The 72,089-nt window shown below is 41.9% G+C and overlaps 1 protein-coding gene across 1 annotated transcript; it reads right to left on the reverse strand.

Moving 5' to 3' along the window:
- Positions 1–15,406: 15,406 nt before the first annotated feature.
- On the reverse strand, positions 15,407–42,269 carry LOC147611061 (1,4-dihydroxy-2-naphthoyl-CoA thioesterase 2-like). Its single transcript, XM_086785176.1, has 3 exons — positions 42,054–42,269; positions 15,884–16,075; positions 15,407–15,748 (listed from the first exon to the last, which is right to left on the reverse strand). The coding sequence occupies exons 1-3, from the start codon at positions 42,201–42,203 to the stop codon at positions 15,587–15,589; spliced, it is 504 nt and encodes a 167-aa protein (XP_086641302.1). The 5' UTR covers positions 42,204–42,269; the 3' UTR covers positions 15,407–15,586.
- Between the last annotated feature and the right edge of the window lie 29,820 nt (positions 42,270–72,089).

Raw genomic sequence — 72,089 nt, forward strand, 5'->3', positions numbered from 1 at the left:
TCGGGTAGATTGAAGAGCTTTCAGGATAGATTTGAAAAGCTTTTGAAAAACCCTAGAAATTCAAGGATTTGTCCTGGCTGCAAGTAGGCAAATTTTACAAAAATTTTGCCATGGTCTCCCCTCTTTTTACACCAAATCTCAATCAAATCAAAGCATCTCAATCAAGTATTAAAATCCTTATGCATTTGACCACTGTAAGCAATTCAATCCTCAATCATTTTTCCATCTGAGCATGTGACCTTATGGCATCAATTTTGTCCTTTTGCATAAGAAGTCGATGTAGAGGATTTGCTTGTTTGCTCAAGTCGAATGAAGTGGTCGATGAAGCGCGTCGATGCTTGCCGATCTCCCGGCCAAGCACTTCTCACCCCTTCACCAAGTTTACATCCAAGGTGAAGGTTGAGGCCATTTCTTTACCACCAAGTACCTAATCCTCTTCCTTACCGCGTTACCCGGCTAACGGCAAGGAAGATTCAAGACATTCTCCCCTTGGCCTCTCCTCCAAATGCCAAGGTACCCTTACTTCATTCTAGATTCTAGGAATAAAATCGTGAGTTACAAGCTCAAATGAATGAGTAGAGTTGACTTACAATTGATTTATAGCATGACTCATGCTCATTCATATCATAATACATGGTTCATAGTGCTTCCTTCATCACATCCACTCATGGCAATGTCAATACATTTCCACATACATCAACAACATCCAAGTGTCACGGAGCGGTGATCTCGGGTCGTGTTCTGGGCACGAGTTCCTGCTCGGGACTAGAAAATCCAGTACAAAAGTGAAAACAGAGAGCACTTGCTGAATCCTGCACCTCAAGACCTATAGCTCGTCTCGAAGAGGACGACGAGCCGATCGTTTTGAGTACTAGAACTCAAAAAACGGAGTTCGTATGAGAGAGTTATGACCAAAAACATGCAACCGGCAATGGAAAACGGTGTCACCAAAAAGTGGGCTTCCAACCCAAAACATTTTATTCAATCCCCCAAATGTGCCAAAAGCTATGCTCACTTATGCCAATATGCAAGGCATAGCATTGAATGGCTATGTAGCATTCAAGCATTCATAATGCATAAAGAGCAGCATGAATGGCCATGATTAAAGTCCAATTTTTGAAAATTAGAGTTTTATGTGTAATAAAACCCTAATTCACTCCATAGCTTGAAAGAATGCTTCAAAATTGTAAGGAAGTGATGGAGCAACTCACCAATGTCACCCGGGAAGCCTTAATGCTTGAATTTGTTGAAGGAGATGAAGATTAGGGTCACTTTGGTGAAAAACGTGGGCAGCTTTGGTAGTGATTTTCAGCCACATTGGGAGCCCCATTGCTCATGGAAAATAGGTGAAATACTTCATAAAACATTGCTAGATACATGAGAGACTCAATGCCCTTTGCTCATGTTGAGATTCCATGGCTAGGGTTTGCAAGAAAGCTCCCAAACAAAAAAACGTTTTTGATTAACAACTGCTAATCAAGATTAGAAATTTTTCCCAATTTGGTCCACTCATTAAAAAAAAAAGGTCCATGTGCTCAGATTTGAACCACAAACTCTACCTTAGCCATATCCCCTTCCCCCATGAATCAAATGAAGCAGAAATTTCACGAAATGATGAGAAGAAGAAAAGAAAAATTACTAATCATGGATCAAAAGCCATGCTCTGATACCAATGAAAGAAAGTAATTGGGGTGGGTTAGTCCCTCACCAAGGGAGTGGCTCATGAAGGAGTCACCACTTAGCATCTCACGGGAGAAGCTCACCATTGATTCTTGGAATAGATAACATTATCATGAATGAGCCATAATCCCATTTACATTGGTATTTATACTCCTCCCAAGAGTTCACACCTACTTACTAGTTGTCCATGGCCTTGGGCCCATAATGCTTTCTTACAAAGGAAGCCAATGTTCATATTATACTTTCAGTAAAGATGTTTTTGGCCCAAACGAATTATTTCGTGTTTAACATCCAGCCATTTAAAAGTACAACTAAACCATCAAAAATACAACCCATTTTTGAAAATGCTAAAATATCTCAAAAAACACTATTTTTTAAACAAAAAAGAGTACGAGCTCCTAAAAAGCTCAAAAAGACTGTTAAAAAGTGCAAGTTTTATACTTCAATACTTTGAAAGAAGATAGAGTTGCTCATAAAATCACACATTTTTTGAGAAAAAAAAAACTCAATTTGTAATAAAATAATAATGTCCGCAAAATTGGTTACAATGAGAGGTCTTATGTCTCTCATTGGTTAAAATTGGTTACAATGAGAGGTCTTATGCCTCTCATGTTTGACTTTCTCCAAAAGATTTTTTTTGGTTTGTTCTCGTAGATGACCCGACTTTTTCAAGGTAAAACCATAAACAAGAACTTCCACATCCTTTATGCTTAGGCTATCCACGCGACGTTGACTACAATTTGCTTTCTTTCCCTTTTTATTTACTCGAATCATCTCTGGATAATATTTTCCTGATAATGCATCATCTCCATTGACCTTGTACCAGTGGACCTCAATTGAGCTTACTTTTCCATTTTCCTCAAGGACTTTAAGTACCTTTGCCAACCAAAAAGGACATCCACTTTTATCATCTGTTGCTAACACTATAATCATTGCACCTACAGTGAGCTCCTCAATATTTCCTTCCCACATTTCCTTCTCTTGCAACCGTCATTGACTAGTTCCTCTAGCACCAACATATGCTTCGCGAGTCTCCCCATGCACCAATGTTTGCAATTCTTCAGGCAATTCTGTTTGTTGATTTGGCATTTGAATATTATCATCACGATCTTCAAGTTCTTGTACCCTCCAAAGAAAGGGCTCCAGATTCATCAGTGATCTTGAATTACTTTGAACTTCCTCAATCAAGATTTCTTGCTCATGAAAAAATGTATTCCACCATCCAAGTGAGCAAGCTGGAAAATACACATGTGCTGATTGTATGGTCTCTTTAATTTCTATCAAACATTGCTGATAATTGATGGCTCGCTTTTCTTTTTGAGCTTTTGTTGCTTCAATGCTTGATGCCAAAAGCATCTTTGCTGCCTGAAGAATTTGTCGTTCTGGGACACTGAGTAAAAACTTCAAACCATCCTGAGGATGCCATGCCTCTGAGTTAGAGTACACCACAAACGTTTTTAGCTTCTTTTTCTTTTATTTTGAATTGATGTTGGAAACTATGGTCATTAAGCTGAGCGAATGCAGGGCTTGCAAAATCTCCACCTGTTTTGCAAACTCTCTAAAATCATAGGTGCCTTTCAAAACATGAATTTCTGGCATAGGATCATAAGCTTCTTTAAGAATTGTGCACACCTCTGGAAGGTCAAATCCACTTTTCTTAGCAAGTTTGACTAAAAACCTACTAAACATCTGATCAATTTGATCATGAGTGTGACCCACCAACAAAAATCCAAGTTTGACCTTTTTGAAAACTTTCTGTTGCACCAACATACTCAAATAAGCAAGCACTATTTGATTTTTATTTTCCCTTGCCGTATTATCTAGCTGCACATAAAGTGTGCCAGATAATTCTCCTTGCCATTCACTTACTATTTTTTGAATTATGGTGATGGTCAAGTTAGGGTCGTGTAAATTTGGAAAGTTTATAAAAACTTTCGACATCATGATGCCGTTAAGATGAGGACTCCAACAACTTGTAGTTGTATGAAATTCTCTTCCTTCAAATTCTTTGGAGCACGCATAAAATGGGGTATCAACGTCTTCTTTTGATCCATTCTATCTATGACTAATCCCAAATACATGTCTTTTTCTGCTCAAGGCACTTCTTTTGATGCTTTGCTAGCTTTTGACGCTCTGTATTTTGTTGTTCGATAAGTGCTTGTAGAATAGGACTTGAAAAATTCTGTAAGGTATGCATTTTCTTGATTACTTTGTTATTTGCTACAACTTTGAATTTTTCTTTCATTCTCATTTGGTTCAAAGTTTGCTACGAGAAAATTATGGCTAGGAAGAAAAACAAAAACATTATCTAAGGAGGTAAGTGATTTCAAAAATAGACTTTTTTTAAAAAGATATTTTTTTGAAAGAATTGTTTGTCTTTTAAATACACAAAAATATCAAAAAGAAGATTTCATATGTAAATTAAGAAAAAAAGAGATTGAAAAAAAATATTTTATAAAATAAAGATTTAATCAATAATTTTTAAAAATTATAATGACTTCATTTTAAAAAAAGCTAATTCTTGTGTTGTATTCTGGAATACAACACAAAAATCGATAAGTTGCCATGTTTCTTGTGTATTAAGTAGTTTGTATTCTAGAATACAAAGCTTGAAGTCACATTTTTAAAAATTTAACACTTATGCACTTTGAGGTTGTATTCCAGAATCCATTGCTTGTACAAGATGTATTTTGGAATACAACTTCTCTCAACACTTGAGTTGTATTCCAAAATATGAAGCTTTAACAAGCTGTATTCAAAAATATAATTTTTCTCTATACTTGAGATTGTATTCTAGAATACACAGCTTCAACAAGCTATATTCTAGAATACTTCTTTCTGTGCACTTGAGTTGTATTCGAGAATACACAGCTTCAGCAAGCTGTATACTGGAATACAACTTCTCTCTACACTTGAGTTGTATTCTAGAATACAAAGCTTCAATAAGCTATATTCTGGAATACAACTTCTTGAGTTGTATTCTAGAATACAGAGCTTCAATAAGCTATATTTAGGAATACAACTTCTTTCTACACTTGAGTTGTATTCCAGAATACACAGCTTCATCAAGTTGTATTCTGGAATACAACTTCTCTCTACACTTGAGTTGTATTCCAGAATATAAGGCTTTGGCAAGCTGTGTTCTACAATAACCCAAACTCAATGTAAACCATTAGAATAGACCTTCATGCAAAAAGGATTTTCTTTTTATCTAATTTTAAAAGACATGCAAAGAAAGCAAAAGCTCTCGAGTTCGCATCGCGCGTCGCGCGCGACTAAAAAACAGCAAACTGTAGTTTTAACATAAAAAACGGAGGAGGAGCGACCCAGGAGGAGGAGCGACCCAGGAGTATTTGGAACAAAGAGAGTTTTGAGAGATCAAAAATCAATCAAAATACAAATACTTTGTCTTGGGGGAAACTCACTCTAAAAAAGAGTTATGTGCTGAGTATCCTCATGTAGAGAGCTATAAGATAGTCCTAGCATGGGTCTATGCAGGGTTAAATGATGATGATGCAATGCTACTTACCCTTGATCACAACATTGATTCCTAGATGCGACTATCCATGTCTTTCTTACAAAAGATAAGATTTTTTCACAACGAGTGGATCAATCATATTCAGCAAGGTCATTAAGTTGATGAAGCTTTCAAAATCAAGCTTTGTGAGCAAGTTGGCCTTGTCACAAAGAAGTCAAGCAAAGCTGGATGCTCTGGAAAAACAAATGTTCGAAGTCATGACAATTTCTTTCAGTTGGCCTTTCGTGATGGGGAGAGATATGGGATCTACAAGACATTTTCAAGCTTTGGGAGGAAGGTAAAATCAAAGGGCAAAAAGTAAAGCTCCCACCTGCTGGAAGTCAAAAGGGCAAAAGGAACAGGGAATGAGGAATGAGGACACTTTGAAGCCAATTCCTGAAGAAATGCGTATCACAAATTGGCGAGTAATGCAAGGAATACGCGCGAGAAAAATATTATCATACCCATCTTAGCACGAGTGAAAGGAGGTTCTTTGACACTCGATGAAATGGCAAAGGAATTAGAATAGTACGTTGCTAATTCTTCTTTTTAAATCTACTTATTTTATTTCATCTAAAGTTGTTTTTTCATTTTGTAAATAGGCAAAAGACTTTCTTGTACATGTAAAGAATCATGATTGAAAACTTAATTGCAAGGATTGGAACGAGGTTCAAATGTTTCATCCCATCACTAGTCAGCCAAGCTCCTTAGAGCGTTTCATTTATCCTTTCAAAAATGCAGTAAGTAAACTACATATTTGAATAGATTTTTTGTTATTTGAGTGTTTTTGAAGGTTTTGTAAAAATTTAGATCAAATATTTCAAAAAATTGATTTGATTTTTGTAATCCAGTCAATGTATTCTAGAATACATTTAATGTTTACTTATTTTCTTTTTAACAAGTCTCGAGCACCTCGTGCTCCCATAAAGAGCATTCCTCAAGAGTTTGAGCAACATTTGAGTCGCACAAGGGCAGAGCGGAAGAGATTAGAAGAGGCACAAACTTTAGAGACCATTCAAGAGGCAAATATTTTCATTTTTGATGATGTGTCTGCAGAGCAGAACCAGTTCAATATTTTGTTCATGAAGGCAAAGTAGAGAACATAGAATCGTTTGTGACTGCACAACATTTTACTTTAGCCATTGCTGATGCTCCGTATGGATTTAAGGCACCACACTCAATACACGACGAAGTAAAGTACGGTGTAAGTGCATATAAAAGAGTCATCGATGCTTTCAAGAAGGTCACAACGGCTGAATGGGCACTGGTAATTTTTCATGCTCATGATCAAATCTCTGCTACGCAGAGAAAGCATTCGTTGACAATCAAATGGTCCATCAGCTATGCATATGGTATGTTAAATTTCAAGGATTCTTTTGCAAGTTATTAAAGCTTAAGTTGAAGACTAACTTTTTCTTTTGTAGGACAAAGCCTAACATCAAAGGCTATAAGCTTGACAGACTTTCTTTTGCTGCCGAGTTTGCTACCATTGGTTTCTGGTCTCCTGCGAGTTTGAACAGTAAAGAAAATTTTAATTTTGCTTCGAAACCTAACCGAACAAATATTTTTGATAGACCAAGCGTGTGTCAAAAGCTTAGGGATCTTTCTGGTGATTCAAATGAGATCATGAATCCTATAAAATCGAGGATAGGTAATCATGCAACCTTAACTTTTTACATATTTTATATTGCTCATTTAAGTGAGCTTTACCATGTTGATTCTTTTTTTTATAGGAACAACCACTATTAGTGCTCTTAAAAAAGGAAGGAATGTTGTTGCTGTTGAGCTAGATCCAGTTCAAGTTCGTTTTATTCAACAACGAGTCACTGCAATGAAAGAATTGCCGGACGAGTCACTGCAATGAAAGAATTGCCGGACGAGTTTCAAGAGGTTGGAATGAAAAACATGGCAGCAGCAAACCCAAGAGTGGTGGATGCGTCTGGAGAACCTTAGCCTCCCTTTGGACCTGATGATGAAATGCAATTTGCAAATCTTGTGCCTTATGAAGATCCACATACTGTGGATATTGATATTCCTCTTACAGAGTCAACACCACTCATTGTAGGATGCGAGCAAACTGATAAAGAAGTTAGTCATGAAGAGGAGGAATTTCCTGTGCTAGAATAGATTTAGACACTTGTAGTTTCAAATAATTTTTGGTATTTCAATCCTCATTGGGGGTGTTCAAGGATTTCTAGGTTTTGAGAGTGTTTTGAACAACGTTTATTTGTATTCAAAACTAGCATCACAAATCTTTTTGAGGAGCTTGCATTTTGAGATTGGTTCAAAAAATTGGTCAAATGTTGTCACTATTGAAGCATTTATAAGAATTGTCTCGTAATTAGACTTGTTTTTTTAATCAATGAAGATTAATTTAATCATGACATTGAAGTTGTGCGGTAAAAGTAGTTATATTTTACTTTCTAGTAATGATAGCAATAATTTTGTATTCAAAGTGAAGCTCTTTGTTGTTGTGAGTCTCTAATGCAACTTTTTTTGTGCCATGCTTTTTTGTTTGAAATATTCTAAGATTTTGTAGTTGATGATAGGCTTGTACTTAGACATCAAATAGTGGAAAATTTGGTAAATTTTTAATTTAGCGAATGAATCACTTGCAAGTATGTTTTAAGTTAAGCAAAAAAGTCTCTTTTTAAAGTTCTACTTTATTGAGCACGTCAAAGATTCTTTTGGTGCTAGATTTGGATTGTTTTTAAAGGATTTTTTTGGTCTCTCAAAACTATAACTCACGATCGGTTGTATTTTCAAATGGCTGGGTGTTGTTTATGGATCAATAAATGGACATCAGGTTCATATTTTGTTTGATCCTGGTAGTACTCACAATTTTATTGACAACATTATGATACAGAGAATGAAGCTGGAAACCACACAGAATGATCACATGTACAAGGTCAGGATGATTGGAGGACAAGTCCAATTCTAGGACAAGAAGGTGTCAAAACTACCGTTAGACATCCAATTGTACTCAGATAGACTTGATTTTCATGTCATGAGCGTGGGTCATGTAGATATAATTCTAGGAATGGAATGGTTTTATAAAAAAAATAAGGATTTTTCTGTTGATTAGGTCAAACATTTGATGTCTTTCCATCACAATGGAAACCTTGTTACTCTTAAGGAAAACATTGTTGTACCCAAGGAAACTTTTATTAATGAGCTTGAGTTAATGGAAAATATTTTTAACTATGAACTTTTTCAATTGGTTATGGATTCAGTGTCTTCATGTATTCATTTTGATGTAAACACTGTTTCTATGGATATTTGGGAAAGTAAAATGTTAAATTCCATTAAGAGAGAATTTCAGGATGTATTTCATGATAAATTACCTTATGGATTACCTCCTAAACGAGAGATGGACCAGAAGATTGAGCTAGTGCCGGGTGCAGAACCAACCTGTTAGTATTCCTCCATATAGGCTTAGCGAGATTGAGGAAGACGAGGTAGCAAAGCAACTGGCTGAATACTTGAGGATGGATCAAATTAGACCAAGTAAATCTCCTTAGGGTGCACCAGTTCTCGTGGGGTTAAGAAAAAAGATCAAGGTACCTAGCAGATGTGTATTAATTACAAACGTCTTAACAAAGTTACAATTAAAAACAAATACCCATTGCCTAGATCGGACAATCTTATTGATAGGCTGCAAAAGGAGCTAAGTATTTCACAAAGCTTGATTTGTGAACCTGTTATCATTAGATCCGTATTATAGAGGAAGATGTTCCTAAAACTGCTTTTAGGACACATTATGGCCATTATGAATTTTCAGTGTTACCCTTTGGTCTCTTTAATGCACCAACAACTTTCCAATAGATGATGAATGATATATTTAGAGATCTGTTAGGAAAATGCGTGGTGGTTTTCTTAGATAATATTTTGATATACAGTAAAACTTTGGCTGAGCACATGAGAATCATCGTAAAGAGATTCTAGAAAGGCTCAGGAATGAGAAACTATATTGTAAATTATCTCAGTGTTATTTCTTTAAAAAGAAATTATTATACTTGGGTCATAAGATCTCTCGAGATGGCTTAAGTATAGATTTTGATCGCATCCAAAAGGTTTTGGAATGGCCAGTTCCGCGTATGGTCAAGCAGTTAAGATCTTTCTTAGGTTTCATAGTATTTCTTCGAAAATCTATAAAGGGTTATTCAAAGTTGACAGCGCATTTTACCAACCTTCTTAAGGGTAAAAATAAGAAGTCTAATTCTCCGATTGAGTGGAATGAGAAGTTATAGGAAACTTTCGATACTTTGAAATATAAAGTTCGAGATGCTCCTATGTTAGCCTTACCAGATCCTAGTAGGCCTTACATTATAGAGATTGATGCTAGTGATTTTGCGGTAGGCGCAGCTTTGTTCCAGGATGGGAAGCCTGTGGTCTTTGAGAGTAAGAAACTCAACGATGCACAGACTAGATACCCAGTTCAGGAGAAAGAGTTGTATGCAATTATTTATGCTTTAAAGGCATGGAGACAATATCTCTATGGGTCTCAATTTATGGTCTTGAGTGACAGATCATCAGTCTTTACACTTCATTTGTGATCAACCGGATTTAAAAGGTAGAAAGGCCAGATGGGCTGAATTAATGCAAGACTTTGATTTCATGATTAAATATAAAAAAGGTAGCTTGAATAGCATTGTTGATGCATTAAGCCGAATTGGTGAAGTTAATGAACTTAGCTTCACGGAAATTACTTCTAACTTGTATGATTCACTCAAGGGAAAATGTAGTACATATATTTTTTCTCGAAAACATTAGAATTTGGCAAAATCCAACTCTGAGGTAGATCAAAACCTAGTGAATCAAGGAAAAGCCAACCAATTTTTTATTCGGAATGGTCTTTTATTCCAAAATGATAAGGTTTGCATAATACCAGATGTGTCGGAAATTAAATTGAGGATCCCATTTGAGTATCATCATGCACCATCGGTGGGGCAGGACATCCAAGGATACAGCATACCTTGACTTTGGTTAGAAGGACTTTTTATTGGCCAAAAATGAAGGATTTTGTTTAGAATTTTGTGGTCAAATGTCATCAGTGTGCCAGATTAATAAGGCATAGCGCCTTAAATCTACTGGGTTATTACATCCTTTGGATATTCCGTCGTCTCGAAAGTGGGAAAGTATTTCCATGGAATTCATTACAAGACTTCCACGTACCAACAGGGGTCACGATGCCATTTGGGTAGTCGTGGATAGATTGACAAAGATGGTAGCGATCAGGACTCTAAGTTCACGGCTCATTTTTGGCAGGAGGTTTTCAAGAAATTGGAAACTACTTTGAGTATGAGTTCCTTTAATCACCCGCAGTCTGATGGGCAAACAGAGCGTGTGAATCATATTGTAGAGAATATGCTTCGTGCATATGTCTATGGAAAACCATCGAGTTGGGAAAAATATCTTCCAATGATGGAATTTGCCTATAATAGGGTATCAACCTAGGGCACCTGTTAATGTCGGTCTTAAGGACATTGAGCTTGATGCATCAAGGGATTTCTTGCAAGATATGTAGGAAATGCTGACCCAAGCTCAAGATTCTATCAGAACTGCTTAGGATAGAGCACAGTTTTATGCTGATAGGGGACACTCACCTCCGTCTTTTAAGCCAGGAGCGTTAGTTTACTTGAAAGTTCTTGAAGATTCTCATACTTTGTCGACATGAAAGTGCTCAAAATTATCTCCTAGATATTGTGGTCATTCCGATTTATACATCGGATTGGTACGGTTGCATATGAATTAAAACTACCTCCACATGTCAGAGTTCATCCAATCTATCATGTCAGTAGACTGAAAGAGAAGCTGGGAGGTAAGGAAAACACACATACTCCTCAAGAACTCATTGAGGTCGAAGATTTGTCTTATGTTCCACATGAACCTGAAAAGGTACTTGTGTTCAGGGAAAGGAAACTTCGTAGTCGCATCCCTGAGGTTAAAATTAAGTGGAAAGATAGGAAAATTGAGGATTCGACTTGGGAGTCAATTGAAAACATTCGGCGCAATTTTCCTTCTTTTCATTGCAAGAGTGCAATGTTTTGAGAGAGGGGAAGTATGTTATGTGCACATTATATGTGCATATACTAGGAGGCTAACCCACCCTAGGCATGTGAACATGGGAGCATGGAAACATGCTCTAGTGGGGCAAGGGTTAGGTCTAACCTTGGGTTGAGGTTAGGGTCAGGCAACCAAGGGTCACACATGGAAATAAAGAGTCAAGAGTCACTTGAGGGCCCTCCTATATAATAGGTGCATGGGGCATTCTGAGGGGATGTTCTCTTGTGTAGAGCATTGTGTCTACTCTCTTGCCATTTCAAGCTAGAGCCAAGTGCTGCTAGAGTGAAGTCATATCTCTTGATGGTATGAGATACTAAGGTAAGATATGTGATACTTCATTGTATTTATGTGTGCTCCGGGGTGGTTGGGTGGATGAGTATATGCCTGTTTCATGCATGTTTATGCATGGTTATTAGCTAGAGAGACCTTTAGGGTTTTAACAACTACCCTCTGCTGGTCTTGGCCTATTGTAGAGCTCACAATTTCTAGCCCAATGGAAGCAAGTCCTCGTCAGAAAGGCCCTAAATTAAAATTTGATATGTGGACCACTCTCTCCCAAATTAACCTCAAGAAATTTGGATGATTCTTTGAGAATATTCTAGATAATGCATGCTTTATTTGCAACTCTACCAACCGCGTTCTCATTCGGAACAAATAGCACATGTCCCAAGTTCGCAGAGTGAGGTTCCTCATTGTTGCAGGGCGCAACGATGGGTGGAAGACCTACCAATTCCAACCACATAGGGCAAGACTCCACTAGGCTCTTATTAGCATCAAAAAGGGGGAGCACATGCACCAAGCTTCTACCCATAAAAATAGTGGAGATTTAGCAAAAAGCTCACAAACCAATTCCGACATTGAAGAACCCTTTCCCTAGGTAGTAGATTCTAGATATCCCTTTAAAATGTTAAACCTTCCGACATTGAAGAACCCTTTCCCTAGGTAGTAGATTCTAGATTCTAGGTAGTAGCTCACAAACCAATTCCGACATTGAAGAACCCTTTCCCTAGGTAGTAGATTCTAGATATCCCTTTAAAATGTTAAACCTTCTCTTCAAGAAATTTGCCTACCTCAAGTCTGCAGGGGGGGCAAGGGGGGGGGGGGGGGGGCTCCTTGGAGCATTAATATTACACTACATGTAGAGAACAATGCAACTTGAGAGTGAACAAAATCCAGAGGCAACTTAGCACATACCTTTGGTGATTATGAGTCATCCTTTTCTTCTGTTCACCTCAGACTTCCCCTCTGATCCAGTCAAATGATTGGTCCTCCTTCACCTTTTTTCCCTCCCTAGCGTATAAGCTGGTCAAGAGGAATTTTTTTACCTTAGATTCTTGCCACATATGCATGTTTGCTTTAGAGGATGGGAGACATGTCTTTTGGGCATGCCCAACAATAAGGAGCTTTTAGACTAATATGTACAAATGGATTTTTCTAAACCTGGGAAATAAACTCACATGGGCAAGCTAGTCGATTGGAAAAAAGATTAAAGATGAGGTAGAACTTAACCTCATAATAACCATGATTAGGTACTCTATCCTTTGGAAAATATGGATGTTTCAGAACAACAGGGTATTCAATGTATGGGTTAAGCAAGGTTTGGACAATGAGCACGTGATAAGGGTGTGAAAAGCTAACTGTGTAGCTCTTATAACCATGAATAAAATAAAAAAATGACAAGGATTCTGAATGGTTACAAAGTTTGTTATAATTGGGTGTTAAGGATTACTGCTCTTAATAGATTATGTTTGGTGTACATGGACTGAACAAGCTAGGGATGTTGTGGCACATATTAGGCAATACTCATGATGTACCATGTTTTCTTCTTCTTTTTTTAGAGAATTTCTATGAGACTCTTCAGCAGGATTGAGTCAAGAGCAAGTGTGGTCCAAAGGAGTGATCTGTAAATCCAAACCTAAAATTCTCAGGTGGTATAAGAAGTTTTTTTTTAAATGTATATCTTAACAAGAAAATTTAAAAAAATCGTTAGATTTTTCTTACAATATTGGCAAAGAGAATATATACAATAAATCTAGACAATAAACTATGAGAGTAACTATCTAGACGATATTTTCTAATTTTTTTAAAAAAATCATTTGATCCCTTAAGCGGAAGCAACTCAATGTTTTTAGTATTATGTTTTGTAAATCACATAGGAAGAATAATTTTGAAATGCTCGAGTTTAGTATTTGTCCATTAATTATAGGAAGCTTTGAAATCATATGACCAAATATATATGCCTAATTTGGTTAAAAAGCATAATATGATATCATATCTCAAATAAGAAATTTTATCACACACAAGAAATACTTAAGGATTGCCCGAGTAAGCTATAACTCAAGCATTGTTCGAGTAAGACGGTGCTTCTACCTCAATTGAAAATTCAATTTATCAATAAGCATCCAAAATTTTCTTTCTGATTAATTAATTAGTTGTTGTGTACAAACCTCCGGTTCGACGCACCGAAATCTTGTTACCTTAATATTTATTAAGGTTTGTTGTAAAGTCAAAAATGGAAATGGAATAAGCACCCTCAACAAAAGGGTGAATATGAGAATTTATCAATTATTTACTTATTTATTTATGCATCGAAAAAATGCAAATTCTTAAATAGCTTAAATTCTAGTGAGCCTCAAACAAACAAATTAGTTATAACTTAATCAAGCAATAGTTTTGTTTTGTCGAACTTGAGTATTTCTTGAGTCAAGAAACATAAGCTTTTATTTATATATATACAACATTACTTTTATTCGTACCTAACTTGAGGAATGCTCTAGTTGGGTACTTTTATGTTTTAAAAAAAACTACTTGATTAATGACTAACTCGAGCAATGTTCGAGTTAAGAAGCATAGGCTTTTATATTCACTAGTCGGTTGAGTTGTCCTCCGCACGTCTCTAACCTCCAAATTCAAATTTAAAAGCCCATTATGTATGTGAAATTTATGTCGCTCCACAAGAAAATAAAATCCCTTCAATTGAAATCATGAGCTATCTTACATTTTTTGTGCAACCTCCCACCTACCTCACCTCCCTTAAGGTTTTATTTGCCTCCCCTTGAGATTCTGCTTGTGTTGTCTTTCCATGCTTCTTAGCTTCTCTTGGTATGTGAGAAAGGGTAGTTCTGTCTTGGGGGCTTCCTTGTTCTCTCTCTTTACCATAAGTTTTCCCACTTGCATATCTTCATCATTGGGTGGGTGTGACCCTATTAAGTCTCTACAAGTATATCAACTTGTTGCTTTTATTAACTATTGGGTTACTCCCTTGGGGAGCCTTTCATTAGTTCCTCACTTTTTGCTATCAGGGCTCCTAGCTAGTGCTTGGTTTTTACATAGATCTCTCATCCTCTTCTTTGAGCTTTTTTCCTTGGAAAATTTGACATCTTGGATTGGCCTTGTGTAGAGGGGGTTCTTCATTGTTACATCATAGTGCTCATTCTTTATTGCCTTCTCTTTCCTCTACAATTTCTAACTCTTGAGGTATGCTCAAGCATTGGTAGGTGTTGCATTTTTACACGACACTTTTAGTGATATGTACTTTATTTACTAATCATGTGCTTGGAAAATTACTTATTATCAATAGATTTGTAAATACTTTATTGATATGTACTTTATTTACTAATCATGTGCTTGGAAAACTGCTTATTATCAATACATTTGTAAATACTAAGGCTATTTCAATTACTGTGTACTACATTAAGGGAAACTTCATTCATCAATATAACTTAGTTTTATTTAGACGTAGTTGAAGTGGGTGCAGTGTATGGTGATCTGTGTAGACCAAACTTAAAAGTCACGTCTCCTTTTAAGTTTCATTACCATAAGAGATAAAATTCTAATTATCACTCCACGTGTAGGACTGCTTTGTACTCTAATTATGTTTTATGATGATGGAGGTGTAATCCTTCCTAGGAGGACCATCACCAGCTTGCTACTTCATTAGTGCCCTCTGGTCTTTGTAGACAGTTTTACCTACTCGCAATACACACCTTCAGACTTTGTTTATACTACCACTTGCATGTGAAATATTAGTAAGCAAGGGTTAGCTCTACCATGATGTTAGATTTTGAGTCTTGATGGCAAGCTCCGGTTTACTAGTATTGATGCACAGCAAATAGAGGAACTAGTATGGTATCAAAAACATCGTCGTACAAGCCAGATACCACTATATTTATGAAACACTAAAAAACTTGGGAATAAAGTGGTATAAGAATTGGCTCCGACTTGAAATTGTGTACGAGTCTTGTAAGTCTTGAAATTGTGTATGAGTCTTGTGTATCATTTCCTTTCATTGTTTTCTAATCCACCTCATATTTGTGAGTGGTCTTAGAGCCGGGCATAAGGCTTCACCCGGTGATCATACTCCAGGACTTGTCCAGTGACACCGACCATTAGTGTGACTCTTGAAAGTGCAATCGTTGTGCCACCTGAAACTCCTGATGCTGAAGGGGATGAGCTATCAACCTTGGTGAATATCACATCCCATACCTGCACATTTGAGGAGAAATGCACAAAAATTGACGTAAAGTTCAGTATTGAGCAGCCCTAATCCCTCACTTTTATGAGACTATAGAACCTTTTTGAAAAGCTGTATTTAGGTAGTGCTACATTGACTTGACATACATGTAGTCTTTTTCCTGCATGAACAGGTTTGGCTGATGCAAAAACCTCCGCTCCAATCGGTGCTGCTTTCAAGTGATTGATCGTAAGCTGGATCCCTGCAACACGTCGGCATCCCGAGGCAATAACGGCACCTGTGCTTGCTAGGGCTTCTGCAATCAAGGCCGACACTCCGCCATGAAGCACACCAAATGGCTACAATGGAAAAGGAACCATCAGCTTATCCTAAAATCAGAGGGCTGATCTACTAAAGCTATGTCTGCCTTCATGATCAGACATTTTCAAATTCCAAAAGAAACTTTCAGAGGTTGAATGCCTAATTGAAAACTACAATTGATTTTTGAAAGCCACAAGCAACCACCAATAAGGTCTCGACAAATGCCGAGCACCTTGCAAAATACAGGCAACCCAAGTATTATGAGTCTCTCTCTCTCTCTCTCTCTCTCTCTCTCTCTCTCATCCGGACTAGGTCACACACACTCGAGATTGAAAAAGGAGCATGGAGCAATATCCCAAAAGAGAAAAGACTATGCAAAGTATGCACTTTGGGAGCAGTGGAGACGGAGGAACATGTCCTTTTAACATGCCCACAATATGACCACATAAGAAAGGACTTCAGTACCATTTTAGAAGGATATCATGACTTGGTGGATCTGCTCACACATGCCAAGCTTGCTGCTGTAGGCATTTATATCACCAAGATTCTTAAACATCATGGCTACCTTACAGCACAATGCGACAATACGACAAGCTCCATATCACTCCCATGAAGGGAGAAGGCTTTGTATTTCCCTCCAATGAAGGGAGGAGGCTTTGTTTTTTGTTTCTTACAGCTTTGTAATAATTTCGTGGAGTTCCCATGGGCCGTTTATCGGCTCCCAGAGGACGATAATACATTCTTCTTCTTCTTCTTCTTCTTCTTCTTCTTCTCATGAGGCCAAAACAAGCACCCCACATGACGGTGCGGGGTCTATGAGACCATAGATGGACACCATATAAAACCTTGGCTGAAAGCTGAGTCGAGTTTACATCACAAAATCCATGGGGGACATCATCCCGGATTACATACAGTTCACCATCATGAACACATGAGAACCTATGGGACCGATAATCTAACATCATGGTCTCGCTCTTACCAAAAAACCAGGACATTCCCAAGATCATGTCCACCCTATCAAGGTTCAGGATGTGGAAGTCCAAGCCTCCCGGTGGTCCTAAATCTGGACCTCCAGCCTAGGCACTGTTCAATCCCACATTTCCACGTCTCCACCCCTAGCAAGATTGACCACATAACATTGATCACTTCTCGCCGTGGATAGCTGGAGTGTCTGCACCAAATGTGAAGAAATCAAATTGTGAGTAGAGCCGTTGTCAAACAAAATCCGCACCCCATGGCCACCTATAGACCAAAGGGTTCCATATGAAGGGTTGTCGGAGGCGCTCCTCTTATGACATGCGGAAGCTTTGGGTAGTCTTTTTTCAGCCCTAAGAACTGCATAGGAACACTTCATGCAAGAACAATCAACATAGACAGAGAATAGAGAGAGAGATGCCTATGTATTCAGTTATTCATATAGTACAAAAGGTACATGTTCTGTGGCCTTTGGCCTACCCAAAAAGGATCATCAAATCCTAATCTATGACCTGCCCCACCTTGGGGGAAGATGAATCTATGACCTCACCGCTTCGCCTTTTATAGGCTTCTCAAACACCCAACCACCTGGCCAACCAGCAATCGGCCCATATCTTCTATAAACTGCTGCCGACTGATTCTGAGACCACTGGGCTGTCTCTTGAGCTTGGCTAGTGCCCTAATCCAATGTCTATCTGTGTTTATCTGCTGCCCAAATCAGGGATTAACCTGGGATTAAGTTGTCAGAATACGCAGCGGAGATGATGACCAGATCTGGGAACACAAGAGCAAAAACCGCATGCAGAAAAACAGCACAAGAGACAGGCGTGCAACTCTGCTCTGATATACACAAGAAGATCCCGAATATGATACAATGAGTGGTATGGGGGCCTATTTATATGCCCCCACATCAGCAGTCGGCCTGCTGTAGGCAGCCGACTGGCCCTGAGAACTCCACGACCAGCATCACATCCAGTCGGCCAGATCATCAGCAGTCGGCCAGCTCTGGCATGGAGTCGTGGACCAGTTCAGCAGTCGGCCAGCAAATGGGCTGCCTCCCAAGCCACCAAAAAATGGGAAAAATAGGGGAAAAATGCGGAGAGTAGGGAAAAATGATAAAACACCTCATACGGGCGAGCACACCCACAACAAAGGCCCTGGTGTATAAATCTAGACAGGAGATGACTTCTAACACCCCCTCTCAGCTCCTGGCTGTGAAACCAACCACAGGGAGCTGGGGTGCCGCCTGAGCAAATCCTGAGAGAGCGACTTCGTGAAGAGGTCCACCGTACTGTCCTCCGTCGAACAGAACTCTAGCAAGATGTCATCAGCAACGATCTGTTCACGAACAAAGTGCCTCTGGATGACCATGGGTTCCTCCAGTGGAAACCCTAACCTGCAAAGCAACCTCTGCATCCTCACCACCTCACAAACAGCATCACAAACAGCCCGGTACTCTGCCTTTGTTCTCGACAAGGCAAAAGATGACCGTCTCCAACCACTGCTCCAAAAACCTGCTCCTGGGCCTGAAGTAGATCTCCTCGTGTCCTGATCTCCTCCCCAAACCGAGTCACTACAACCGTGGAGTCGGACTTGAGCTCAACTGCCTCATCAAGAAGCTCTCGTCCAAACTGGTGTCCATCAACCAGATCAATGAACCATCCTGCTTCTGAGTCAAAGAGACATCACACTGCTCACAAAGATCAACATCTGTTACGGTGCACAAACAAGTCCTGGAAACCTGCTGAAGACCACGCAAGGCCTTCTGAAACCTGTCAACCACCCCCACTGAATCCGGAACCACAAAGCCTGGAGAAACCACCTCCTTCTGTAAGTAATCACCTGCCACCTGCCTGGCTTTCCGAAAGGTCCCCGTGGAAAGATCATCCTCATCTACTGGAGGTTCTTTGTCCCGAATACTACAAGACATCAGAGCATAAGTGACCTGTTCAGCTTCCTCTGACTGACGAACACAAGAACTACCAAGATCAGTACTGGAAAGTTCCTGCCAACTGCTGCCATCCACTGGCAAGCTATCCACCACCTCGTCTCGGAAAGCCCGCACCTGCAGCGTATCCACACTTAAGTGGCCATGACCAGACTGCCACTCATCACAAACCTAAGGACCTGGGAGAGAGAGTGCTGTAAGCTTGTAAACTCCATTCTCCACTCCGCCTTCCCAAACCACTTGGCCTGTTGCTTTGTCCCAGAGAGCAACAAAATGCTCATCAAACTCCACCCGTACGCCAGTCTTGCAAACCTGATGCACTGACAACAGATGAAAACCAAGTGCCGGAACATACAACACCTGGGAGGAACGCTTCCCCCCTCTGCCATCGGAAACTATCTCCATCCTGCCCTCACTGTGAACTGGGATAGTGGATGTATCACCAGTAAGAATATGTCACATGCACTCTGCACTCAGTGCATGGTGACAAGATGGCTCATCATCAGAAGTGCATCATTTGTACAGTTGTAGAACCCAGTAGGATGATATTTGTCGTATGCCGTGACCCCATTGTACATCCTCAGTCCAGGATAAGTCAGGCACGAGCTACGTAGGTCATTCCTCAGCCTTAGGGGGTCAGTCAGTCAGTCAAGTCCCTTAACCCACTTGGAGAGAATCATTCATGCATGTAGAGTCAGTAGAAGCCTTAGGGTTTGCATCAGAAAGCACTCTGCATCTTGCATAACATGCATACATATGCCTGTGCATCATTTAGAACATCCCCAAAGCCTTAGGGAATTTACTGGGATTTATCTGGTATTTTTCCCATATTTATTAGTATTTATTTATCATTATTTGCATTATTGGGCATTTATAAATATTAAGTTTATTAAATGACCAACCCCCAGTTAGTATAAATAGGCTTGCCTAGAGCCTCTTTTGCTCATTCAGTCTTCATTGTGCTAAGAGCTCTCCTCTCTCTCTTGCTCTCAGCATAAGACTAATCCATGCCCTAGTGCCCATAAGCTTTCTTCTCCAGCCCTTGAGAACCATAGCTTCAGTCCAGCCCTAGGTGTTTGTCCTCAGCCTCTAATCAGCCTGAATTCAGCATCAGTTCATGCCATAGATTCAGCATACTCCTCAGCATAGTTCCACGCCTGAATCCAGCAGATTGCAGCCTGTTTTTACCTGCGTTTTCTGATCCAGCAAGTACAGAAGTGCTGCGTTTTGCTCCAGCCACAGTAGCAGCCCTGAAATCACCTGTTGCTGCTGCGTTTCAGTCCACAGCATCCTCCACAGACCTGCGTTTCTGTCCACAGCAGAAGCCAGCCCTGAAGCAACAGTTTACAACAGTTTCCAGCATTGAAACAGTTGTTTGCATCAGTATCCAGCATTCTCTGCATCATCAACACATTCAGCAGTCATCTGGTGAAGGTAACTCAGCATTCATATGTGTTTTCAGCATTCTAACAGTGTGTAGAACAGTCCACCTTCTTCTTCTTTGAGCCTCAGGTGTGCAGCCCTTCCTCATGCCCTTGGGAGGAGTGCATAGGCTCAAGATCAAGTCATTGAGGTGTTTCTACAGCAGTGTACAGATCAGCCATACTCCGATCCTCCGAGATCTTGCGTTTGGCTTATCTACAGTCCAAAGTCATTCTCTCTAAAGTAATAAAGCAAATACTATCTCGTTATCGGGATAGGGGGCCCTTCAGTGGGTAATTCGGGACCCAATCTGGTGTACAGTGTTCATATCTCTCTCTCATCTCTTTAAAGTTTGAAGTAAATGAAATGGATTGCTAAACTCACGAAACTCAGGATACAGAAGACGGTGTGAGCATATTGTGTGACAGGATCAACCAATACAAAGACTTCCGCTGCATATCACATTGGTATCAGATTCAGATAGTCCACACACACCGTATCCTAGCGTGGGGGCATCCTCGGATGGTTAGATTGCGTTCCGGCACGACCACCGACTTCAGCATCATGTCTACAGGAGAGAGTACTCATCAGCCGGAAGACGTCTCCCCCGAAGGAGACCTTGCTCTTCCGCCTACAGCAGACACCATAGCTCTTCTAAGAGCTCAGAACCAGTTACTCATGGAGCGTCTCCAACTCTTGGAGGCAGCAGCAGCACGTCCTTCTACACCTCCAGCAGCACCCGACTACATCTCCCTCTTCTTTCAGATGGAACAACAAAGGAGAGAGGACGAGGCCCGAAGGAGAAGAGAAAAAGAAGAAAGACGGGACTATGAGGAAGCCCAACGCAGGATCGACGAAGACCGGCGTCAGGCTGAACTCGCCGCTCGGGAACACCAACGTGAGCTTGATCGAGAACGTATGTTACTCGAACACCAACGGGAAAAGGAGGCCATACACTTGAGGTATCAGCAGCTCTCCTCAGTCTCCCCAGTCATAGGTGTCACCAGCCAGCATCCCGCAGCAGCTTCAACCACCATCATTCGCAGTCAACCGAATTTCAGCAAGTATGATGGTAAGTGTGATCATTCTTCAGTTAATCAATTTGTTCATCAGTTTAATGCACATTTTCCATTAGCTAGGATCACAGACCCACAAGACAAAGTCCACTTAGCGGCTCCCCATCTCACTGGTGAGGCAGTCACTTGGTGGCAGCATTGGTCTAGTATTCATACTGACCAGGCCACAGGTGTCACAGCCTTTGACTGGGACATCTTTGTCCATGACCTGAAGACCAGATTTCTCCCGCCCCAGTACATGACCGGTCTGAAAGACGAGTTCTATGGACTCAGACAGAACGGTTCCCCAGTGCTTCAGTTTTCTGGTAAGGTTATTACTTTAGCACAGCAGTTAGGGTTATCTGAGCAGGCCAAGATGGAGCAATTCATTCGTGGATTGGACTCCAACATTCGGTTCACAGTTCGTAACTTTGAACCAAGTACATATGACCGGGCTCTGACTCTCGCTCAGAATGAAGAAATGAAGCTCAACGGGGGCAAGCCCAAGCAGACATCTCAGTCCAGTACCAAACCCCAGCAGCAGCAATCAGCTGCACAGTCAGGGAAAGGTAACGCATCTTCTAAAGATGCTAAGAAGGACAACAGTAATAGCTCCAGTTCAAGGGGTAAGAAGGATAAAGAACCTAAGAAAACCCCTGATGAAAAGGCTAAAGCAGGCATTACTGGAGGTTATCTTCCTCCAGAGGAGCAAAAGAAGTATCAGTCAGAAAATAGATGTTTTTTCTGTCATATTATAGGGCATGGTAAGAAGGATTGCCACAAATGGCAAGCGGCACAAGCTGCCAAAGCTCCTTCTGCCACAGTTGCCACAGCCTCCCCAGCTCCTCCAGCCCCGCCTACTACCTCAAATGCAGTTCAACTTTTACCTTCCATGCATCCTATACCATCCGTGGTATTTGATGCTAAGCAGGAGGGTGAGAGCGATGCTGCTCAGAAGAGCCTTATCCGAGCTTATGGCTCTGCCCAGGGCCGACAGTTTGTAGTCCTTTTCGATATGGGTAGTTCTGAAGACGCCATCTCTCCCCAGTTGGCTAATAAATTGAACTGCACTTTAGTCCCATATCATCTGGATGTGGACGGGTTTACACCTGGTCTTCGCACCCACATTTCCCAGAAGGCACAGCAGTTTGCCTTTGAAGTTCAGAAGGCCTCATTTCAACGAGATTTCATCGTCTCCCCTCTGTTAGGGTGTGACATGATCTTAGGAATTCAGTGGTTCCGTCAGTATGAGCCTATTCCCGATTGGGGGCAGGACACTTTTACTATTTGTAAAGGTTTTCCTGAGCCTGTCATGATTCGTGGGGATAGAAGCATTCTTGGCATCCCATTGATTTCGCATCTCCAGGCCCGACGAGCTATCCGCAAGGGAGCAGAAGGAGCACTCCTTTATATTCGTGCTCAAGCAGACCCTCCCTCATTAGTAGCATCCATTACATCTTCAGTCCCTCAGTTAGCAGACCTCCTGTCCAGACACCAGGACATTATGCTTAGGGACGATCTCCCGCCAAGTCTCCCACCCTCTCGCCTTGAGGACCATCACATTGATTTGGTCCCTGGATCAGATCCTCCTAGCAGGTTTCCCTATCGTCTTTCCAAGACTTTAGAGGGCGAGTTGGAAAAGCAGTTATCTGAGCTTCTCCGAGCCGGATTCATTCGGCCTTCTTCCTCCCCATTTGCTGCACCTATCCTATTTGTCCAAAAGAAGGACAAGTCTGCACGCCTTTGTGTAGACTACAGGGCATTAAACAAACTCACTATCAAGAACAAGTTTCCTATGCCCAGGATAGAGTACATTTTGGAGCGTTTAGACGGTGCTAAGTTTTTCACTAAGATCGACCTCAAGAGTGGTTACCATCAGGTCCGCATTTTTGAAGCTGACATTCCAAAAACAGCTTTCAGGACAGAGCGTGGTCACTACGAGTTCGTAGTCATGCCTTTTGGGCTTACAAATGCACCCGCAACGTTCAATAAGATGATGTCTAGGATTTTCGCAGTCCACATTGGGAAGTGTGTCTTCATATTCCTTGATGACATACTAGTCTTCTCAGCCACTGCGGAGCAGCATGAGAAAGATGTGGAGAAAGTCTTGCAACTTTTGCGAGATAATCAGCTCTACATAAACGCCAAAAAGTCTATCTTTGGTGTTAAGGAAGTTCAATATTTGGGCTACATCATCGGTTCCGATGGGATTAGACTGGACCCCTCAAAGGTTCAAGAGATCTTAGATTGGGATATTCCTAAGACCGCCCAAGAAATCCGTTCATTCGTAGGTCTTTGTCAGGCCTATAGCACACATGTCCATCAGTTTTCCAACCTTGCAGCACCTCTTACCGACTTGCTCAAGGGGGTGAAGACTCGCAAGCAGAAAGTCTCAGTTACAGGTAAGGCACTTGATGCATTCCGTGCACTCCAGAAAGCTGCCTCAGAAGCACCTGTATTAAAGTTAGCATCATGGGACGAACCTTTCGAGGTCATCACCGATGCCAGCAATGTAGCCATAGGTGCAGTCCTCCAGCAGGACAATAGACCCGTGGCTTATTACAGCAGAAAGTTGGATGTCGCCGAAAAGAATTATTCGGTATATGACAAAGAGCTTTTGGGTGTGATCACAGCGCTCAAACATTGGAAGCCTTTTCTTTATGGACAGGCTTTCACAGTGAAAACAGACCACCAAGCACTTAAGTGGCTTCAGACTATGCCAAGTGCCCAGTGGAGTGATCGACAGGCCAGGTGGAGTCAAATCTTCCAACAGTTTGGAGGTATGATTGAATACATCCCTGGTAAGCATAACCCAGTAGCAGATGCTCTCAGTCGAAAGTCCAGCATCCAGGCAGTCCAAGAAGCTACCATTCTCGAAATCACGGGGAAGGACTTGGATAGTATGAAAGACCAATATGTCGACTCCCCTGAGTTTGGTACTCAGTATAGTTTGGCCCTCACTTCTGAGCCTGGCCACTATTCAGTACAGAACGGTTGGTTGTTCTACAAGAACCGTCTCTGTGTAACTCGAGAAAAGCGTTCTGCTCTTCTCCATGATGCCCATGACTCCTTAGTTGGAGGACATAGGGGTATCAACAGTACCCTCGAGAAATTAGAACGGTCCTTTTATTGGCCAAAGATGAGGCGTGATGTCTATGCACATGTACAAGCCTGTAAGATTTGTCAAAAAGTCAAGGTTCCCCATACAAAGAAGGCAGGTTTACTTCAACCTTTGCCTATCCCCGACGGACCTTTCATCGACATATCTATGGACTTTGTAGGGCCTCTACCAGCATCCACTGGATCCCGTAACACTCAGTGTTTTACCATTGTGGATCGCTTCAGTAAGTTCTGCATGCTCATCCCATGCAAGCATACGGCCACAGCCGAGGACGTAGCCCGTCTGTTTCTCAAGCATTGGTATCCAATTTGTGGTTTGCCTAGCACCATAACATCAGACAGAGATTCCAAGTTTACCTCGCATTTCTGGAGGGCATTATTTGAAAACTTTGGAACTAAGTTGCAGTTGTCTAGTGCATTCCATCCCCAGACAGATGGCCAGACAGAAATTTATAATCAATTGGCCTTTGATGTCCTCAAGTCATACTGTCATGACCAGCAGTCCAAATGGGAGCACTATCTTCCATTGGTCCAAGCTATCTTGAACGACACACATTCATCCAGTGTCGGACGGACTCCATATGAAGCAGCCTTTGGTCGCCGTTTTTCTTCTCTTTTGACGAGAATGGTGTCTCCATCTTTAGAGGCTAATAAAACCACGGAAGCATTTTCCGAGATCATTGAGTCAGTTAAAGACCGCTTGACCAAAGCTCAGGAAGCATATAGCAGACAGGCAAATAAATCTAGACGAGATGTCCACTTCAAGGAAGGGGATTGGGTCTATTTGCGTATCATGAAGCAGAGATTGAAACAAGTGGGCAAACGTTGTCCCAAGCTTTCATTCCGTAGTTTTGGCCCTTTTCCAATAGTTAAGAAGATAAGTGATGTCTCAATGAAGTTAAAGTTGCCTGCCAGTTGGACAATGCATGATGTTTTCCATGTTTCTTGGCTAAAACCATATGTTGGTCCAGAAGTGTTTGATGTTTCAGATGAACAGCAGCCAGACGTGGTAGACGAGGCAGAAGTTATTGAGCCTGAGCAGATCCTTCTTCATCGATGGAAGCATGGTTCCGGTCGACGGATTCGTCAGTTCTATACGAAGTTCCGAGATCGAGGCACCCACGAAGCCGTATGGCTCGACGAGGAGTTCTTCCAGGAGTATCCCCAGTTATTGGCGGACTACTTGGAAGCCATGAACCTGCCGCCAAGCTAATCAGGAGGGAATGTCACATGCACTCTGCACTCAGTGCATGGTGACAAGATGGCTCATCATCAGAAGTGCATCATTTGTACAGTTGTAGAACCCAGTAGGATGATATTTGTCGTATGCCGTGACCCCATTGTACATCCTCAGTCCAGGATAAGTCAGGCACGAGCTACGTAGGTCATTCCTCAGCCTTAGGGGGTCAGTCAGTCAGTCAAGTCCCTTAACCCACTTGGAGAGAATCATTCATGCATGTAGAGTCAGTAGAAGCCTTAGGGTTTGCATCAGAAAGCACTCTGCATCTTGCATAACATGCATACATATGCCTGTGCATCATTTAGAACATCCCCAAAGCCTTAGGGAATTTACTGGGATTTATCTGGTATTTTTCCCATATTTATTAGTATTTATTTATCATTATTTGCATTATTGGGCATTTATAAATATTAAGTTTATTAAATGACCAACCCCCAGTTAGTATAAATAGGCTTGCCTAGAGCCTCTTTTGCTCATTCAGTCTTCATTGTGCTAAGAGCTCTCCTCTCTCTCTTGCTCTCAGCATAAGACTAATCCATGCCCTAGTGCCCATAAGCTTTCTTCTCCAGCCCTTGAGAACCATAGCTTCAGTCCAGCCCTAGGTGTTTGTCCTCAGCCTCTAATCAGCCTGAATTCAGCATCAGTTCATGCCATAGATTCAGCATACTCCTCAGCATAGTTCCACGCCTGAATCCAGCAGATTGCAGCCTGTTTTTACCTGCGTTTTCTGATCCAGCAAGTACAGAAGTGCTGCGTTTTGCTCCAGCCACAGTAGCAGCCCTGAAATCACCTGTTGCTGCTGCGTTTCAGTCCACAGCATCCTCCACAGACCTGCGTTTCTGTCCACAGCAGAAGCCAGCCCTGAAGCAACAGTTTACAACAGTTTCCAGCATTGAAACAGTTGTTTGCATCAGTATCCAGCATTCTCTGCATCATCAACACATTCAGCAGTCATCTGGTGAAGGTAACTCAGCATTCATATGTGTTTTCAGCATTCTAACAGTGTGTAGAACAGTCCACCTTCTTCTTCTTTGAGCCTCAGGTGTGCAGCCCTTCCTCATGCCCTTGGGAGGAGTGCATAGGCTCAAGATCAAGTCATTGAGGTGTTTCTACAGCAGTGTACAGATCAGCCATACTCCGATCCTCCGAGATCTTGCGTTTGGCTTATCTACAGTCCAAAGTCATTCTCTCTAAAGTAATAAAGCAAATACTATCTCGTTATCGGGATAGGGGGCCCTTCAGTGGGTAATTCGGGACCCAATCTGGTGTACAGTGTTCATATCTCTCTCTCATCTCTTTAAAGTTTGAAGTAAATGAAATGGATTGCTAAACTCACGAAACTCAGGATACAGAAGACGGTGTGAGCATATTGTGTGACAGGATCAACCAATACAAAGACTTCCGCTGCATATCACAGAATATGACCAGAAAGCCTGCAGAGATCCTGTAAACCTGAACGGGAAGGAGTCATGTGCTTGGAAGCACCACTATCGAGAATCCACTCCCGAGTATCTGTTGCGGAGAGTCCTCCAATCTCCTCCCTGCCTGAAGAAAATGAAACATCGGTGTCCACCACCTCCAGGTGCACAAAAGCCGGAGTCTTCATGATTGCTGCTGAGGAATCTTCATCCTTCTCGGTCTTCTGCTTGGGACACTGCCTCCAGTAGTGGCCTTTCTCGCCACAATCATTATAGGTCCTCTCTGCCTTCAGTTTCTCGTGGTCAGCGTCGGACTTCTTCTCAGAAGACCTCTCCGATGAAGCCTTCCCTTTGCCCGAGTTACGGACTTTCGACCGTTGGCCAGTTAAGGCCTCCGAACCTCCACCCTGAAGAGGGTTCGTGAATCGTTCCTCCTGGTCCAGGACCATGGGCACAAGCTCCTCCCACGTGATGGTGCTGAGCCTGCCCCACTGGTAATCAAAGACGAGTAGAATGCTGAGTACGAAGAGGGCAAATGTGACAACAACGTGATGGCCATGTCCTCTGACGATATTTCCTTCCCAGCCTGAAGAACTTCCTGCTGAAGAGCCTACAGCTTGTTTATATGCTCCCGCATCGTCGACGACTTTGTAGGGTTCATAACCCGCATCTGTACTTCCAAGGAAATCCTCTTCATGGGCGATACCTTGTTGTAAAGTGAGGCCAAATACTGCCATATACCTCTGGCCAGCGTCATATGCTTTACATGAGTGATTACCTGTGGTGTGCAGTTGAGGAAAATAAACGAACGGACCCTGGCGTTGACACGATCCCACATCTGTGTCTGAGCCTCCCCGTCCTTTCGGGTTGACGGTAACTCCCCTTCCTCAACTTCCGGCCGTGGAACACCAACGACGACGAAATCAACGAGGTCGTAAGACTCCAGAACAAATTCCATCATAACCTTCCATATGCCGTAGTTGCTCCCGTCCAACTGACGGTCCACAGGGAACGTGGGGAGTGTCGGGATCTTCACGTCTCTTGGCCATCTCAAACAGATCTGCCATTGCGGGGATGTACTCTGAATAGGGTGGGTGGGTGGGAACAAAGAAGAACTAAAACCTGCAAGTGGCTCTCCAGCAAATCAGCCCGCCTTCCTCTTGCACCTTCTCTTCCCGATCAGCCCAAAACAGTCCACCAATCAGCCACAAAACAGTCCCCCTCTTGCTCACACAAATCCCAAGACCTATCTAGAGCCTAGGGCTCTGATACCATGTCAGAATACACAGCGGAGATGATGACCAGATCTGGGAACACGAGCAAAAACCGCATGCAGAAAAACAGCACAAGAGAGAGATAGATGTAGGCGTGTAACTCTGCTCTGACATACACAAGAAGATCCCAAATATGCTACAATGAGTGGTATGGGGCTGGGGGCCTATTTATATGCCCCCACATCAGCAGTCGGCCTGCTGTAGGCAGCCGACTGGCCCTGAGAACTCCACAACCAACATCACATCCAGTCGGCCAGATCATCAGCAGTCGGCCAGCTCTGGCATGGAGTCGTGGACCAGTTCAGCAGTCGGCCAGCAAATGGGCTGCCTCCCAAGCCACAAAAAAATGGGAAAAATAGGGGAAAAATGCGGAGAGTGGGGAAAAATGATTAAACACCTCATACGGGCGGGCACACCCACAACAAAGGCCCTGGTGTATAAATCTAGACAGGAGATGACTTCTAACATAAGTATGTCCATGTGCATGCACATGACATTCCCTTCTGCTAAACTTGATGACGCGATTCCAACTTTTGACCCTAGATGACTATCATCATCCCCTGTCTCCACATATGGCCTCCCATACCTGTCATCCTTCCCTTGCTCGCAACCATTACACTGAAAAGCTTGCCTTAGGTCATTGAATCCACTCCAAATCTGATATAGAGATCTGTGCATCTATTCCGCTTTGTCCCCTTGCCTTCTTGCCCTGTCCCCAAACACCAACATGAATCGTTCTTCTCGAAATTGATCACGGTACACTTGGATCCACCCCTTGGATGAATTTCATCCCTTGGAGTGCCCCATAAAAGCTTCTTGGGCAGCCCCAATTGGCTACCAACTCTAATAAAACCCTCCCCTTGGGTTTGCCTGACACCAACCAGCTTCCGGGGGTCTTGACACACGCTTAGTTTCTCTTCTTGAACTTGTGCACTTCTTTTGGGACACCAACGGCACTTAGCATAGATGAGCCTGATGCTCTAATACCACTGTGACATGCGGAAGCTCTAGGTAGTCTTCTTTCAACCCTAAGCACTGCATAGAAACACTTGATGCAAGAACAATCAAGATAGATAGAGAATAGAGAGAGAGATGGCTGTGTATTCAGTATATTCATATAGTACAAAAAGGTACATGTTTTGCGGCCTTTAGCCTACCCAAAAAGGATCAGGCCTAGCCTTTTATAGGCTTCTCAAACACCCATTAAGCTGGCCGAGAAGCAGTCGGCCTACAGAAAATACCCAACCACCTGGCCGACGACCAGCAGTCGGCCCATATCTTCTGTAAACTGCATAGATGGGAAATGGATTCCATTAAGACATGTGAGAGTACAACCGAGAGAGAGGTGATACAACCAATGTGGCACAACCATGCTCTCCGTCCTCCAGCCCACACGTGTGTCTCCACAGCCAGCACTCAAGAAAGTATGATACGATGAAAAAGAGAGCTCACGTCCCCTCCTTTATATAGGCCAAGGGAGAGACATAAAGTACAAGTTGGCTGGAAATAAAGTACACCAATGAGATGAAATAAATAATGCCAAACACCCTCTCTCAGCTCATAGGTGATCAGCACAAGATCAGCATGAGATGCACCATGGATACCAGCATCGTGAATACTGGATATGCCTCGGTAGCAAAGCATCAAGAAGCCAAAGCTCGCACTCCCCTGAGCACAGGAAGATGTCAACACCGGATGCCGTGGTCACACATAGCTCCATGGATACCTTGCCGTGACACCACAGAATCCCTCTCTTGAGCATAACTACGCCCGAAGTGTCTCCCCATGCAAGAACAAGACGATGAACCACGGCAGCTTGATGTCAAAACACCCATGACGGACCTGAAGGCTATACCAAGCTTCAGGGATTTTCATATACGCCAGACGCGATGCAGGTGAACGCAAAACTCAAGGTCCACTGCACCATATAATGTAGGCATTACCATGCCCGATATTTTTTCTTTTCAGCATAGGGACACCCAGTATAGTATTTTAGGTGATTGTATTCATCCCTCTCAAGGACCTCTTGTAAATACAATTGATTTTGGAAATATAATGGATTCTTTTTTGTATACCGCTTTTCATTGGAAGCACCTATCTTAGCATTACCCGATCCTAGTCAGCCTTATGTTCTTGAAACTGATGCCAGTGACTATGCTATTGGAGCTACTCTAAGATGGTAGACCGGTTGCTTTTGAAAGTAAAAAGCTAGACGACCCTCAATCTCGTTGGCCAACCCTTGAGAAGGAGCTTTATGCTGTGATTCATGCTCTCAAGGTTTGGAGACATTATTTATATAGCTCAAGTTTGTCGTATTGAACTAATCATCAGTCAATCAAGTATGTGTGTGATGCGGATGATTTGAGGGAAGAAAAGCTCGTTGGGCGGAGTTAATGCAAGATTTTGATTTTGAGATCCGTTATCGAAAAGGGTCCATGATTAGTATTGCAGATGCGCTTAGTCGAATTAGAGAGGTGAATTCTTTGTTGTTCACCAAGATTTCTACTGACTTATTTCAGTCATTGAGAGGGCTTTGCAGGACTGATAGTTATTTTGGTCCATTTTGGCAGAAGATCCAAGACGGGAGCTCATTGATTGACCAAGACTCAATGACTGAGCAGTCCACCATTCAGGCTGCAGGAGGCCAGTGGATGATTCGGAATGGTTTACTATTCCGTAATGACAAAATTTGTGTACCACAGATTCCGGACATTAGGTCCAAGATTCTTAAGGAGTGTCACGACGCCCCTTCTGCTGGACACCCTGGGGTACACAGGACACTATCGTTAGTGAAACACACTTTTTATTGGCCAAAGATGAAAGGGTATGTAGAAGATTATGTTCTCAAGTGTCAGATTTGTCAGGCAAATAAAGCTGAACGCTTTCGACAGGCTGGGTTGTTGCATCCTTTGCAAATCCCAGGTAATAAATGGGAAAGTATTTCCATGGATTTTATTACCGGATTGCCAAGAACACATCAAGGCCACGATTCTATTTGGGTTGTGGTAGATCGCTTGACAAAAATGGCTAGATTTTTACCGACCCGGAAGACTATTACAGCTACGCAATTAGCACGGCACTTTATCAGTGATAGGGACTCTAAGTTTACGAGTGATTTTTGGAAACTTGTTTTTGAAAAGTTGGAAACAACTTTGAATTGAGTTCCTCTGATCATCCTCGATTTGATGGCCAGACTGAAAGAGTGAATCAGATTTTGGAGGATATGCTTCGAGCATATGTATCCAAAAGACAGAGTTCATGGGAGGATTATCTTCCTATGTTAGAATTTGCATATAACAGTACTAAGCATACGAGTACAGGGTTTAGTCCTTTCATGCTTATGTATGGTTTTCAACCTAAATCACCTGTTACAGTAGGATTCTCAGGACTTCAGCATGATGTAGCACGTAATTTTTTGCAAGATATGCAGGAAATGTTACAAGTTGCGAAGGAATCTATTAGAAGTGCTCAAGATCGAGACAGGTTTTATTCTAATAGACATCGTTCACCCAGAGAGTTCTCTAAAGGAACGATGGTGTATTTGTGAGTTCCGAAAGATTCTGAGACTTTACGGACAGATAGATCTCCGAAATTATCCCCTAGATACTGTGGACCATTTCGTATTACACGAAGGATTGGTTCAGTTGCATATGAATTGGATTTGCCTTCTCATGTGAAAGTTCATCCTATATTTCATGTCAGTAGACTTAAGAAAGTACTGGGTGGAACAGATCAGTCAGTTACTCCTCAAGAAATTATAGATGTCGAGGACATGACATTTGTTCCGCACGAACCTGAAAAGATTCTTGGATTTCGTGAAAGAAGATTGCGTAATACGCTTATCACGAAATACAAGATCAAGTGCAAGGATCGTGTTGAGGAGGACGCTACATGGGAGACACTGACTACTCTTCAGAGAGATTACCCTGGCTTTTTAGTGAGCTCAGGAGTGAGCTCTTAGAGGAAGGGGAGTATGTCATGTGCATAGTTGTATCTACCGTGTGCTACACGCACGCAAGACTAGTTTCGAGGCTTGGGGAAGCTTGGAGCTAGGCAGACTGATTGACGAGCTGAGTTAGGGATATACTAACGGGCGGGCACCCAAGTATGTGACGGATGGGTACCCAAGTGTGGACGCCTGATGACCGGCCAAGAGCCTATAAAAGAGTGGCCAAGGTTAGTTATTGGGATATAGAGAGTCTCGCGAGTTTGTGAGAGCTCTATGGTCTTGGAGCCTGGATCTAGTGCAGACGTGCACCTGCTTTATGCAGCCGAGGCCGGCAGCAATCCGAGGCCCGCAAGGGCAGCTTCGTGGCGGTATGGGACGTCGCGAGGAGGAGATTGGTCGGTACATCAACCTAGTTAGCTCAGCTCGTGTGGGGACAGCCGAGACTGTGGGCTTGCCCACGGCTGTCATGGTTGGGAGGTGAGTTAGGCCTGCACCCCCTTGTTGTTTGTTTATTCGTTTGTTTGCAGGCTTTGAGTCTCGTACCAAGAACAATCACGAGGAGATGCATGGGGATTTGACATGCCCTTTCGAAAGGCCATAGCTTTCTGCCACTTCTTGCAGTCCTTCCAGACGTGCCCTTTCTTCCAGCAGTGGTAGCAACGGACCTTCTTCTTCTTCTTCGGAGCCAAGACCAATGCTCCCTCTGCACCACCACCAATCGTCATAGACGAAAGCTTGCCCTATGCTTGCAATATTGACTCCGCCTCAAGGAGCGAAGAGGAGTCCAAAGCCCGTGCCGACACTTGGCACCTTAATGCCTTAGCCACCATATCACAGTCCGGAGGAAGCTTCATAAGCACAAGAGTACTCAACTGCTCGGTAGACAAAGCAGCAGACAAGGTAAGTAGCTGATCATGGATGGATTCGACTCTCAAGAGGAACACCTGCATGGATTCTCCCCGAGTAAACTGGAGAGTGTAGAGTTGACCACCTGAAGTGTGACAGCCCTCATACAGGACAACCTCTCATAAAGCTCCTGCAGCTTCGTCCAATACCCCCGCAGCCGTCTCACGTCTGAATGGCCAGTGAGACCTCCTTCGCAACGGCACGCACCAAAGCGGCAAAGGCCCTAGCATCCTTCTCTTCCCAATCAAGTAGTGCCTCAAGATAAGCATACTCCTACAGCGAAGTCTAGTGTGAAGTATCCCGTAGCTTGACCGGATTCACCTGTAGTCACAGACCAACGATCCTTTTGGACAAACCAAGCTCTCATGCACAGCTTCTGTCATGTGCAAGAATTGCCCATGGACATTCTCAGAAGCTAATCCAAAAGGGGCAGCCAGAAAAAGAGCATTTAGAACCAGAAGTTGGAGCATAAGGTGCAGAAGTGGCTAGTGTGGACTTGGAGCAAGGCATGGAGGACTTGGAAGAGGTTGTTGGCTGCAGGAAGGTCTATCGGCTGAACCAGTTAGGAGCCGGCTGTACCAGGGCTGCTGTCGACTGCAGGCGCTGCATTTTAAGGAGAAGATGCCAAGTTGGCTGGCCGACCAGCAGTCGGCCAGCTCTCCTTGTGTCCAAAGGGCCTATAAAAGGTGCATATGCTCATTGTTATAGTCATTCATTCCCTTAAGGAATGGGTCCAAGTTTAGGACTGTTTTGGTGATTTACACCTTTTATGCAAGGCAGCCTAGGGCTATAGAATTAGGTACCTTTTTGTACCATATGAAATATACTGAATTTCCAGCATATCTCTCTCTCTCTACTCTCCCTTCTGTCTCTGTTTTTGCATCAGCATGTTCTCAGTGGTGTTTAGGGCTGAAAGAAGACTCCACTCCCAGAGCTTCCTCGTGTTACATTGGTATCAGAGCATCAGGCTCAGCAAAGCTAAACACTGATTCAGTCCCATATGATGGTGTACAGGTCCAAGGTACAGGAAAGTGCACGGGTACGAAGCCAAGGCAAGGAACACAAGATCAAGAAGAGCTCCCAGGAGGTTTGTTGGTGGTGTTCCACAAAGCCAGAGGGGATGGCAGTTTGCATCAACATGTTCTCAGTGGTGTTTAGGGCTGAAAGAAGACTCCCAGAGCTTCCGCGTGTTATAGCTTCCAATGAGCGTAGTTAGGTCTCTTAAGTTTCTCATCAGATCCAGTGCAAGGGGGTGCCATAATGATGATGTGCAATGAAAAAAGCAAATGTACCAAATTACCTGAGTTAGAGCCAAGAAGCACACCGTGGTTGGTTGTAGCCACGAAACAACTCAGCAAACAACAAATAGAAAGTAAGCAAGCACAAAACCCAAACACAAACAACAAATGCTTGTGGAGCAAGAGTAAGGGGTACCTCTTCCCCTCTACCACACCAACACAATGCTTTTGGGTCCAACGTGTGTAACAACAAGCTGACATACAAACACAAGGCTAAAACTCTCTTTCAGTCTGTGCAACACATGCGCAATGTGCAAATGCAACTTGCACTATGTCAAATGCAGCAAATAGAGTAAACCTTATAGTAGGAATGGAGTCACGGAGAGATCCCACGTAGCACGGCCAAGGCAAAAGAGTGCACCCGATCACAAAAACGCAACCTTAGAAAGGTTCCTAGGAAAAGATGACTTCAAGCCAAGGAAAATGCACGGCCACAAGAAAAAAGCTCCCCCTTACACCAAAACGCAAGCAAGAGGGGGGGTGAACTAGGCTGTTTAAGAGATAACTTGGAGGGTCATCAAGAGTCAAAATGTAGCCCCACGACCTCAAGAAAAGGGTCAACACAGCCACATTTGAGGTCGACAAGGCAAAACACAGCCATGTGGAGGAGAAAGAGTTTGATTTGATGGTAGCCAACCCACTTTAATGCTATCGCAGAGCGGCTTCAATCTCCCTTCATTCAAGGGCTCCCGTTGGAAGTGCCTGAAGGGACTTTCTCGACCTTTGACCGCCCACCCCTCGTTCTTCTCCCGGGGACTCACTCACTTTAGAGATTTTTCTGTGTCAATGCAGGCTCTAAGCCTTGTAGGCCAGCCTGAACGGTAAGTCGATCCTACTCTGTGCCAATCACCACCGAGACATCCATGCGAGAGAGATCGGATTCGAAGACCTAAACATTGCATTGGTTGGAGAGGAGAAAACTCAATATTCCTGGGACGGAGCTGTATGACGTGAGAGTTGTACGGTTCTTTTAGAAGGGTGTGGATACACCTATCGGGCTAAGGGCCACAGAGCCACGCCCTCACTCTCCTAGTCAATGTACACCGCCTTTCCTCGGAGGTTGGCCGCCCATTTTAGATCTTCCTAGTTTCCAAGGAACCACGGGCTCAATCTGGTTTGGTATAAAGGTTATTTTCTTTCCGTTCGTATATATATGGGTTCGCGCAACATCTCTATGACATTGTTATGATTAACCAATGAGAAAATAACAATGTCATAGAGATGCTAGGTTGGTGATTCCACACTACTATCTGTATGGTCGTATAATAATACATGAATATTCAAGTGAAAAAGCGTAGCCATTCATATTACACCTTTTACTCAATAACCACCAGCGAAATGATGACCTCCTTGTGGGGTTGGTAGCAATCAAACGATCAAAGGCTAAATACCAGCTGTATTTGCACTTTCTCTGTTCGGTGCTTTTGTCGTTAGCACTCTTTTGCTCATTAATCACGACAAGGCAAAACACAGCCATGTGGAGGAGAGAATTTGATTTGATGGTAGCCAACCCACTTTAATGCTATCGCATTCTCCCTGGGTTGAAACCTAAAGGGATAAAGTGTGCTTATCAGCACAAACCCGGCTTTCAGCTGCCCTTTTTGTAGATTGAGTGGCTTCAATCTCTCCCTTCATTCAAGGGCTCCCGTTGGAGGTGCCTACAGGGACTTTCTCGGCCTTTGACCGCCCACCCCTCGTTCTTCTCTCGGAGACTCACTCACTTCAGAGATTTTTCTGTGTCTATGCGGACTCTAAGCCCTGTAGGCCAGTGAAACCGGCCTTCAAAAATCTGACGGGCGGTGGAACAAACACTCGCACACAAAACACTTCATCACCCATGGGAATCTGGAAAAGGAAAACAAATAGGTGGAGCTAGAGTGCTCCTGCAAATAGTACAAGAACACCGATTGGCCCCATAACAGGTGATCTAGGTTGAAAACCATACATAAGCATGAAAGGACTAAATCGTGTACTCGTATGCTTAGTAGTGTTATATGCAAATTCTAACATAGGAAGATAATCCTCCCATGAACTCTGTCTTTTGGATACATATGCTCAGAGCATATCCTCCAAAATCCGATTCACTCTTTTAGTCTGGCCATCAGATTGAGGATGATCTGAGGAACTCAAATTCAAAGTTGTTTCCAACTTCTCAAAAACAAGTTTCCAAAAATCACTCGTAAACTTAGAGTCCCTATCACTGACTATGTCCTGCAGCGGTAACCCGTACAGTCTAAACAATTGCTCGATAAACTGCCGTGCTAATTGTGTAGCTGTAATAGTCTTCTGGGTCGGTAAAAATCTAGCCATTTTTGTCAAGCGATCTACCATAACCCAAATAGAATCGTGGCCTTGATGTGTTCTTGGCAATCCGGTAATAAAATCCATGGAAATACTTTCCCATTTATTACCTGGGATTTGCAAAGGATGCAACAACCCAGTCTGTCTAAAGCGTTCAGCTTTATTTGCCTAACAAATTTGACACTTGAGAACATAATCTTCTACATAACCTTTCATCTTCGGCCAATAAAAAGTGTGTTTCACTAACGATAGTGTCCTGTGTACCCCAGGGTGTCTAGCAGAAGGGGCGTCGTGACACTCCTTAAGAATCTTGGACCTAATGTCCGAGATCTGTGGTACACAAATTTTGTCATTACGGAATAGTAAACCATTCCGAATCATCCACTGGCCTCCTGCAGCCTGAATAGTAGACTGCTCAGTCACCGAGTCTTGGTTAATCAATGAGCTCCCGTCCTGGATCTTCTGCCAAAATGGACCAAAATAACTATCAGTCCTGCAAAGCCCTCTCAATGACTGAAATAAGTCAGTAGAAATCTCGGTAAACGACAAAGTATTCACCTCTCTAATCCAACTAAGCGCATCTGTAATACTATTCATGGACCCTTTCCGATAACGGATCTCAAAATCCTTCTGAACTCGGTCATAGTCAATGCTCAACCCATCTCTAGTGATCTTGTGTCCCAAGTAAATGATGTCGGTCATAAAGAACTCACATTTACTTAACTTAGCATATAGTCGATTCTGTCTTAAAATAGATAAGACAATCGTAAGGTGTCTGACATGATCCTCAAGAGTACACTGTTCGCGGTATAGACCAGTCCAGAACCTTCTGAACTCGGTCATAGTCAATGCTCAACCCATCTCTAGTGATCTTGTGTCCCAAGTAAATGATGTCGGTCATAAAGAACTCACATTTACTTAACTTAGCATATAGTCGATTCTGTCTTAAAACAACAAAACCGAAGAAAAGAATGAACTTGTTTCATTGTTCGCGGTATAGGCCAGTCCAGAACCTTCTGAACTCAGTCATAGTCAATGCTCAACCCATCTCTAGTGATCTTGTGTCCCAAGTAAATAATGTCGGTCATAAAGAACTCACATTTACTTAACTTAGCATATAGTCGATTCTGTCTTAAAATAGATAAGACAATCGTGAGGTGTCTGACATGATCCTCAAGAGTACGACTATAAATCAAAATATCATCCAGGAACACCACCACAAATTTTCCCAAATGTTCACGAAAAAGATCGTTCATCATTTGCTGGAAAGTGGCTGGAGCATTGGTTAACCCAAAAGGTAATACGAGAAACTCGTAATGGCCATACCTACTCCAAAAGGCGGTTCTTTCGACATGCTTTTCATGAATACGTATCTGGTGATAGAGCCAGTACGTAAATCTATCTTTGTGAAGTATTTCGCTCCTGCTAATCGGTCAATCAGGTCATCTGATCTAGGGAGAGGATAACAGTTCTTAATGGTCAGCTTGTTCAATCTCTTGTAATCTATACACATTCTCCAAGTATTGTCCTTCTTTCTCCTAAGCAACACAGATGCACCCCAAGGTGATTTACTTCGACGGATCTCGCCCATCCTCAAATAATCTTCGAGTTGTTTAGCCAACTCATCTTCCTCAGCTTGGCTCATCCTATAAGGTGGAATACTTACAGGATGAGCACCAGGGATCAAGTCAATATGATGATCTACTGCCCGTTCAGGTGGTAAACCCGATGGCAGTTCCTTAGGAAATACATCTTGAAACGAATCAAGTATATACTGTAATTCTTTGCTTTCAAACACACTTAATTCATTTACATCCATGGAAGGGATGAGAAAGGAAGAAAGTGGAATCAATACACAATGGAAAGCGGTATACAAAGAAGAATCCATTATATTTCCAAAATCAATTGTATTTACAAGAGGTCCCTGAGAGGGATGTATACAATCACCTAAAATACTATACTAGATGTCCCTATGCTGAAAAGAAAAAATATGACTAGACCAATCTATCTGGACTTGAAGAGTCTTAAACCACTCAATCCCTAATAACAAGTCTACATTTTCCAGATGCATTACATAGCACTCCAGAGTATCTTTGTAGTCCTGAATCTGGATTGGAAGCATCTCCACCTCGCGATCCCAAACTTGCCTTCCCGCAGGTAGGCGTACCTCATAGGTATGGTCGCTGAGTGTCGTATCAAGACTCAATTTCTGCACAAGTTTGTAGTTAACAAAGTTGTGTGAGCTGCCAGGGTCTAGAAGAATGTGAATCTTATGGCCATTCACTTTCCCATAAACTCGAAGAAGATCATGCAAGCCAAATACTTTAGAATTGAACAGACAATCAGGAACAAGTACTAGGGCGAGAAAGTACAGTAATTGACGTACCTGTCAAAGACAACTGGTTAGCTGCCTTTGGCTTGGGTCCTGCGTTTGTCTTGGTATCCTTTTGCTTTGGGCACTCGTTACGCATGTGTCCTTTTTCTTCGCAGATAAAACAACGTCCTTCCTTCTTGAGCTTTAAAGCTCTAAGGAGTCGTTTCTTCTTCGCAAGACAACTGGTTAGTTGCCTTTGGCTTGGGTCCTGCGTTTGTCTTGGTACCCTTTTGCTTTGGGCACTCGTTACGCATGTGTCCTTTTTCTTCGCAGATAAAACAACGTCCTTCCTTCTTGAGCTTTAAAGCCCTAAGGAGTCGTTTCTTCTTCGCTGGTGTCGAACTGGAATTCTTCGAAGGTTGGTCCGAAGACTTTCCTGCCCGACTGCAGGTCGGCCAGCTTCCTGGACAAAAGCCAAAGTTTTGAGGCAACCGACAGGCTCCCTTCCAGCCGTCACAAGTCTTTTGTCCACCACCAATCAATCGCTTGTCAAGTCTAGCAAATCCATGCTCCAAAATTTGGTCTTGATTTGTCTTTATCTTGGTTTCTCTCCTCAGGATTAGCTCTGAGCTCAGCCAGTGCATGTCTTGCACATGAAAGATCAATACCATTCAAATATGCATGCGGCTGCATTTGTGCTAGATCCGGAGTTCCAGGGCAATGAGCAAGAGAGGGATAATGAAGTCTCTAAAGGTTGGAATCTTATTCTTGCGAGACTGGTTCTAGATGTTGTGGTACATAGAGCAATTAGAAGCTAGCTCTCCTTGTATAAGAGCAAAGCTGGAAAGTTTGGTTCTGCTGATGCGCATGCAAACAGGACACATGTGGGAGACCCTCTTTGGTGGGAGGATTATGGAATAGTAACCCCAGATCTTCAACGTCTTGCCATCTGCATCCTTAGTCAGAATGCAAGTTCCTCAGGACACATGTGGGAGAGCCTCTTTGGTGGGAGGATTATGGAGTAGTAACTCCAGATCTTCAACGTCTTGCCATCTACATTCTTAGTCATAATGCAAGTTCCTCTCCTATTGAGCAACTATGGAGTGCAAAGAAGAGAAACCATCTGTTAACAACTAGAACAAATGATTTGGTGTATGTGGCAGCCAACTTGCGCTTTTTGGCTCAAGTTGCAAGTGGTAATCTTGACAATGAGAGCTTCATATCCATGAAGGGAGATTCGGATTCAAATTCTGATGAGTTTCCAACTTAACCAGCTCACAATGCAACTACGAATGAGAGTTTGGATGATATCCTAAGCTCTATTTGATATTCTCCTTTTTAGAGTGCCTTAATAACTCTTTGTATTCATTTCCTTAGTTATCCAAGCCCTCTGTTGTACCCTTGTTTTCTTCATGAGAAATCTATGAACATGGCTAGCTGTTACTTCTTTTGAAAATTGTTCTCTTTTAAGTTTTAATTGTTTGTAGGCTGTAGATTTGTTGCATTCTTTACTCTATTTGTCTATCTTGTTGGTAGAATAATTAATGTCTCATTCCTATCTAAACTCTATCTCATGATGACGTATCGTTCCGTTCCCGTTCCGAGTTCCAACGTCCCTATTCCCCATTCTGAAATCGGGCCTTCGTTCCCACTCCCGTTCCACTTTCCATGTGACTATGAAGGAAACACTAGAGATCCCTTTTGAGAGCCAAGCATCCTTGCTCCCAAAGAATCGGACCTTCCACCGATCACCTGCAGATCCAAGAAATACTTTAGAGACATGGACCGCATAGGAGGTCTCTCAAGTACACATGGAGGGTATATACACAAGAAAAATCCCAAATAATGATAACAGAAAAAATGAAAAAAAATGGGGGAAAAATACGGGGAGTGAGGAAAAATGAGAACAACACCTACAAGGGCGGGCACACCCACAACAAAAGCCCTGGTGTCTAGATAAAGACAGGAGCTGACTTCTAACATGGTGCCATCATTAGATGAGGACACTACATGGCTTGTTGGATTGATCACATTGTGCAAGCAAGACTCGCGTAGTACGTGGGTTCTTAGCTAGTTTTTTTCCCCTTTTATATTTTGTTGGCATACCGTTACCCACAGATCACATATATATTAAGTTTGGTCTCATAAACCCTTCGGGTCTTATAGATGTAAAAAATCTCCTCCCTCTCTCTCTCTCTCTCTCAGGTTGTCACCTAGGCTCCATGGCGGGATCAAATAGGTCACTGCTTACATACACAGGTACACAATCGTCTGGCCCCACTCACCTGGGGGATCACCATAGAAAAAAAAGAAAGTTCTATTAACATCTACAAAAGACCTAAGGGTCTATGAGACCAAAAGCGTTACAGTGTGTGTCACCATAGAAAAAAAGAAAGTTCTATTAACATCTACAAAAGACCTAAGGGTCTATGAGACCAAAGTGTTACAGGGTGTCCATGAAATGGAAAAAAACATTTTTTGAAACCCAACTAAAGCGATGACAGAATGCATGGTGTTATACATATGTGTATGTAATATGATCCATACAGCATATATACATATGTGTGTGTGGGTGTTGAATAAATACAATATAATCTAGGTAATTGTGAGTTATCTGTAAATCATGAGTATGTATCTCTTACTATATGTAAAAGAGTGACCACAATTTTGATCTACATTGAAAATCGGTAAGGAAGAAAAAGGGCTTTGGTATGTTAAGGTGCAGGTATATGAGAGAGCTAGGCAACGAAAAGCCATGCAATGCAACCCTAGGTTAGAGATCGTGCAGTAATGTACCTGGCACGATTTCTCGCTGACGACGAAGCGGCCCTCCACGCAGTCGGCGCTCATGCACTCCATCTTGAAGCCTATGAACTTGAGGGATTCCTCTAACGGCTCCAAGGGCGGCCGATCCTCCGACAACGTCGCGCCGTCCGATTTCGCCATGCTCGGTAGCAGGTACGCTTGCTGGTAACAGCAGATGTTTAGAACGCCGTCTGCTTTAAGTTGACCTTTAATTGATTTTGTTTATAGATCTATAATTCTTTTTTTGGGGTCAATATATATATATATATAGAATTATATATATATATATATATATATATAATTCTAAGATCATATATCTAAACAAACGCCCTTTATAGGTCCTAGTTATAAATACCTTAAAACTGCTTTAATTCTTTTAGGGAAAATAGCAGAATTTCGTAGTTTTTTTTAGACCAATAATATTTATTTATTTCGTAGTTTTTTTGGACCAATATTTATTTTTATTAACTGTTCAAAAGCTATCATACAACCAGAACCAGAATACCACTAACTAGTTTAATGGAAGAGTTGTAGAATTTCGTAGTTTAATCCATTAAGAAGGAGGGTATATTTTGGAGGGGGAGAATAAGGTTTACTATGAATTTCAAGTGGTGTCTTTGAATTTCATAGCTTAATCCATTAAGTAGGAGGGAATATTCTCTAAGTTTTAAAAAATCAATAAAAACCTTCATCAAGCCTTTTTTTTGTGTGTCCAAGTTGCCCTTTACTACTTGTTTTAGCGTATGCAAGCTCTTTCACTCCTATGTTTGCGCTCCTTTACTGATGCCTATGCTGGCTCATAAGTAGTAATGCTTATCATATAGGGTAAAGATACCACTTAAGGGGAAAATATACACTGGCCCACCCACCCTATTGGCTGTGAATGCGTCACAAGATTTAGGTTTACTTATATCAAAGTAAATAAACCAGGCAAACATTACAAAAAAATTTGTAGTTGCAGAATTGAAGAGGAAAATTGTCTCAGTGGCAAGTGAAGGGGATACAAAAAAATGGAGGTAGTCCACATGTGTGTCATTTTTCAACATAGCAAAAATAGACACATGCGCAACCGAAAATTCCCAAAACATTGATGGAGTATGGTGTGTGTTGTTTTTGGAACCTATCGTCGTTTTAATGGCCCCTCTACCCAAACACACCTCCCAATAGGCTTGCTTTTTGACACTATTAGTGGTTTTTTTGTTGTTTTACTCATTTTTTAACTTTCAAAAATAATTAATTGACTGTTGTCATAATGTGCAGAAAATACAAATTGGGAATACTTGCACTCCTTTCGTTTTTTAAGGTTAAGCCTAGACATTAAAAACCAAGCATGGCTCACAAACCCACAGCTTGGGACACGTAACTCTTTTGTTATCTGTTGCTTGTGACCCCTAATATAGAGGTTTTGTCAATTTGTCTCAATGTTTAGACAAACAACTTGCATAATATATCTTTCTCAAAAAGTTTAGAAAAATTCCAAGGTAAGTTGTTTATAATTCGTTCATGTTTTTTCATTATCAAGTCATTTTTGCCTCTTTTTTTTATGCATGGAGATCTTTGAATTTGAAAAATAAAAGGTTTTATTTATGAACTTTCCAACCCCGAAATCATGAATATCAAAAAACATAACTCAAGTGTACCTTTTCAGTAATCAGCTAATCACAAAGTGCCATCTCAAAATTTATGCCCCTCAAATAGGCTATTCTCTGCATAAAGTTAGACCTTTGGCATTTTAGAATTTCAAAAAAATCATTAGAAGGTCAAATAGGTTACATTCTTTGTAATAAAGTTGGAACTTTTCTGTTTTAAAAGTTTTAAAAAAATATTGGAAGGTCATTCTAGGCTAATAGAAAAATTAAGAAAACAAAGAGAGAGAGAAAGCGTTATTTTTTATCAAAGGGAGAGTGGCAAATGAGGTATATTCTTCATGGAGTCCTTTTTTTGTTCTTAAAATGAACTTTAATTATATTGCAACCAAGGAGAGGGGCAAGCTAGTTTTAGAGGGCATCCTCTTACAAGGCTTTGAAAGAAAGAAAACCAAAAGTAGAGTAAATCTAATTTACTTGTACACACCATCCTCCTAAAATCACCCTATGAAAATTAAACTTCCCAATTACTTTTGATATGCTTATACTCAATAATAATCTAGACTAGAGTCAAGAAAAGTTTCACCTAAATTATGCAAAGATAAGTCATCCTTTTTGGCATGTGCCTTAATAGGCCTTTGCTTTGAGTGAGTTTTGTGCATAAGCCTCTATAGTCAATGAAGAGGATTGAACTAATATTTATGTCTCTACAATAGGCCTTTACTTTGTGTGAGTTTAATGCATAAGCCTCTATAGTCAATGAAGAGGATTGAATTAATACTTATGTCTCTACATAAAGAGGTGTAGGGAGGGGGACCCCATAGCCTTTTAAGAGCTTCTACCTTTACATGAACCTTCTTCTTCCATAAGCCTCTATAGTCAATGAAGAGGATTGAACTAATATTTATGTCTCTACAATAGGCCTTTGCTTTGTGTGAGTTTTATGCATAAGCCTCTATAGTCAATGAAGAGGATTGAACTAATATTTATGTCTCTACATAAAGACGTGTAGGGAGGGGGACCCCATAGCCTTTTAAGAGCATCTACCTTTACATAAACCTTCTTCTTCTTCTTCTTCTTCTTCTTCTTCTTCTTCTTCTCTCTCTCTCTCTCTCTCTCACACACACACACACACACACATCTTTAAAAGAGAACTTGCCCTTAAAATGTTGTAGCCTCTACATTAATTTTTCCATTTGGGATTCCCAATTTTATTCTCTATGAATCATGGCAGGCTTCTTGTGTAAGACCCCTACCCCTTAATAACTCTATAAATCTACAATGGAGGACTATAGTATCCCACTCAAGGCCTCATGTAGTAATATCTTGACATTCAGCTATCTAGCAGCTTGCATGTATAGCTAAACTAGAATAATCCTTACACAAGAAATTGAACATGACTCCTCTGAGTAAATATTCCCTTCATAATTCTCATAAGTAGGACCCATTAATGGCTCCCCAAGGCTCAACACGATGGCCTAACTCCTCGATTATGAAGGCAGCCATTCTACCATAATCCGCTCAATCCATGTTTTCCCCAAGTATTTGTTTGTTAAATTAAATTGGATCATCTCAGTTTGGAAAGCACTCATAATCACATGTCCACCAGTCCACCCATTTTCTAGTGTTTGATCCTTTACAACTTAAACCAATTCCATAAGATGAGCCTAGCTCCTTTCAATCCCATGGGTCTAGCCTTTCGCCCTACCATAGGGCCTATGGAGCTGGTGTGAACTCATACACCCATAACCAAAATTTCCTTTTTCATTACAAACATAATTGAATACAAAGTTCACACACACATAATCAAAAATCCCTTTTTCATTACACACCCAATTGAATATAGAGTTCACACACACACTCTACAAAAAAAACATTTCTTTCCAATGAAAATAAAAGAAATACTTTTAATTATTCAAAAATCCAAATAAATATCGTAAGCCTGAGAATCATCATAGATGCATCATCAAAAAATGCCTCAAATCACTTATAAAACCACCAAGGAATCTCCTCGCACCATGACCATGATCCTCAAATGGGGACAATGCACACACATTGAGCCAAAAAACTCTTAGACCACTATGCTAATCGAAAGACCCCTCTCTCAATCACACGTCTCACAATCACAGCTGACTCAAACACCTAGTAACCATCCAAAGGAGCTGCTTCTACTGGTCACACCACTCCTAGAAGCACGAACACTCTAGGAATCAAGGTCGACAGCCACATACAAAACCGATAATCATGTCCAAGTCACCAGGCACTACCATGCTTGATACACACTAGAGCTACTTCCTATCCCTCACACCAATCGTGTTTGTGCACCCACGACCGACCAAGATGGGCCAAGGTCTCGAGCAACCATCTCCATGTGACATGTGCACCGCTTGGATGCAACATCATTAACATGTATGGTACCTTCACAGACTTCCACAAAACAATTATCCTAAATGAATACAATGTCCAAACAATACAAAAACATGATTCAGGAGGCAAACAACGCTATAAGAGGGGAATCTTCAAAGAAAAGAAAACTATAATCATTAACATAGAGTACACACGTGCAATCTCGTATGGGAGAAGTACACCATTGAAACTTGCATGAAGCAAGAAGAGTTTTCCTTATAAATTTCATCCAACGTCATAGCTTCCTTAAGAGAAAGAGGTCTTTGGAGCATTCACATCGGCACCAATACTAGGCTTCAAATCCTTGATGTACTTGCTCATTTGGTACTTTTCACTCACCCCTTCTACATGCAAAGCAAGCTTGAGAAACAAAGTGAGTACTCCTTAACACTAGTTCCCCTTTGTTCCAAATCATTTCAAGCACCAATGACATTGTTGTTGTTAGAAATGCAAGCAAGAGTGGGCTATGGTGGATCAAATATGAGGCAAGACATGATTAAGCATGTGATTAGCGAGTAATTACCAAGTGATTAGTAAACAATTCACTCAATGCAATAGAGTAGGCATGGGAGATCAAATACCAACACATTCTCATTAGGCCAATGCCTCAATTTATAGCTTTTACATCCTCAAGGTGACAAGCACCCACTCCCCACTGATTTCTCCTTGATTTGTGCTAGCTCCCCTACATGTGGAGGCACCTTTTCCTAGAATCTTTCCACACCCCTATATTCACTCATGCTACCCTTGATTCTCTCATCCAATAGATTCTTCTCACTTTTTCACTGCTACCCACTCAATTACGGACTCCCTTTTACAATCTCTAGCTAAGGGCTTGTTCCCACACACACCTATTAAACCTTTAATCACGTATTGGCTGTTTGTGTTGATCCTTCAACTTATGCAGAAGCTATGTACTCTCCACAAAAGGAACAATGGAAGGAAGCCATGGAAGCTCAATATAAGTCTTTGATCTCGAAAGGTACATGGGTTCTTACCAATCTACCTTCTGATCGTACTCCTATCAAATGTGGGTTTACAAGACTAAAACAAAGGCAGATTGATCCTTTGATAAATTCAAAGCTCTTTTAGTTGTTGCAAAGGGATACTCACAAATTACAGGGATTGACTATCATGACACTTTTTCACCCGTAGTTCGTAGTACAAGCATTCGAGTACTACTAGCTTTTGCAACTTAGTTTGATTTGGAAATACATCAAATGGATGTTAAGACGGCTTTTCTTAATGGAGACTTAAAGGAGGAAATATATATGGAGCAACCTGAAGGATTTACAATTCCCGGAAAGGAACATCTTGTATGCCAACTCCACCGTGCTTTGTATGGACTAAAACAAGCTTCACGATCATGGTACATCAAGATTGATCAATTTCTCACATCTCAGGGGTTTGTTTCTTGCTTCTCTGATCCAAATCTTTGTATCAAGCGCAATGTGGATAACCATTTTGTGATATTGGCCCCTTATGTTGATGACACTATACTTGTGTCTAATAATCTATCTTTCATGCAACAAGTAAAAAAGGTTTTATCCTCAGCCTTTGATATGGTGGATCTTGGCGACATCCATTCATGCCTTGGTATTCAAGTTCAAAGGTATCGTCACAATGGTATTTTGCTTCTTCGTCAAACAAAGTTTATCCAAGATATTGTTCAAAAGTTTGGATTGGCTACTGCACATTCGGCAGACACTCCTTGTCTTGCAAGCTCTACTAGGAGTACTTCTACAAATATTGAGGTTGAATCATTAGCTTTAAATCAACCCTATGCTAATCTTGTTGGTTGTCTTCAATTTGTGGGCATGAGCACTTGTCTTGATATTCTACTTGTTTGCAGAGCAAATCTGTTAGGACAATACTTGTCCTCTCCATCTACAAGACATTAGTCTCAAGCTAAACATGTTTTGAAGTACTTGAAGGGCACTACAGATTTTGGACTTGTATATCATTGTCAAGAAGACATATCTTCATTAACTTCTCTTAATCTTTTGGGTTATTCAGATGTATGCTGATTGGGCAACTTGTCCATGCAATCCACCAATGGTAATTGCTTCTTTATCTCAATGGCTGTTTGGTATCTTGGGCTAGCAAGAAACAACGATGTATTGCAGTTTCTACTACAGAGTCTGAATATGTAGTCGGAATATGTAGCTGCATCTTTAGCAGCTCGTGAATTGGTTTGGCTTCGACAATTGCTTACTGCTGATATTGGTCATTCTCCTTCCTCAAGCACTCCTCTTAGATGTGACAACCAAACTGCTACTAGTCTAGCTAAGGACTACGTGCAACATAGCAAGTCCAAGCATATTGCAGTTCATTATCACTATGTTCGACGACATGAAGTAAGGAAAGGAGCAATAATGGTAGAACATTGTCCAACTGATCAAATGATTGCAGACATTCTCACCAAAGGACTCCATGAAGCTCGGTTTACACTTTTGCGATCAGAACTTGGAGTTGTGGCGGCCTCTCTTTTTGGAGATTAGCATATCTCACGTCATGTCAATTTTGTCTAGACTTGTACATAGCCTATAGACTTTAGAACACTTCACACATTACTTCACATCATGCACATTTATTCTTTGTACTTTGTATATAGAAGCACATTGCACATGGACTTTAAGGTGGCATTGTACATTTATATGTAGGAGCTCGGTTTTTTCCCTTGTGCTCCCAAGGGTTGTTTTACTCACCAGCTCTGGAGACCTTTATTTGAGTGGGGGTGTTGGAGCTATATATAGCTAGCCCTAACTCGCTGCTACCCACTCAATTACGGACTCCCTTTTACAATGTCTAGCTAAGGGCTTGTTCTCATACATACCCATTCACTTGCATATTTCAACATTTGTGAAATAAAGGGGTGTATTTTTTTGGTGTCTCTCTACTCTTTTGCTCTCTCTCTTCCTCTCTTCTAAATTTACTTCGATTTCATAGAATGTTTTTTTAAAAGATAGCATACAAATATGAAACTTCCAATATATTCCAAGACTTTTGCATATTATGACTACCACCTATGAGATATTAAGCACAAGCAACAATACAAGAAAGCATTTGAGACCTTATAAAACTATTGGGACTCAGCTATCATCTTTCTCTCTTTGTCTTCCCTCAATGTACTACAATATCATTTCTATGTTTTTACAAAGACACAATAGAAAGATGAAACTTCCATTATATTCCAAAGCAAAATTACAAGACTATAGCATATTATGACAAACACCTTCTACGAGATGTTGAACACAAGCAACAATACATGAAAGCATATGGGACCTCAACTATCATCTTAGACTACTTTGACTACCTTAAATCTGCAATGAAGGTGGCAACTTCTCCTCAAAGAGGAGCCTCTTTTGCCTCTTCAATGATGCCAAAGACTCTCCACATCCTAATGGTTGTTGTTGCTTTCACCTTTAGTATGTTCTTGTCTGCAAGGTCTACCACCTTCTCTGTTGTGAGCTTCTTGTAGAGCTCTTACACTTTGAACGTTGTTGTCCATACCTCCAAAAGGGCATCCGATCTTGGTTCTTTTTCTTTAAGGTGTATGAAATATGCAAGAGATTTAATTAAGATGGTTGCAAACGTCGTAGTATTAGAGGGATTGGTCAATGAACCCATGAAAATAGAGTTTATGTCCAACCTTATGACAATATAAAGAAATAAGGGGTGGGTGGGGTGGGATGTATCCCTCGAATAAGAGTAGTGGAACATGACAATCTCTATTCTATTTATAAGGTCCTAGAAATTTAATATAAAAATCACTTTTGAAAGCATATAAAAATATCAAATGTCTATGCACGTGACTCACGGCATTCAAAGATAACAACACATTCTCCCTCTCCCTCAAACTTTCTCTCTTTCACTTAAACTCTCTCTCTCTCCCTCTCTATCTCTCTACATCTTTCTCCATCTCTCTCTATTATTAATTTAAGTATCTAAAATGTTACAACAATACCAAAAAACAATGTCATAGCACCAATTTAGGCGTACAAAAGTGCATCACAAAAATGTGAAAATTAATAATTTTTTGTCATTACAAGAGATGGTTTACATAAAAAATGGCACCGCGGCTATTGATGGAAGAAGGAAGGTGGTTGTATATGGGGAGCTCTACCAAACAGTGTAGGTGGGAATAGCAGCCTTACAACTTTGAGGCATTGTTCCCATGAGGGCAACGTAAGAGGAGCCAAGGGAGACACATACGGCATAACATGTTGAAATGGGGTCTCCAATGAAACACCAGGTGGCCATGATGAGGCACTTCTAAAAAAGCAATCTAGAACTACATCCCCTCGATCGGTGAACATCCTGAGTAACCACTTGCCATATATGCTTCTTTCATTTACACACACACACACACACACACACACACACACACACACACACACACACACACACACACACACACACACACACATATATATATATATATATGAACGAACAACAATAAAAAAGACAATGAATATAGAACAATTACACTACTTGAAATGAATTGCAATTTGCAATGAAGTGTGCCATAGACGAACCTCTACTTACCTTGCAAAAGCCTCACTACACTCAATAACATATCGAATGGGATTCCCATCCGCATCCAACATGTATGGGTGGGTGGTTCCCTCTCGCAGTTTAGGGTCTATGAAGAAATTGTCATCCACCTCAAAACCTGGATGATCAACAACTACCTCACCTCCCTGCCACCTATTCGATCGACTAGATGTAGTGTGATAGGGGTGCGTAAAGATGGCGATGCCCAAAACATTGACCTACGTGCACACACATATAGCTATGTTAGGGAAATCATGATTGCTCACTTAAAATATAAATTAAGTACAATCCACTCTTTCACTCACCTCTTCTCGTCCATCTTTTGACATGAGATACATGTATTACGGGAGGCACATTAACAAAGTCCTATGCAATGTTTAGTTTGCAAGTTTTAACTTCTCGCATTGCAATCCCTAAGTGCTATGTACGTAGAGTACAAACCATAGTTCTGTCGGCATGTAGAAACTCTATAGCAAGTACAAAGGCTGACTCCACAAGCACCTCCCTAAATACATTCCATTGGGGAACCTCATGCTTGGTCTTGGAGAAAGCAAGATTTGTTGAAAAATCTGCCCACACCAAGCAACAGGCCTCCAAGGCTATCATAAGCGTCCATGGTTCCCAACCTCGTCAACGATCCCATGAATCATTGCAATAGTGTAAGATTCCTAGAACAACACAACATATAAGTTCTTTGTAAACTATATAACCATGACAAATGGAGAGAGTGACTAGCACGGGTGAGGGATCATATTTTTGCTTTAGTGTAAGATTCCTAGAACAACACAACATATAAGTTCTTTGTAAACTATATAACCATGACAAATGGAGAGAGTGACTAGCACGGGTGAGAGATCATATTTTTGCTTTAAGTGTGAGATAGAGGTGATCAATGTTGGAGTTGAGACCTAAGTGGAGAGGGTCCACCACTTTTGAATTAAAGTCTTCATTTTGACAAGACTAATCACATGTTATTTCCAATGTACAAATAACAAACTTATGCTAAAACACAAAGATGTCTTCCTTTTGGACTCTCTACACCATGCTCTTTGCTCTCACCACTCGAGATTATCTGATCATTACCTCATGCATGGAACTCCTATTGACTAACGCCCTCACCATCCTTAGGGGAGGTCTCCTCAGTATTATCCTCATCATCGTCTTCCCCTTCCCACTCTGGCCGTCACCTCTTTTTGGGCGTTGTCATGGTTGCAGATGATGGAGACGCGTGTATGGCCAACTTCTTGCCCTTTTCCTTGGGTTGCTTCTTGGTGGCTGGCTGGCTTCTTACCCTTGTTTGCTCCTGCATCCAGCCCATATAGTAATTATAAACTCCCTATATGAACTTCATAGTTCATACAAACATGCTACCCTACATAATGATACTTACTCTAAAATTGCTTAGCCTTGCTAAGAGTAAACTCTCCCTCAGGGTAGTCTACCCACCATGGGCAAGATGTCCATGTCTCCTTGCCCCGTAGCTCATTGATCTAGTCCTCATGGTACAATCCCATCTCCTCTCTCTCGAGCTGCACCCATGCATGTGAAGGGTGCTTGAGAATACATACCCGATTACACACACAATTTCTAGCACCTAATATAGAAACATTTGAATACTCTTTCAATACGATAGACCAATAATAAAATGCAACACACAACATCAATTATGCTACTATATATGTGTACAATAGGTGTCGTGCCATGCATGGGGACCAATAATAAAATGCAACACACAACATCAATTATGCTACTACACATACGTGTACAACAGGTGTCGTGCCATGCATGTGAAGGGTGCTTGAGAACACATACCCGATTACACACACAATTTCTCTAGGACATTGAATACTCTTTCAATACGATATAGACCAATAATAAAATGCAACACATAACATCAATTATGCTACTACATACGTGTACAACAGGTGTCGTGCCATGCATGGCAAGTGTGGTTGCTGGTCAGGGCATGTGGCTCTCTCATGCATGCTGGCTATGGTGGCGGGTGAGTTCTCCTCCAACTTCGAACATAGAGCTATAGCGTGTACTCGGTCAATTGGAACCAGTACACATGATGATGTATCCACACAAAGAATTCTCTATCCGAAGAAGGAATCTGAGCGTCTCTTATTGGGAACTCACCACTTGCCAATATGTTCACGAGCCTACATTTCCTACATTGTGAACCAACTTTATGTGTCTAGCTACATATCAAAAAAAACTTTAATGCGTCGAGAGAAAATGTGTGATCTTACTCTGCATTTGGAATATGCGCATGAGCAATCTCTACTAGCTTGGGAGTAGTAATCTGCTCATCTTTTTAACCCAACCTTGGTAAGAGATCACCCTCTTGAAGAACTCTTTGCCCGCACGGCGATCGATGTTGGCTATTTGTGCCAGCTCATGTCCTTTCTTTGTAAATTTCTTTGTAAATAGTGCCTCCGTCTCCTTAAGGGCATCTTTGTAATTCTTATCAAACATGTTTGCATTTTGATTGTACTCTCTACTCCCTTGCTCAGGCAAACCGTTGACCTTCTTTTGGTATGTGGCATCAAACTCAGACTGCAATGCATTTCTATTTTAGAAACATCTATGGAAATCAAAATATGAATTTTTGTAGTGTGTTTATGAGGCGCGCACATACCTTGAACACTAATTGAGAGACAAGTGCCATGGGAAGCTTTAGCCACTTTGATCTTTTAGGCCCTTGATGCTTAAGAGCTTTCTATGCCCACGCATGTCCCTCGTTGCTAAACTTTGACAACAACGACTGTGGATCAGCAAGCCCCACATGCTACATCATGAATATGTCATGTGCCGTTGTGTTTGGCACATGAATGCTAGTCACCCTAGCAATTTTACATGCATAATAAATTAGGTTAATAATCACATGTAAGATGTTTGCAAGAATCGAACCACCCTACAGTTCACCTTTGGGATCTTCTCTCTATCAGCTCAAGTGGTTCTTGGCCATTCTTGCCATGCTTTGAGATGATGGTGTCCATTCCATACAATAAACATCATCCCAGACCATGTGTTACCCTCCTTCCATTTGCTCTAGTATCATGTCAAACTCTCCGGACAATGATGGTGGGCCGAGGCCAACTGCACTTCGACGGTTGAATGGAATGGGCTCTTGGCCAAGGAAACTCTCAGAGACAATGAACACCGCCATTGTCATCTGGTATATGCTCTCTTCCATGATTTTAATCAACCCTTCGATGCAATCCTCATTCATGTTGCAAGGTTTGCAAGGAGGTGACATAGAGGCACTCTAGGAAGGCAGTGTTGATCATCATCAGCCAAATGATCCTCCACCCAATGTGTGGAGATGCGTCGATCAACCACTTGGTCAAAACTCTCCTTTATGGACCCCTCTTCTTTGGCAATCGTGGCATCACTACTGGCGACACGATTATTGTCGAGCATTGTAGGATTAGGCCTCGCACCCAATTGTAATCCAAATGTATTGGTCATGTCGCTTGATGTGGCGGCTTGCGACATGCCCACATCTAGAGATAGTGCAATCTCTTCTAGATTTTTGATGAAGCCCTTTGATTGTAAGCAAGTTTGGGGAGGCATTATGTTACTTTCCTTCTATGTCAGGAGAGGTTGTGAGAGTATGTGCTAGAAGGGGGGAGGTGAGATTTTGAGATGAAGAGATTGAGGGGGTGTAGATTATTTGAGACGGTGAGAGGGAGAGAGTGGGAAGAGTTTGAGCGAGAGAGAGAGAGAGAGAGAGAGAGAGAGAGAGAGAGAGAGAGAGAGAGAGAGAGAGGGTGGAAATTAGGGTTTGAGAGGGTGAGAGGGGAGAGGAGGATTTGAGAGGGGGCAATTAGAAGGGGTGAGTAAGGGAGAGAGAGCCATTTTAAATGGCACTTGCTAAACGTGGCCCAGGCTCCATGTGTATTGCCCAAACTTTAGCAATACACATGACATTGCTACGTGTAATGCCTCAACGTGGCATTACACGTGACAGTGGCAAGCCATGTAGTGAGCTACATGTATTGCCCAAGTGTGGGTAGTACACATGGTGCACAGACATTGGTTCCATGTGTAATGCCTTAGCGTGAGCATTACACGTGACACACCACGTGTAATGCCATGTTAAGGCATTACACGTGGTGTGTGCCACATGTAATGCTATGTTAAGGCATTACGCGTGGTGTGTGCCACGTGTAATGCCCAAACAAGGGCATCACACCTGGCATGCCACACCAACATATGTGTGTGTGTGTGTGTACACACACATGAAAAGGAAAAAAAATAAAAATATCACATACACACACACACACATATGTATATGTATATATATGTGTGTGTGTGTATGTGTGTGTGTGTGTGTGTGTGTGTGTATATATATATATATATATATATATATATATATATATATATATATATTGAGATGTCAAACCCAACACGAGCTGACACTCATGATATGCCTGGGTGACCGTTTTTGCCACTTACATCACTGGCTTATTTTATAGGATGCTGACATGATAGATCTTCACCAGTGATTCGAGGACATTAAAAAGTGTCATGAAACGGTACTATAAAAGTTGTACATTATGAGATATTGGCCACCCAAGGCCTAGTAAGTAAGTTTTGGGTGTCCAAGTGTGAATAAGGGCCAAATTTATATAAGGGATTTTCTCATAATGAAAAGACATAATCCCCTTTGTGCTATAGAGAGCTCTCCCTTGTGTCTTGAGAGAGAGAGAGAGAGAGAGAGAGAGAGAGAGAGAGAGAGAGAGAGAGAGAGAGAGAGAGCATTCTAGCATTGTTCCTCTTTTATGCTTGTATGATTCATGCTTGTGAGAGCGAGTGAGAGAGAGAGAGAGTGATTACCTTATGTGACGGTGCGAGCGACTCTACGGTGACAGCGTGGAGGTGGAGCTTGGAGGTTGGAGCTTAACAAGTGAGCTTGGAGGCCTCAAGGGACTCAAGTTCGAAGCATTGGTAAGTGCCCTACGACAGTTGTGATCTATTGCTCATCCTTTAGGTGAATGTGTTGAGTTCCCTCTTGGAGGTGTGGTAGCCCATAACATTTTTGGCACCGCTGCCAGGGAAACACCTTTCTTTCTTTCATCCTCTTGGAGTTTCACCTCCCATTGCATAAGATTCATGATTGCCATTGCATTCTGGTAGTGCATTGTGTAGAAAATGAATGGATAAGATTTCTGTGGTAGGTAGAAATCGTGAGAAATTGGTTGTGATGTTGTGTATGTTTGTGGTGGAGTGGTCTTAGGATAGAGCTTCACTATTTATTCCTGTTAATTTTGATATTTACATCATTGTAAGCACCAACATGAATGAATAGGTTGGTGTTCTGTTTTTCTTCTTTTTCAAAAAATTCACAAAAAGAAAAAACCAAAGGAATCATTGACTAGCCAAAAACTTGCATTCCATTCCTTAGGCGTGGCACAATCAATTTGGGATTGATTGGATAAGTATTTCGCACCCAAATTCATAACTTTTGATGGGGGAAGTTCCACATGAAACTACAGAAAAACTTTCACGTTGTGAACATTTTTTGCAACTTCACACCGCGAATCTCTCTCGAAATCAGCGTTGCAAATCACGGGATCGCTGTGCCAAAAATAGGCAACCTGATCCTGACACCCCTGATGCCACAAAGTTTACCAAAGTTTGGATCATGTGAATGTTCAGAAAAACTTTCACGACGTGAAAGTTCAGGAAAATGTTCACGGCGAAAGTTTCCAGAAAATCTTCATGACGTGAAACCCTTTTGAAAATCTTCATGGCTTGAATCCTTTTATGTTCACGACGTGAACTTTTTCTGCAGACTCACGGTTTGGTCCAATCCATGAATAGTCAAGCCAAGGCCACAAAGGTCGGTAAGGGAGGGCATCCTATAGCAAAGAGAGGGGACCTGACCCGAAAGGCAAAAATCTATTGAGGGTAACGTTCACGCTGTGAACCTTTTTCTGACTTTTCATGCCGTGAACCATTCTTTGCAGTTTCACGGCCTCAGAAACAGAGTGATAAAATCGGAAGCAAAATCGAATTGGGTCGACAAAGTAGCTTATCAAATCGTACATACATGCACTTAAGATATGGAAAACTCATCGGAGACGATCTTACACTTGATGATAGTGCATCGAATCACCCAGGACCTTCCTATCAAAGAAGTGAGGGATTAGGACATTCCGCAAGCACACACTTGAGTGTTTTAAGAAACTTGACCACTGCTGAAACTAGTAGCGAAGAGTCCATGGAAGAAGGTCTAAGATACACTGGGTTTGGGGAAGAGGAGAAACCACCCTCCCCAACCAGGTCCAATGGTATCATTGAAATTACCCAGGGATTTTTTAGTCTCCAAACCAGTCATGAGATGAAGAAGCGCAATCTACGGGCATGGGTCTATCAACCAGTGCTGAACTCGGTCCACGAGACAAGAGTGCCCATCCAAACGTCGAATTTTAGGCTGTCGAATACCGGCACCCCCCGAATAAGATGGGACATGGAAAGTGTGGCGGCCAAGACGGGTCAAATATTCTTCCCCACCTCTGAGGAAACCTCTGAGGAAGTAGAGTTAGATCTCAGAAGGAGTGAGGTGGAATGACAACCACGAGAATTGATCTCAAGGAAACAAGAGCTTGATACTCGAAGGGCAGAGCTGAGCAAAAGAAAACTGGAAGTTTAAACCCACTCCAATCCATGAGGTAAGGAACCGGAATTGGTTATGGAAAGAAGTGAGGGAGAAATTCCAAAATTGGAACCCACAAATGAGGAATCTAGAGCGGAGGAAGGTTTTGCAACCATTGAAGAGGAGGATAACCTAGCAAGAGTGGCAGGTGAAGTGGAGGACCATCTGTACACCAAAAAGGATATTGAGCAGATGATCAATCACCCTACGTTCGTACAAGACATGGAACTTCTGATTTTGCAAAGACGTACGGAGGCGGCTAATGATGAGTCTCTCCAAGATGCAACGGTTGGATCATCCCTTGGACCAGAAATACCTAGAAGAGCCAATACAGGAAGGGGATGAGGTCTAGGAAGGGGGAAGCAATTCCTCAAAGGCCAAGGATGGATCCAACCATGGACCTTAATGCAGCCACAAGGACAAACCTGTTAAATATGGCAGCAGAGATGGGCCAAGGGATGGTCAGAGAACTAGGCACTGCTCTAAAATCTTGACCCTCCCAGATGAAACCACATATCATTTCCAAACCTATCTAAAAATTCTCTAGGGATGGAGATCCTATCCAACATGTAGAGATTTTTGAATCCACATGTGAAACCTGCGGGCCTGTCATTGATGTGACAATGATTCATGCCTTCGCATCACTGACCTTGGAAGGAAAAGCTCATCAATGGTTCCGAACCCTCAAGCCTGAGGATAAGGTTAACTTCACAAGACTAAAAAATGTTTTTGTGCCTAGTTTTGCCCGACGTGACAAATGGAGCCCTGTGGCACAGTTACATAATATCAAACAAAAGGAAGTTGAGTCGATGAGAGACTATGTTTCTCGTCTTAAGCACTTAAATTCACGGTGCAAAATTTGGGAGAGGTTAACTGATGATCAGTTATTGCCTTGCTTCCACCAGAGAGGGGTTAGAGACCACAAAATGCATGATTACCTGGTACTAGCCCGATCTGCTACTCTTGATGCATGCTGCAAACTGGCAATCGAATATGAAGATAATATGTTAGAATTGCTGCAACCGGAAGATGTCAAAACATCTTCAGCAACTACGTCTTCGCGTGTATCGAGTCACCAATAAATTGGAACTCGAAGCAAGCAAGTTGGAAACATGAAGGTGGATGAGCTCAGTAATGCCATATTAGAGAAATTGAAAGTAAAGAAGGGAAGAGAAACATCTGGGCATGCGCATAATCATCTTTATCCCCGTAGGGAATTGGTGTGGTGCTCTATGTGCAAATTGAATCACACACTACCACCGAGTGTCCACAATTAAGAGCAAGGCCATTACTCTATTGTGCCCACTGTGTAAAATTAAGAAATCATAACACTTCAATGTGCAGATATCCAAGATTTTAAAATGTTGCACAGCTACTAGAACTTAGAGCTTCATTGGCTTTACCTGCGCCACCTGTAACAGATCACTGCTATACTACTGGACAACCCAACTCTTCCTACTTACCTAGGGGGATGTTCCGGGTGGTACAAGACGCTTCACCTCTGCCACCACTAGTTCTACTACCACCGCAGGTAAAAATCAATCAAGTATTGATTGAAGAGCCATCAGAAGATGTTGATATGGTGCGGGAAATAGAACTTAGCGGAGAGTACTATGAAGAAACAACGGAGGTCACGTCGAAATATAACATCCTACAGAATAACACGCTACGCTAGTACTTGTGTTTCAAACCATAGTACAATGGAAGGGTAAGGATATGAACCCGAACCTGAGAAGAGGACTGCTACAATGCATCAAGTCGCCGAGTGCCCAAACAAGAATATGGTTCATACATACAACCCCAACAAGTGGCGACTATGCCCAATGACATGCCAGTACTCACCTGTATTAAATGTGGGATTGATCATTTGATCAAGGATTTTCCATACCGTACAAGTGGTTTGATTTCTACTGCCAATCAGACCACCATCCGGACCATTAGTGTACAGCCTGGGAATATCACACCACTCAACGTCCTATAACAAGAGCTCAAGCTCAATTAGGAGACAAGGGAAAGAACCGAGCAGATGCAACTGTTTCCAGAATAACTGGCCGCCAAGAGAAGAGTGAAAAAAGTGGGTAAGGGTTACACAAGGGTCACAATCCAAGATGGATCCAAAGAAGATACAATCGACACTGGATCCACCCAATCGAAGGAAGAGGGGGATCGAAGGATCAATCACACAAGGGGTCGGACCAAGAAGAGCAAAGGGAGCAACCAACAACTCCTAAAGGGGTTGGTGAATACCCCAATGCCTACAAGGAAATAAGAAAGCTCGAAGATGCTAGGGCCTTAGTCGAAGAGTGCCAACGGCTTCATGAAGACAACTAGGTCAGGGATACAATTTATCCACAAAATGAGCCAACTAGGGATGGAGAATTGGATGTGCCTACCCCAATTCTGGAAGAAAAAAAAGAGGAGTCCCAAGCAAACACACTATCGAGAATGTTTGAAAAAAATGTGTTGGAGGAGTCCATCCATTCCTTCCCTATGGGGGAATACAAGGCTCATATATGGGGAGAACCCTCTATCTCCAAGGAACCCAGAGACATAGGAAGTCTCGTGGCTATGCTATCCATGCTTGTACAAATGCCATTAGAGAAACTGTTACGCAATTCACCAACCCTATGGACAGACGTAAAAGAATGGGTAGAAGGCAAGCTAGCCGATACTATAGATGAGACTCTGCCACCTTTGGTAGAAAGGACCTTGAGACACACAAGGACAACCCAAGTCGTTAAGATACTAGTTAATCAACTGGGATGCTACTACGAATGCGATGACACAAATGCTACAATTTTGATTCATCATAATGGGTACCAGAGGCACTGGCTATCCTGGATGGTGGGGTGGGGGTTAGCATCATCACAAAACGTTGCTGGGAAAATTGGGAGAAACTTGATCTAAAAAAGCAGATCTAATCATTAAAATGGCTGACGGAACATCTTCAAGACCCATTGAACTTCTAGAGAATGTTAAATTCAAACTCTTTATGTTTCGCTACCATCATACATTTTTGGTCATGAACTTCTTGCACCAACTTGATTCATATGACATAATATTGGGAAGACCCTTCATGAGGGAATCCAAATTGGTTCAACTGGTGCTGATGGTGATCTCCCTAATGCTTGTTTGTTTAAGTTGGACATGGTACTCGAATGGAGTGAGGAAATCTTCGATTATCTAGATTATAGTTTGCCACAGGAAATACCTTTGAATAAAGATAAAATGCAATGGCTTATTAAGCTTGCTGTACCTTATCAACTGATTGCAGGAGAACTATATAAACTAGGAAAAGATAATGTGCTCAGAAGATGCGTTAGAGAAGATGAGTTCGTCACCATATTGGAAGAGGCTCATTCAAGGATAGCAGGCGGGCATTTTGCTGGAGAAATCACAGCTTGAAAAGTGCTTCAAACACGACTATGGTGGCCTACGTTATTCGGGAATGCCATAGAATTTGTCAAAAGATGCGAAGAATGTCAACATTTTGCTATTCCACAACAAAAGGACAAGATGCCGCTCACCCCTATTATTGTAAGACAACCATTCGAGAAATGGGGGATAGATTTTGTGGGACCTATTAGTCCAGCGGCACATCCATCCCCAAGCCCGATACGTGATCGTGGTGGCCACGGACTATTTCACAAAATGGGCAGAAGCCAGAGCCTTAAAGAGAGGTGATGCACGAACAACAGCAAATTATCTCGAGGTTTGACTGCCCATTAAAATTAGTTAGTGATCGCGGCTCACATTTTATTAATAAGGTGATTGATCATTTACTTACGGGATTCTTAGTGGTCCATTGAAAATCATCACCTTATTACCCACAAGCCAACGGTCAAGCAGAGAGTACAAACAAAATTTTGTGTGCTATCTTGACAAAAACCTTAGAAGCAAGTCAAGCAGACTGGGAACATAAGCTGACAGCAGCCCTATGGGCATATCAAACATCATATAAGGTAGCGACGACAGGATACACTCCTTTCCGTCTAGCTTATGGTGTTGAAGTAGTTATGCCCATAGAGTACCTAGTCCCAAGCTTAAGGAAGTGCCGTACAAGAGCGTCTGATGGAGAATGCATTATCTAAAAGGCTAATTGACTTAGAGAAGCTTGATGAGACCAGGTTGATAGCATCACATGGACTCATGCTTGAAAAACTACGCAGGAAATGGTTCAACAAAAACCTTAAGCAAAAAGAACTAGAAACGAGGGACCTTGTCCTCATGTATGGTGTTGGAAGCACGAGGAAAAAGAAACTCAAATACCGAGGCCTGGGACCATTGTGAGTATCGAAGATCACACCTCAGGGGTCTATTTGAATTGAGATAATTGACAGCATCCAGATGGAGGGTTATGTCAATGGAAGTAAATTAAAAAAATATTTTGGACCACTGAACCCCAATAAATGCTCTTGCAAGAACATCTCTTAAAACAATAGAAACAACTTGCAAAGGAAAAAATCCAGTAGGCTCAAGAAGAAGCTAAGGCTAGGGAGGCCAAAGCCAAACAATTACTGCACAATAGACTGATACATGTCAACATGGCTTCTGTGACTCTCTTAGACGAAGAGGAACTAAACATTGAGCCAACACGACTCAAGGTCGTCGGACTTACTACAGCTAAAGGCCACGCAACAAGCATTACATTAATAGATACGGGATCAAGTCATAACTTGATCTCATATAAAACCTGGGTAGCATTAGATAGACTACATCTTGAACCTAGTGATGCACAAGTACGTAGTGTTCACTTGATAACCACAAAAGCGGGATTTTCAATGTTAATATTTCCATCAGAAATAATTCCTTGGTCGGGAAGGTGTTTATCATGCCTGCAGGTTCCATGGGAGAAGAAATGATTCTAGGACGATCTTGGATCTATGCAAGTAAATGCAATATCCAATGGGAAGAAAGGACAACACTATATTCGTGAGTTTGGGAATTTCCCAACTCCCATTTTTTGAATACTAAAAAGGTGGGACCTAGATAACATGCCTATAAGTTTTTCAAAACCATATCATGTGACCTATTGTTGGAAAGCGCTTGGAAAATGGAATCTAGTGAGCTATAGAGCGCTCAATTTGGAGTAACGGTGTTCAAGTTATGATTAATCCAAAGATTTGACCACATATCCCAAACTTATGGGAAATTCCCATATTCCCCAATATGGTGTTGGACAACATTGTTAAGCACAGGCGACAAGGTCATGTCCATACCCTTATGGAGCTTGACAAACCAAGGGAAACACATCATAATCGATGAACAAACAACACCGAGTGCAATGGTAACACCTCAGAAAACAAAACCAACATCCGTCCCACGAAGCTTGCCCACACAATACCCAGCATCAAAGGGTACATAGAAGTGGGTGCCCAAGATTCAACTTAAAGATCAACCAGACAAAAAGGACACATGAATGATATGAAGACCACAAGACGAATCTGTAAAAAATTCAAAAGTCAGACTGTGCTGACATAAACCGATTGGCAGGACTCCAAGCATCCCAAAGGACCTCAAAGGTTCCATAAGCAATGGATGTGAAAGGACTCGCTACTGGCAAGCACAAGGATACTACCAAGGCAATACAAAAATATGGGTACCCAAACCCCACTCAGTGGCCAATACCACAACCAGTTTGAATCATAAAAAAGAGAGTGGTAAGAGCATATAATATCAACTCCCAACTCAAGCAAGAACCTCACCAACCCTTGTGTGGAGGAAAAAGACAACTCAACCAAATAGGTTGGGAATTGCCAAAGCAACGAAAGTACCCACTCTAGTTATAGAACTGAAAAAGAAACCTAAAGGTAGAAACAAAGAAGTTTAGCAAGGAGACACAAATAGAAGTCCTCCAAACTCACACATAGAGCTAAAACGACCACATCAACAAATGCCCAAAAGTGCCCAGTTGACCCCTTGGTTCTCGTGGCAATAAAACAAAAGGGTGTTAAGTGGCTGCACGGTAAGCAAGGTATCATTCACTCATCATATGCATGTTTGACTGCTTGAGCATGAAGGAAAAAATGAGAAGTATTTGATCTTATGTGAACAAATTTACAAACATTCACGCCGTGAACAAATTTATAAACGTTCATGCCGTGAACAAAATAAAAAAGGTTCACGTTGTGAAAAATTCAAAAAAATGTTCACGCCGTGAAATGGTAATTTTTCATGAGCTAATCAAGTAGCACCACATGGTGTTCTTCATTAAGGAGGCAGCCACCCTGTCCGACAGCTGCATTATAAAATCAAATTTCTTTCCTCTTTTTGTCATTTTGCATCGTGTGCCTTGTATGATCGATTGCGCATCGCCTCTGATTGCATCTCCCGAACCTGCTATTTCATTTCGACCTTTTCGACTATCTCTTTCGAGGTGTGGGAGCTTGATCCTCTTCTTTTCATTTTCTTTTTTTATTTTTGTTTTTGTTTTTTGTACTTTTTCAAAGATTCATCACATCTTGTATATAAACACTGTAATTAGTATAAACAATGAACTTCGTAGCATCCTCATATGTGCATCTTTCAATAAAATTAAAAAATGGAAAAATCCTCATAAACAAAAAATCATAATCAACGATTCACACTACATATGCAGTTTCACGAAAACTCAGGTTCGTGTTTCATGGAACCTGCAGTTTCACGGAAACTTGATTTTTCACATCTGCGTTTTCACGTAAGTCTTTTCATGTCTGCATTTTCACGTAAGACTTTTCAGGTCTACCTTTTCACGTAAGACTTTTCACGTCTGCCTTTTCATGTCTGCTTTTTCACGGCCATAATTTTCACGTCTACTTTTTCACGGCCATAATTTTCACGTCTATGTTTTCACGTAAGACTTTTCATGTCTGTGTTTTCACGACTAGACTTTTCACGTCTGTGTTTTCACAACTAGACTTTTCATGTCTTGCCTTTTCACATCTATATTTTCACATAAGACTTTTCACGTCTACGTTTTCACATAAGGATTTTCATGTCTGCATTTTTACGTAAGACTTTTCACGTCTACGTTTTCACGTATGCCTTTTCATGGGCTAGACTTCACGGCCAGACTTTTCACGTTTGCAGTTTCACAGGTAGACTTTTCACGACTAACCTTTTCACGTCTGCCTTTTCACGGCCATAATTTTCACGTCTACTTTTTCACGCTTGACTTTTTCATGGCCTGTAGATTCACGAACTCACTCTACCCATGCACCTCCATGCCATAACCTGACTATTAATACACCCCAACATTGCTCCTACTCTAACAAACTCCTCAATCCAACTAACCTATTACCCATTATTTTTTTTAAAAAAGAGAAGAAGAAGAAAAAAAAGAAAAAGAATAAAAGAAAAGATGATATCAACCCCACCAGTTCATTAGACTGATCCAAGGTGCATGTACAGATGTCGGCCTCCTCGGAGTTAGACGCACTCGAGACCCCAGCAAAATGACTCAAGCCAGTAGAGCCACTGGATCCCCAGCAAGTTAGAGAAAGAGGCCAGCACAACGACCGAAGATGAACTTTTTGGGCCCTTATGCCCAAACCTTCCATGGGGCCATCATCAACAAAAAAGAAGCTCACACGGATCATGGAAAGGTAGCCCTACAATACCACAGCTTGGAATGCCTACAAATTCTAGAGGAGGCTGAATTTACAGCAAAGCTGGACAAAGTTGGTCTAGGTAAGATGGCGCAGATACTCCCAAGAAGTATTGACATAGAACTATGTGCAGAGTACCTCAAGACCTATGACAAGGGGACCAAAAGAGGAACCATCACCAAAGCAGATGGCACTACCTAGCAACTCCTCATCACAGAAGATCTCATATACGGGATGCCTTGCAACTTCTACCCCCGCAATCAAGGTCCACTCACACTCCATTGACAAGATGCCTTTGGATGCCATGCTCAAGAAAAGTTCATACAACTTGAATGGGGCCAAGTATGAAAATATCCAAGATGAGGCTATGGAGAAAGCTTGCAGGGACATGTCCTTGATGATGCAAGTAAAGCCCGTGTGGTGGACAGATACAACTGGGTCAGCCTAAACAGGATTGCAAAAAATCACATGAGGAGAAAGAAGATGATTGGGCACACTATGTCCATAAGGAGATGGAGAATTACTTAAAAGCCCACTAATCGAAAATCTGTAACCCATACCTCCTCACATAGGTTTTGAATCACGTAGAAAAAAGGCCTCTCAAAAGGAGCCCGAACCAAAGGAGCACATACAGTTTGCATTGCTACCAAACCAACCCACATACAGTTGGCATTGCTACCAGACCAACCCACACATAGGTTTTGAATCACGTAGAAAAAAGGCCTCTCAAAAGGAGCCCGAACCAAAGGAGCACATACAGTTGGCATTGCTACCAGACCAACCCACACTAACAACTGAAGATATGCAAGAAGGGCAGGCAATCTTGATGGAGACCAAGAAAATCATGAAGTAGATCAAGAAGGGGCGCAAGAAGAAAACAGATAAGAAGATGAGAGGAGTGCTTCCCGATGTAGCTGCTGAGTCACAGAGATTAGAGGCAGAAGTTTACAACATGAAAGGGAACAAACAAAGAAGGCCCCATGCCGAAAATATTAGAGCACTTAATGAAACAATAAGTGCAAGCCAGGCCAAAGCACAAAGAAAAGAGTTGGTACACCAAGAGATAGTGGCGTAGCTTACATAACAACTACAAGACACTCAGAGGCTAGCTGCCCAAAGGCTCTAATAGATTACCGAAGCTCAAGAAAGAGAAGCAACGACCAGGCGAGCCCAAGAAGACGCAACATGAAGATTCGAAGAATTAGATGCTGCAAGGATGGTAAGAAAAATATCAATTTCAAACCTCCTTAGCGACACAGACTCTCGCCTACAAAAGTTAGAGCATCAATTGGCGGTCCAAGATAGAAGTCATTGGCCAAAGCCAAGCGATGATCTCCACCTCCTCCTTGAGCACGCCTTTGAGTTGGGTCAGCTGCTGCTGCCAGTAACTCCTCGGGCCCCTCCTCAAACTCTTACCTTGTTTTTGTCTACACTAACACTCTCTCTACTTCATTATGACATAAATCTATCTGAAGATATAGGCCTAGGAGAACTAACATTGATCCTACTATAATAATGGGAATTTTGCAAGAGGAGACTTAGTATTAACTAATCCCCAAGACATCTTTTTCTACCCTCTACATCCTATAATGCTAAACCTTCGTAGTTGGTGTCGTGTTCTCCAAAATTCAGAAACTCTAGATAACAGTGTTGAAAAATTAGACTTGTTTGTCCCAGATGACATTCCAAAGATGCCCGCCAACTATGAAGTAGTAGCACATAGTCACCAATGGGTTATTAGTCATGGGTGGCTAGAAGTATATAACACTCACCAGCATCTAAATTTATGTGAGTCCACTCTATATCATCATTTTGGCATTCTAAAACTCTATTCTAATATCTACAAACATTTAGAAGCTGTGCGCTTTTGCCGCACAGGTCGTAGCTGGGGACTTGCCGGACACCGTATGCGAGCCACGAATGGCTGTAAGTATACAACCAGGAAGGCAAGCTCAAAACAGAATGCAAAAGGTGTGTCACTCACCGCTTAACTGCCGCCTTGAAGGATTCTCGCATCGCAGCCGTGAAGGAGGAGCCGCCGTCGCCGCTCTACCGCCTCGCCGTCACCGTGCCGCTACACAGTGCGCTCGATCGCTCTCTCACTCTCTCTCTCTCTCTCTCACACACACGCAGGAGAAGGAAACCAGGGAGATAAGGCAAGAGCACTCTTGTATTCACAACACATGAGAATGAGGATTTTAGGGTTACATTTGACTCTTATAGGTGACTTGGCCGTTCACACGTGGGCGCCCATACATGGTCGGCCGACCCTAACCCTTATCCTACTGATATTCAAGGTGCGCCTCTCATCGGCGATCACCCAATCCCTTCATCCTTAATATATGGTGCCGACAAGCCCGGCCCATGACTCAAAATATTTAAATTAATGACGTAAAACATAGTACGTCTGAATGTCCGTAGGTTAACATGCCCCCCTTCCTGATGTAGATTTTGTCCTCGGAAGCTATGGTATGGTAAGCTTGAGAGGGTTGTTGTGGTAGACCGTCTGCAAAACAGGGAAGTAGAGTGAAAGTATGCTGGAATTTAAAAGATATAAAGTGTATAAATTCAAGCATGTTAGACACAATGGATGCTGCTATGAGAACTTAGTTTAAGGGTCACATGAATGAGCTATTGTAGCCAATTAACAGGAGTTTAAAATTATTGAAAGGAAATCAAGAGTTAGCAAGGTATCAAAGGTTAATCAAGGTTTATAACTGGCCTAAGTCAAGGAAAATAACCAAGCTTAATAAATAAACAGATGACCACACTGTGTCTACTCTAAGAACAAGTTAATACCACAAGCCTAGGGACACAAGAAACATCAGAGTTACAGGAGCTTTTTACCTTTATTTTTTTTTAATGCACGTGACAATTTTTACACACAATGGCTACCTTCCTAAGGCAAAACTAACATCGATCCTGGTACCATGTTTAACACAAGGCATTATCCAGGAATCTATTAGCTCACTTTAGGCAAGGCTACCCCCTACCAACCAAGGCTTTGGTCTGGAGTAGAATACTCCTCGCCTACCAAGTATCAATAAGGCGATAGGCCAACATTAAAGCACATCATAGACTTGTATTGCCATTTATTGTAGGCTTTTTTTAAAAAAAAAATCTATTTCTTTTGATCTTCGCTCCTGAACTATAATTTGTCTTGCATCCTTTCGACAAAGGGGTAATAGCTATGTCCTAGAGGTCAACACACACATGGCCAGGTGTCAAACATTAAGATGGTTTGACCCTAGACCTAAGACAATCGTATTCCAAGGTTAACTAAAGACGCCATGCTGCCTAGGAATATTTCCAATAAAGTTAAGCTCATTAATGATTTACACTAGCCATGCAAGCAACTTCAAAAACTAAGTAGTACATTGACAATTTCCATGTGGTCATGTAATACAGTTTATGCAATTAATTGAATAGTAAAAACGAAAGAGAGTGGGTATGGAAGAATTACACCTGTAATTGGAGATCTCCTTGATTTGACGAGACAGCTTGCAATTTGATGTAGATATATTTTGATGAACTTGCGGCAGTCTCAGGACTTGAAAGCGAACCCACCTCAAACTTTTCAACCTGTACAATCAACTAACAAAAGCACTATACCTCGAGAGGTACATCAGTGTGAAAATTTCAAGACTTGTTTAAGGAATCTAAACTAGAAAAAACTTGAAAACACTAACCTACCTACCAGTCACCACACTACTACTGAGGATACGGTAAGAGGATGTTGTAGAGTCCTGGCTCTAGCCCTAAGGCTAAGCCTCTATCCGCATCATCCAAACAAATAAAGTCAACCTCAGTAGTGCCATGAGTTTCATCCGTCCATTCATCATTGTCAGATATTTCCTTTTCATTTTCCCATCCACATAAACTCATCAAAAATGTAACCATGCGAGAATAGTCATCTTGTGGAAAAGGAAAGCATTGGGCTATCAGGGGGATATTTCCTCTACGGAGTAGGGGTCAGTCATGGTCAATAGGCGAATTAGCCATTCTAATTCCTCAACATTCTCCTCTCTGGCTAGTACATCTATATGATCCCATTCAGTTTCAATTACAGGATAGCACATGTGGAATATCTGAGAAAGGTACAGATGATACCTCTCACCAAAGGTAGGAGTGGATGAAGTGTATGATGATCGGGCATCTGCCATATCTGCAAACACAGATATAGCATCAGTAGGTTTATGACAGGTCAATCTAGTTCTTGATTGTATACGGATATTTCTCTTGTTTTTGTGCTCTTGCTCTTTTTACTATTTTTTGTTTTTCTTTTCTTTGTTTTTTTTTAAAAAAAAATGTATGAAGCTATATATATACATCCCCTTGAATTTGGCAATTACATGGTCAGGGGAGAAGGTTAAGGAGGAAGCATTAGAATGTCGAGCGTGAGTACATGCTCCCCCTTTCCTTGGGTAGATCATATTATTTGCAATGATGTTGCAGCCTCTTGGAACCAATTTGTCCAGCGGGTCATAGGTTGTGATGTGGGCAGATAGCTTTTTATGACCCTTGTGGCCACATCCAATTGCAGAGATGGTAGTGTACGCTCCCATTGACGAATGGAGGAAATGGTTTCCGATGATACTATTACAAGGGGAGACGTAGACTCATTGGTTTTTTGTTGGGTGTTGGCAAGAGTAGGTGTAGAGCATGTAGAAACTTCTATATCAGCGTGTGCCTGGCATGAGGAGCTAGAAGCTTCATGTGGCTCCCCCCTTCCTGAGCTAGGTGGTAATGATCGATATCGTTTGGGAATCCAAACTAACTCTGGAAGAATTGTGGAGCACTCTGTTACCTTTCCCTTACCACGATCTTGAATTATCGTTGGGGTGGCAACAATTGGTTTGCAAGGTTTTACAGGTGATGTAGAGGGATTCAGAATCTGGTCATTTCCCTCGTAGTACCCTTGGGCTACTAATAATTTTTTAGGGATCCATCGCGATGTTACATTGCCCTTTCTCGGGTGGGTAGCTGCTTTCCTTTTACGAGGCTTCTTGGTGGCTGAACGAGATTGAGCAGGGGAAGTAGCTGTTAACGAAGCTTTGGGGACCCATTTGTATGTACTCTTTGGCATAGTAAGCGAAGCTTTAGGGACCACCTTGCCTGTTTCCAACAATCGAAGATGGTTTTGCCACTGGACTTTGTGATTTTTCATTATCTAATATTTGAGTGGATGACTTAGGTGCGGGATTTTGAGCGGTCAGACCTAGTGTTGGTTCTTGCGTTGTGACTTGTCTGGTTGCCCAATCGATATTGCACTTGGTGGCCATCATCCATTTGCGCCCTAAGATTACAGTCCCTTCCATGGTACCAGCAGGCATAACCAAAAAGCTTTGAATTATGGTTTCCTTGTCATAAGCAACCGGAGTGTGCAGAATTCTTGAGACAGGGGTTTTCTTCTTGTTGATTCCTTGAACTTGGATAGAACTCTTGGTTAAAGGTGGTTTTCCCAGTTGACACCACACGCCATATGATAGCAAATTATATTGAGCTCCTGTATCCAATAATGCATTATACAGCACCTCCCCGTAAGGACTCTGTAACTCAATTGGGTATCTTAGAGGTGGGTCAGATTCCAGTGCATCCTCCTCTGCTTCCTCGAAAAATACTTGCGTAATTCCCAAGTTGGCTTCTCGTTGTCGCCTAGCACGCTGTTGACGTTCTTTGGCTTCGACTCTCGCTTGTATCTTTTTAAGCTCAGCTTGTTCTTTTTAAGCTCAGCTTGTTCTTTAGCTACCTTCTTTTGATGGATTGCATGTAACTCCTCCTGGCTCAGGGGATCATAGTATCTTTTGAATTTACTCCCATTAAGGAATCCAATGGTTTCAACTCCGTCGAGAGTCTCCACTCTGATGGTACCTTGCGGGGTAATTTCACATACTCTATATGGTCCCTTACCAGCATATTTGAGCTTCTTCTTTTCGTTTCGCACTCCATACATCAGGACTTTATCCCCAACCTTGATGTCCTTGTCCTTTAGATGGCGATCAAACCATTTTTTCCTTCTATCCTTCTCCACAAGGGCATTGTATACATCCAATTGTCTTTCTTCGTTTAGCCGCTCAAGGATATATAGACGCTCCACTAAGGGATTACCATCCCAACCCTCTTGAGTAGCAACACGAAGACTAGGAATGACAAATTCCCACGGCATGACTGCTTCTTGGCCATATACCATTTTGAATGGTGTGCAATTAATAGCCAATTTGTACGCAGTACGATAGGCCCATAAAGCTGTCGTAAGCTTTAGATCCCAATCCGTGCGATGAGCTTCAACTGTCTTTGTTAAAACAGAGATTAAAGTCTTGTTGGTACTCTCGGCTTGGCCATTTGCTTGCGGATAGTAAGGAGTAGATTTATGATGGGATATCATGAAATTTGTTGTGAGCTCCTTAATCACTTCATTTATAAAATGCGTACCATTGTCGCTCACAAGTTCAAAAGGACAACCGAATCGCGTGATTATATTTTCAAAGAGGAACTTGGCTGTTGTCCTCGCATCTGCCTTACGTGTTGCTTTCGCTTCAGCCCATTTGGTCATATAGTCAGTGGCCACAATAATATAGCGAGATTGTGTGTTTCGGGCCGCTGGGCTAATTGGACCTACAAAGTCTAAACCCCACTTTTCAAATGGTTGGTTTACTTTGATTGGATGTAGGGGCATCTGATCTTTCCGTTGGGGTTTCTTGTATCGTTGGCATTCATCGCAACCCTTCACAAAGAGTGATGCATCTTGGAACATAGTGGGCCACCAATACCCTGATTGTAAGATCTTTCGCGTAGTTAAGTCTCCTGAGAAGTGACCACCGGCTACGCCCATATGTGCCTCTTGCAAAATGTATAGATACTCATCCTCTCGGGCACAACGCCTAAGAACGTCATCCTTTCCTCTTTTATAAAGAGTCCCTGCTATCAGGCAATAGGGTTCGCATTCTTTGATTAGCTTTTGAGCTAGATCTTTACAAAGCTCTTTGGGTGGAAAGCCATTAACCAAAAAGTTAACAATCTTCTCACTCCATTCAGGCATTGTCTCCACCATGAACAGGGAAGTGTCCGGTAAGTCATCATCAACCCCCGTAGGAGCCTCACCATTAGGTATGCGAGACAAATGATCAGCCATAACATGTTTTTTGCCAGGTCTCACAACAACAGTGAAATCAAACTCAAGAAGAATCAATAGCCATCGTGTGATTCTTCCTGTGGAGCATGGTTT

This window comes from Cibotium barometz, chromosome 48, assembly GCF_041138505.1.
Source record: "Cibotium barometz isolate CiBa-2024 chromosome 48, ASM4113850v1, whole genome shotgun sequence".
Lineage (NCBI taxonomy): Eukaryota > Viridiplantae > Streptophyta > Polypodiopsida > Cyatheales > Cibotiaceae > Cibotium > Cibotium barometz.

What these genes read in the sequence shown, in the direction of transcription:
- LOC147611061 (XM_086785176.1), bottom strand. Translation starts at nt 42,203, where the DNA reads ATGGCGAAATCGGACGGCGCGACGTTGTCGGAGGATCGGCCGCCCTTG. An exon ending in TCAGCGAGAAATCGTGCCAG is followed by an intron (nt 16,076 to 42,053) that starts GTACATTACTGC and finishes TTTCCATTGTAG; the next exon opens with CCATTTGGTGTGCTTCATGG. An exon ending in ATGCAGGAAAAAGACTACAT is followed by an intron (nt 15,749 to 15,883) that starts GTATGTCAAGTC and finishes TCAAATGTGCAG; the next exon opens with GTATGGGATGTGATATTCAC.